At 40.9% G+C, this 72,089-nt stretch overlaps 4 protein-coding genes across 5 annotated transcripts in view; 3 read left to right on the forward strand and 1 right to left on the reverse strand.

Annotated features, from left to right (window-relative positions):
* The first annotated feature begins 26,474 nt into the window (after positions 1-26,474).
* Positions 26,475-37,052, forward strand: lcorl (ligand dependent nuclear receptor corepressor like). Of its 2 annotated transcripts, none has more exons than XM_022758575.1 (7): positions 26,475-26,613; positions 27,596-27,661; positions 29,871-29,959; positions 30,134-30,260; positions 30,995-31,219; positions 31,373-31,454; positions 32,376-37,052. In XM_022758575.1, exons 1-7 carry the CDS (start codon positions 26,520-26,522, stop codon positions 33,442-33,444), a joined length of 1,752 nt encoding a protein of 583 aa, XP_022614296.1. In that variant the 5' UTR covers positions 26,475-26,519; the 3' UTR covers positions 33,445-37,052. The 2 variants fall into 2 exon arrangements, with proteins under 2 accessions (XP_022614296.1, XP_022614297.1); XM_022758576.1 differs by having other exon boundaries at positions 31,040-31,219.
* Positions 37,053-41,514: 4,462 nt separating this feature from the next.
* LOC111231469 (putative uncharacterized protein ENSP00000382790 homolog) lies at positions 41,515-43,369 on the forward strand. The gene is made up of 2 exons (XM_022758571.1): positions 41,515-43,044; positions 43,153-43,369. The coding sequence occupies exons 1-2, from the start codon at positions 41,805-41,807 to the stop codon at positions 43,158-43,160; spliced, it is 1,248 nt and encodes a 415-aa protein (XP_022614292.1). The 5' UTR covers positions 41,515-41,804; the 3' UTR covers positions 43,161-43,369.
* A 1,740-nt stretch (positions 43,370-45,109) lies between these two features.
* On the reverse strand, positions 45,110-57,729 carry ncapg (non-SMC condensin I complex subunit G). The gene is made up of 22 exons (XM_022758572.1): positions 57,676-57,729; positions 57,269-57,383; positions 56,396-56,632; positions 55,427-55,655; positions 55,063-55,208; positions 54,808-54,892; positions 54,160-54,352; positions 53,909-54,058; positions 52,011-52,151; positions 51,047-51,170; positions 50,589-50,678; positions 49,370-49,558; positions 49,104-49,214; positions 48,493-48,612; positions 47,784-48,023; positions 47,504-47,685; positions 47,160-47,325; positions 46,713-46,880; positions 46,280-46,403; positions 45,873-45,920; positions 45,668-45,737; positions 45,110-45,525 (listed from the first exon to the last, which is right to left on the reverse strand). The coding sequence occupies exons 2-22, from the start codon at positions 57,374-57,376 to the stop codon at positions 45,399-45,401; spliced, it is 3,048 nt and encodes a 1,015-aa protein (XP_022614293.1). The 5' UTR covers positions 57,377-57,383; positions 57,676-57,729; the 3' UTR covers positions 45,110-45,398.
* Positions 57,730-65,577: 7,848 nt separating this feature from the next.
* LOC111231486 (trichohyalin-like) overlaps positions 65,578-72,089 on the forward strand; it is a 21,042-nt gene continuing 14,530 nt past the window's right edge. The window contains 2 exon segments of the mRNA XM_022758593.1: positions 65,578-65,727; positions 70,647-70,835. Of these exon segments, the coding sequence (XP_022614314.1) occupies positions 65,578-65,727; positions 70,647-70,835 (339 nt within the window).

Below are 72,089 nucleotides of genomic sequence, written 5' to 3' on the forward strand. Positions count from 1 at the left end.
TTCCATTATCTCCACCTGTTGATCGTCACCCTTATTACACTATAACAACAAGAAATCCTCCCACTTATACTGGCCCCGCATACTGCTCACATGACTTCACATCTACCACACACACTGAACTGATCTTCCAGTGTGTGTGTATGTGTGTGTGTGTGTGTGTGTAACAGAGGGAGAGAAACAGAGTGGTGACTGAGGCATGTTCATGTTAGCTGTGGTATTGTTCTTGGAAGGTGCCATTCAAATATATGATAAACATAACTGCAGTGAGGGGATCCAAACCATACAGTATCTGTTATATATCTTCAGTGTGTGTGTGTGTACTGGATCTGCTGTCCAAAGCTGAGAAAGAGCTCTTGCTGATGAGGAGATGAGATTTTGAGATGGTTTTAAATTCCCAGTTTAAAATGACGTCTTATTTACGTCCACTTAACTAGGTTGACATGATTGGAATGTATTAGGGTGAATACGCATATGTGTGTGCGCGTGCATGCGCATGCATGCCCGTGCGTGTATCGTATCTGTGCGCACATGTGTGTGTATGTGTGGTTTGCCCTGATTGCTTTTGGTAGCATTATTAACCTTGCCGGTCAGGAGCAGTAAATGAAATGTCAGACATCATATCAGTTAGGGGGAAGATATTCTCTCTTACTGTCACACACAAACACACACAAACACACACTCAGTCTCCACTTGACAGCAGGAATTAACATTCTTCATGTAGAGGACATATAGCCACCAATACACTCACACGACACGTTGAATAGCGATGAAATGACAATTCCCACATAATCCCAGCCTCCAGCTCGGTAGATTGATATGTAAATGAAGGTAAATGAATCTCATCCCAGAAACCTGACCTCACCAGTCTGGTGCACGTCGGGCCGTCAATCAGCAGCCTCATCAGCAGCAGCACAAGAGCGATAGCAGCAAAGCATACCTTAATGGTTCTATCAATCCCATCATGCCCTGCATATGCATCCCTGTGGATTAGGCCTGAAACCTGCATCTATCATTATTGTGCTCTGATACTGCCATTAGAGTATCTTTTCCCCTCTGCGGCTTCCCCTTCTGTCCTCTCGCCCGAGGAAAGAATGTAAAATCACTTTCCACTCAGAAGAGAAAGGAAAACAGGATTTTTCTCACAGGGTGTGGAGCTGGAAGACAGTTCTTTCACTTACAGCGCCGAGTGCTGCGTTCTGACCACTGACATGACTATCACAAAAAGCAATCTGTGGCAAATCAGTGGAAAATTAGACTTTGTGTTGTCACCGATTTTTTTTTAGGAAATCTTTGATTAGGGATCTGACATATGATTGCTCTTATCATACTTGACAGAAGATCTATGAAAAATGTCTGGAAAAGTCTCAGTCTGCTATCAGCAGCGCTGCCAGGTAATCACAGTTGTAGGACGTGACTAAAGCCATGTTCAGACTGACATTAGCAATATGTCACAAAGGATCACAATGCAGAAGCCTCGAACAACACAATGCAGTGCTAAATATGAAGTTTAGAAGACTCCTCACTGTAATGACAAAGTTGTGAGTCTAAGTTAAAAAACTGTTTGTAATTTTCATATTTATAAATGTAAAATGTTGTGCTCATGAAGGATTTCAAATTCTAAGTAGCTCCAAAAATCCAAACAAGCTTAAACACTTAAGGTGTAGGCAGCACTCGAGTGGCAGACAAACTCCTGCAGCCTTTTCTCTCGTGTTTTTAGTAAATAGTCCATTTCCAGTCAGGATTACAGTTAATCACTGGTGTAGGACCAGACTAAGCCCACGCTCAGTGAGACATTAGAACTGTGTTAAAAACTTGGCTTCTCATTTACTTGGCACAGGGCTAATTCAGCAAAAATGTTAAAAAGTTGCTTAACTTTTGGCGCAATGCAATGCAACCTGCACAACCTTCCTTCCTTCATTCCTTCCTTAACCACTGTTCAGTGTTTTGGTCATCTAATAAGCCCCAGAACTTACTCTTAGGTCTTAAAGCTGCTAAGGTCTATGCATCATCATATTTTAGCACAAACACAATTTTCGACAAAACAAAACAAAAAGATTTTCACTCTTCTTTTAGGCAACAAAGTAGATGAAAGGACAAGAAGGAAATGAAAAGGACAAAAAAAAGACATACATATAAAACAAAGAAACAAAAACAAAGCAAAACTGGTGGACAAGACAAGAATGACTTCTATGAAGCAGCTCCAGACTCTTAGAAGCATGCACCTTGGTCTTTTGACCCACTAGCTGGCCCCTGCATCTATGATCCCTGAGATACTTTTGGTGAACCGGAGGCTTGGAATCAGGCCATGGAGAGCATGAAATAGGCTTTTATCATAATCACGGCCTCCGGTCTTTTGTGGTAGCCACTGCAGAAAATCCCCACCCAGCATCCTATGCGGTGCTGCCACTGGATCCTCCCCACAAGTTCTTTTGTAGTTCGGGTAACGGCACAGAAGAAGTGCGGCAATCATGAAACAATCATGTGGAACGATGAAGGCTCGTATTCATTTGCAGGATCACAACCGAGCTGCCAGGGCTCACATCAGCGCACTGCGGAGTCGAGTGTGGCCTCGCAGAGTTCACACTGAGATATGAAGCAGGCTGAAACATACTGTCAGAGCGACTGTAGGAACAGGTTCTGTTTCATCTGGATTCATCTCAGCTGGTAGATTACTGGCAGGTGTTTACACAAGGCTTCAACACAGGCACTCTACTACCTCCTCCTGGAGTGTATGTAGTGTGCGTGTGTGGCATGTGTGTGTGATCCTGTATTTTCTGAATGTGAAATCAGATTAAAGTCGGGGAGAGGGGCGGGGAGGTTGAGCTGCAAGTGCTCGGATACGCTCGCTTTACTCCGAGGTATGTGAGAGTGAATGTGTGTGTGTGTGTGTGTGTGAGAGGGAGAAAGAGAGTGCGTGTAAGAGGCATAGTGAATGTGTGTGTGTGTGTGTGTGTGTGTGTGTGTGTGTGTGTGTGTGTGTGTGTGTCTCTGTTGGGGGTGGGGTGGGGGCTGGAATTGCGGTACTTGGCTCTCAGGTATTTAACCTGAGGCCGTTTGTGCACAAGTTTCGGTACGTATGTGTGTATTTGCATGCACGTGCGGCGTGTGTGCTTCATAAAGTAAAAGCCCACCTGCTGATGGCCGTGATAAGAAGCCTTTGGGGCTCTGTCTCCTTTTACATCCATATCATCCACAGGTTGGACAGAGAATTACCAGAACATGACCACAACATGATCAGAACCCTGAACAACTGTAATTACATGTTCATATAAAGTTGTCGGGTAATTCATGTGCACAAATTCCTTCTTCTCTGAGGGACTCTGAGGGTTGTAGGAAAGGGCTAATAAGAAAATCATTTTATGAGAGTGAAGTGTCTGGGAAACATTTCTATGTTCCCATGTGGATTTAACAAAGTGAATACTGTCTTTGAGTACCAGTTTGAGATACAGCAGTAGTGACAGCAAAGATAACAATATCAAAGTAGGGAGTTTGGTCATTTGCCCAGTTCTCCACAGAGAGGATCAGCTCACCGGTCGTGAGGGCACTTTTTTAAAATGCATGGAAAAGTTGAGCAACAACTTGAAGCCCAATTAAATGTAAAAAAACCCCCCAAAAAAACTGATGTTTGCGTGACTTGTGGCCATTTTCACGCTTTTGATCAAGCATTGCAAAGTGGAAACATAAAACTGAAATGTAAACACAAATTAACTGGAGACAAAGACAAGAAAGGCAACGTAATACAGTCTGATGTCACATTATGACCTTTTATTGTACCCATTTTGAGAAGGGTGGTTGGGTGATTTTTAGGCAGACCACAAGCTAATGATTGTTAAAAGTTAAAAGTTTGAAGGGTCAGCTTACACAAATCAAAACATATTGTCTGGCCCCAAAGAGAGTCTCTGTTTTATTATTGGAGCTACAAGGTCCCATTAACAACCGAAAGTGAAGGAATCAGCTCTTCTGTAGCGTGCATACGTTTTTATGTTAACAGTGTTATTTACAGATTAGCAAAATCAAACTGATATAAGCGGGAAATCTCAGAAAGTGATAGACGACCTCTTAAAATATTGTATCACATCAACTGCAAACAGTGAAACTGACAACCTGTGATCAAAGTAGTTGTAGAAATCAAATCACAGATATCCTCAAATATTATTTACTCTTCTAAATTCAGTTTTTCTTACAGGGGGAAGCTCCATAACCTCTGCACTGACCTTTGTGTGTTGTGCCACCCAACTCCCCCCCCCCCCCAGGTGAATGTGTGTTAACTGGCTCTTTTGTCATAACTTTAACAGGATGTGTCAATCAATAGAGAGGAAATTACCACTTGAAGAATGAGAGGAATCTGTGCTCCCTTACAAAAAGTGAGAGACAGAGAGAGAGGGCGAGGCCGGCAGACAGACAGACAGAGACAAAGATAGACATGACCTCTCATTCATATTTTCAGCTCGGTCATTTTGATCAGTTGACATTTTTATTTTCAGACATTGAATCTGTCTCTGTAGAAAGCCCAAATTGTGACATTGTGAAAACATTTCCCAGACACCAAGTGTGTATTTCAGGATTATGTTACAGGAAATTTCCCCTCACACAAAAAGTGAGGTTATGACACACGAAAGATCAGTGCCAGCCCAGAACCGTAATTTGAAGACAACCCTTCTCTAGCCATGCACAAATAAAGCCTCAAAGATTTTTTTTCAATGACAACAATGAAAATGACAATTGAAATGTGTGATAAATTTAGTGGAAGTTGTGTTCATGTATTTTTTGGTTACTCTATGTTGAGGAAAAGAAACAGGAAAATAGATCATATACTGACAAAATGCATACAACTCCCCCCAAATGATAATGGTAATGATAGTCTTTTTTTTATGAATCTGATTTTATGTGTTCTGCAGAACTTAATATGAAAGTCAAAGTGTAGCTTCAGGCAGGAACATGAAGTTACTCAGCTAATATTATTGGAAATACAATTTTAAAACTTGAAGTTTGAAGAGAAATGTTCAAGTGTAAAGTTTAATCTCTAGAATTTTCCCACCATGCACAACCTTGTCTGCTAGAAATGATCTTTATACTCTACTAATTTGCAACAGAAAACAGCTTGATTATATCTCTTATTATGATGAATGTCGCAAAATGTTGACACTGTATCCTGAAGACACTGTGTACAATGTATTTTCATTTCTTTTCCCCACCAGATCCTCTTGTGCAATGCGGTATCTTCTCAGAGCAGCTAAAGCATGATTTATGTTTTTGTATGATTATGTTTTGGCACTTAGAGCACTTGGTTGAGGGTTAGGGAAAGATTGCGGTCTTGGTAAAAAGTTCGAGACAGGACATGTTTACTTAAAATTTAACCAAAATCCCCAACATGAGGAAAATGTCCAGGATCTACAAAAATATTGGAAAAGTAATGAGGTTTGAATAATGACGTTCTGTCTGAGTAGAATTCAGGTCACTAATGCTGAGCCTGAATGACTTGACATGCGAGTTGGTAAAACCTATTGTCAACATTTTATACATTTACCTCAAGGAATGTTCCCAAAAATGAAACACCAAACAAGTGCAGGGTAACACTGAAAATTATCTGTTATAACAAGAATCTCATACTTGAAACTGAGTATTAATGGGATACTCAAACCAGTTTTACCGTCAAGAATTGACAGCATCTCATGGTCTTCACCTGCAAATGGACTTGTGGTCCAGTGAGTATGGAACAGGTGGTTGTACATAGGGGGAGATGGCAGCTTGTGTCTCTGTCTTTGGATGTGAATTGCCAACTTGATCCTTCTTCGACCAGCCACTGACTTCTTATAAATGATTCGGACGCCCTTCCTAGTCAATGACTTCGACTGGTTTTGGTCTGGTGTTCACAGACAGCTGATGTTGTCTAGTGTCCCTCACAGCTGTTGCATGTGTTGTCATATATCATCCATCCATCCATCCATTATCTATACCGCCTATCCTTATAGGGTCACGTGGGGGCTGGAGCCAATCCCAGCTGACACTGGCCGAGGGGGCGGGGTACACCGTGGACAGGTCGCCAGTCTATCGCAGGGCTGACATATAGAGACAAACAAGCATTCACACTCTCATTCTCACCTATGGGCACTTTAGAGTTGCCAGTTAACCTGATGTGCATGTTTCTGGACTGTGGGAGGAAGCCGGAGAGAACACACGCAGGCACGGGGAGAACATGCAAACTCCACACAGGACCCAACAGGGGTTCGAACCCAGAACCTTCTTGCTGTGAGGCGACAGTGTTAACCACCGCAGCAGCGTGCCGCCTGTCATATATCAATTTTGCTAATTTCATCAGGCAGTCCTGTCTTTAAGATTGTTTTGTAAAAATACAATTTCTAAGGTCAAGATTAAACACCCAAGCTTATTTTTATCTGGTTTGTTATTATAGCATGGAGTAACAAAGACAGATTAGCCCACGCCGTGTGTGTGTGTGTGTGTGTGTGTGCTCTGTTGTTCCCTCCTCTTCCCGCTCTCAGGTCTTTGTGTGGTGAGAACTTCAGCCTGACTTGCGTGTCTGAGTTTTCAGCGCAGATTTCAGACAGATAATAAATGTGTCAGTAGTACGAGGTAGAAACATACTTAGCTTTCATTACGTCTGCAGTCACACACACACACACACACACACACACACACACTGTCACTCTCAAACACACACACACATAAAACAGAGCCAGTCCTATAAAACCTGGTGTCTGAGTCAGCTTGAGAGAAAGGAAGTTTATAACTAGTGTCTAGTCCACCCTCTCTCTATAGACACCATAAAGACAACTGCAACCAGAGCTGCTGAGTGTGAGAGTTCTATCTTTATGAGGACCAGTTTGAGTTTTAGACCTCGAGGCCGTGGTCATTTTTGAAAAAATGTGGACATTTTGTCAGATCTTCAAACGTCTGCTTGGTCTTTGCCTTAGTTTTGTATGGATGAATCAATAGGCTATTTCTATATTAACAATGGACGCAATGACTATGTGAAAGGTGGTGAATCTACTGAGCTCTACTGAGCATTTTAAATTCTCTCAGCTCATTGATCTGGACAGAAAACACACTCTACTAAACCCACTGTTGTCACGTTTGCTAGTAACAACACAGGCACAGGGAGAGAGGACCCATACTACACACATACGCATACCCACACACACGCACACACACACAGGTAGGTACTCAGGCAGGTGGACACGCAAACAGGTAGGTGGGTAGGTGTAGACAAAAGGTTACAAAAACACAGGTAGGAGGCGCATGGGATAACATAAAGGAACAAAAACAGACAAACCAACAAGAAGCTGGTGACAAAGGCAGGTTTACATACTGACTGGGGTGATGAGAATATTAGGAACAGGTGTGTGAGTGGGCAGGGAAACCTCAGGTGATTGCAGATAAGAAACAGGTGGGCAGGTTGGTAAGGGGACAGGAACAATGTCAGAGGACATCTAGAGGGCGGAAGGAAAAACATGGCCAGGGAGAAGTTAGCATATGATAACTGTGACAGCTATATTTCACCTGCCACAGCTCCAGCAGATACAGACAGTTAGCAGCTAGCTGGTGAACATAGGGGAGTATTTAGCAGCCAACGAGCCAGATAATTCCTGGAGAGTCGGTGGAGAAAGCAGAGCAAAAGAGGACATGCATTCATCAAGTGGACAGAAGCTCGACTCCAAATGAATGATAATGTTGCTCTGCGTCTGCTGGATGTGTGAACAGGCAACTTTGCACACATGTACACAACAACAACTTTTAAAAGGTGAGCGGCTGTGAACATTAGCCGCTTTTTATGTGAACGGCAATATGTGAATGGGTGTGTGTGTGTGTGTGTGTGTGTGTGTGTGTGTGTGTGTGTGTGTGTGTGTGTAAAAAGGGTCAGGAATTGTCCTCCCTTTGGGCTGATCTACCCACTTAGATCAAAGCGAACTTCCAGGACAAACTCTGGAGTGTCCACTGTTCCGGACGCCGCCTGGAAAATCCCACTCACTGGAACACAGTCACCATGGGAACCATCAGCCATTGTGTGTGTGTGTGTGTGTGAGAGAGAGACAGAGAGAGAGAGAGAGAGAGAGAGAGTGTGTATGTGGGTGTCCAAGTGCATGTAAGTCATGGGTGTCCTATGGCTCATTGAGACCTTTTACGTGGTTCACACTTAGAAAGCTCTTCTGTTAAACTGTTACACACTTTGAACAAGCACACACTCTCTCTCACACACACACAAACATCCTGCTTGTTGGGCAGTGGTTAACCAGGCAGGCCCTGCTGATGACAGGCCCGCTATGTTGCTGTGGTGACTCTTGAACCTGGCCGGAGGTCACCGTTCAAAAGGAGGTCAGCATTCAAAAGGTCACTTAGCACCGCTCAATGGGTGGTGACGCTACTGGTCCCTGAGCAAAGAGAGAGACAGAGAGAGAGAGAGAGAGAGAGAGAGAGAGAGAGAGAGAGAGAGAGCTTCAGAGGATGAATAAGCTGAAGCTCTCCTTCAACTCGCCCCATTTCGACCCGTTTAAAGACAGCGTTCACAGGACAGTGAGACTGAAGGAGAGCAAAAAACCTCCTTTCACACGTGAAATCTGTGATATTGCTGGGTTTGGTTACCTCAGCAAAGCAATGGTTTGGGGGGGGGGGGGGTTGTGTGACCTTACTCCTAAGCAGCACTGCTGGAGAACAGTTTTAAATTGTAACACACCACAAAAGAAAGACTGTCTACACAGATGAGTCAGTTGCAGTATGTGAACTTGTATGCCCCTGCATGGCTGAATGATAATTGAATACGTTCAGAAGAAAATACAATGACATATACTCACTGGCTGATTTTTCTTTTGTGAGACAGAAAGCTGACTGCACACTCAAAAACCGAAGAGAAGTACATTTTTTGACTGAAAAGCAAGATCTTCACAGATCCACCATAACAGACATGATGGGCTTTGGCGAGAGCACATTCATACATTTTGATTCACCTTAAACTTTTCTAAGTGTTTAATATACAAGGTTTTACCATTTCAGCACTTAATTGCACTGAAAGAAACTATAGCACACAGACTGAAGCATCAGGATTGCGCAGAAAGTGTGCTGGTTCCTGCTTGTGGGAAACTACTGAGGGATCACCTGGTGGAGCGCGTACCATTTATGCTTAGTCCTTACCGCAGCGGCCAGGGTTCGAATCCGACCTGTGACTAATCCGCATGTCAGCCCCCACCCCACCCACATCTCTCTCTTTCTCACTGCGGCAAGAATAAAGGCAAAAATGCCAGAAAATAAATAATAATGATAAATTTAAAAAACTCTTGGTGGTTGTTCTGTCTGCATCGTCTGCTTCTGCCTAAACCAGGCAACGAGACAAGGACAGCAGAGTCGGTCGGGCTGCCTATTCTAAAAAAGTGGAAGAAAAAAGTTGTAATGTAGGACAGTGAATTTTTCAAAAGTGTTTCATTTGACAAGTTTTGTAGAGATGCATTTTGATTTCTTAGGCTACATTATTAGAAGAAGAAAAAAGTGTTTTTACGAATACAAAAATGGACTTGCAAGTAATCTGATGTAATTTATTAGATGGTGATGCCCTGCCGACAAGCTTTTTCTCTGGCTCCAGCGTATCTCCAGTGTAATCCACGGGGTCAGGACACCTTGCTGGTAATGAAACACATAGGAAGGTTTTACTGTAACTTAATGGATTTTTTCACCCGGGGATTCTGCTGCTTTGGTTCATATTAGAGCCATGGATGAAGCTTTATATGAAGTTTACCAGATTTGAAATGTGTTATATGGACAATGACAGTTTGCACCAGATTTCCAGTGACACCAGTTAATTGTAGTTTGGGGAATGACGCTAATGAAACTGAGGGGTTTGTCTCATGACAATGTCTAGAGGTGTCCAGTGGCCAATACAGATTCATCTGGTTGTACAGGGCAGCACCTTGACATTCGTGCGCTGAAGTTGACTCACCCATCGAGCCAAAATTCGGTAACGGTAATACTTTTTTTGGATAGGTGCTACTGTCACATAATGAAGTAACACACATGGTATCAATTAGTACAAGCATCAAACTTTCCAAATAAGACATGATTAACATAAATGAAGTTGTAAAATACTCTCTATTACATGAACAGGAATGTTCCAGACATGTCCTTTCCGACACACTATTAGTGCAGCAGGAGTTTATGGTTCAACAGAGAAAAAAAAGTAAGAGCTCTACACTTTCTACATCTGTATGGCATTTAGTATGCTGCATTGTGCATTTCCTCCCCAAAGGTGAAATTGCAGACTTGCTTCAGCAGCTACTTCCATGCCAGATGATGGTGTTTGATAGTTGTGTGAGAGTGAAACTAATGAATTAGAGAACAGAGGGTATGTGGAGTGCATCCAGATCTACAGGGAGCTCTGTCAGCCAAGGGGAACGGACGAGACAGAAAGCCCACCTTGAATTTCAACAGACATTCACCCCTGCAAATCAATAACCCTCCTGCAGCATGCACTTAAATATGCAAAGGCATACATATATAGACACCCATGTAAGCGCACCTACACAGCAACATACACACATGAACAGTGGAAGTTTTCAACAGGGAATCTTCAATGTAAACACTTGAGGTTGCAGACGTTATTCTGAACCATTTATCAATGCAGAATTGCAGAATGTCAACACTCTGAAAAAGTTTGAATAGTTTTTTGGGGTTTTTTTTTACCTTCTACTTTTTCAGTCTCTGAATCTCTGCTCAACTCTATTTTAAGTCCAAAGTATGCAGATAATATTCAGATGAGTTCCAGACGGACATTAGTAGAACCAGGTGTTTGAATCAGCTCTCAAAGCTCTATCGATTCCACCATCAGAACATATTTAGGTTCGCCAGTTATCGCTTCCTCTTTAGGACAAAGAAGTCTGCCATCTCTGAGCCTCTGGAGGGCATTTGATCTGTGTTGTGAGGAAGAGAAGAGATGAAATGAAATGGGATGATGAGCTATGGAGAGCAATGGAAATAATGTTCTGGTGCCATGATAGCTTTATATCTTATTCTACTGCCTGTAATGCTTTTTGGCTCCTTCTACAGACAAAACTTGTGAGAATTGAAGGACAAAAGACACACACACACACACACACACTCACACACAAACTAAAATCAAACAAACAAAAAAGAAAGTCTGTTTTTCCGCTCTCTCTTTATCAGAAGCTGTCCAACAAAACAAGATGCCTAAAAAATTATCTTGATCTCTGAAAGAAATAATTTTTAAATATTTTTTTCTTTTCTTTTTTGCCACTGAGGGGCAGTGGAGACAAGCAATACACACAACAATGACATATCACTGCCTTTAAAGTTGATATGGTGAACTTGTAAGCACACAGTCGCCAATTTACACATCTGGGAGATTCGGAGCAAGATAAGCTTTCATTTGGAGTCATGCTTCTGTCCATGTAAGTAAATAGCCACACTTTATTTTGTTCTGTTTTAGGTCTCCACCAGCTCCTGAGGGAAATATCTGGCTCTTTAGCTGCTAAATGCTCCACTATGTCCACCAGCTTGTCACTAACTGTCTCTTTCTTCGGTGCTGATCCAAGTAGCGCCAAAGCTAGGAGCCAGGATACTGCTCCCAGCAGTACTCTGGCGAATATTTGTGTTTCTTCTTCTTTTCCAATAGTGCCAGTCTCGGGCTGAGGACCAAGGCTGACACTGGGCCAGAGGAAACACAAATATGTGGTATAGACTTGCTATATAGGTGGTGTATAGTAGGGTTTTTGAATGAAATAGCTGCCTGTTGCAGCACAAAGGTTGTTGACAGCTAAACAATGAGATGTTGGGGAAGATGTGGCTCAGGAGGTAGAGGGTCGGTGGTTCGATCCCCCACTCCTCAGGGCTGCATGTCATAGTGTCCTTGGGCAAGATGCTGAACCCCATCTTGCCCCTGATGGCTGTATGTGTGTGCGTATGGGTGTGATGTATGAATGTGTGAGTAAATGGGTGAATGGGGCAAGTATTGTGAAGCACTTCGAGTGGTCAGTAAGCGCTTTAAGTGCAAGTCCATTTACCAATGAGCTGAAATACACACTCTGCAGAGATGAGGGGAGGTGCAGCCAGGTGATCATTTTTGTCATTATGAGCAACAGTTACAGATAAGTAATCATGTTATTCATTATTGATATATAACTATTTATTACAGCTAGTTTAGGAAAGAGAGTGGAGGAAACTCAGCATAAAGTGATGAAGATGGAAACAATCAATGGCTAAAGTTCTGTCTTTGTGTAATGTATTCAGTAGGTGACATTCAGAGGATCAACTGCAGCTTAGGCCAAAATGACCACAGAATACCACATCACCTCCTTGGGGTGAATCAGCCAATAACAGCCCTCAGTGCCTCTGACGCACTGTCAGTCCGTCCATCAGTCCATCTGACTGACAGGCCCCAGACGCTCCTGTTCCGTCTCGCTCACTCACTCTGTCTCTCTCTCCATTGTCAGTCTGATGCCGTACTCACATCATGACTTCACGAACAGACAGAGAAGGGGATGGGAAAGTCACTGTGAGCAGTAAAGCCTTCATACACACAGATACAGGGGCATGCACATGGGCAAACACACTCTCACATACAAACACACACAGCCAAATCTCCCCTCCACTTTACATGACTGACATTTGTAGGTTACACTGGGGGCCGTAGTGTGAAGACAAGGCTTCCAGCAAGCCAAAGTCTTTGACCAACATACTGACATATATTCATACTGAATGTGTTCAACACTACTTTAATACTTTTATTGTCAGCATTCTGATGCATACATTCTCTCCCTCCCTCTCTATCACATCCATACACACATCCTGATCATCCTCATCCCTGTATGTTTATCTCTAGTAGGAGCAAAATCTCACCAAAGGTTTCTGGAAATTGATTCTTGTAATAAGAATCAATCACTTGTAACAGTTAAGGCTGAAATGAGAATTCATTATCTGCTGTCATTCTACATACTCATTCTGATGTCAGTGGAAACTCCTCACAGCTTCCTAATCTGCCCACATGAATGTTACATATTAAAATAACTGAGGCCAATTGGACTCAGTGCAATTGTTTGGCTTTGAGATATTACACTGCACAAGTTGCACAAGTAGAGAAAGTTAATGGTCATTTTATGCCTTTTTTGGTACTCTAAGCAACCAGAGCCGTGTACCTCAGATGTTTGGGAGAGGGAATGGGGCTCGTTGCATGTTCAGTCTGTTACACATTTCATGGAGCTTTGACTGGCGACAAGAACAGAGCTGAGATATTCCTTCAACCTTTAAACTTCTTAATTATAATTTGCCGTTTCCAAAGTCAAGAATGATGAATTACAGGAATACACAATAAGTCCTTAAATTGGTCAGAAAAAGGATAATTTGAACTTTAACAGCAATCCCATGACAACTGGGCAAAGTTTATCTGCTGAGAAAGACTGTGTGATAAAACTGAAAGCTCCAGAACAGCTACTAAAAAACCTTGTGGTGATCCTGCTTTCAAGTTCAAATTTCGTTCAGACCATAATTATGAGCATTCGAGTGGGAAAAATATTCACATCAGCCTCTGAATTGTTCCTATGGGGAATACCTGACAGCTGAACCAGATTCAAAGCCATATTCACTGGTAGCTACATCAAAATAACATCCAGTGTTCGCACTAATAAAATCAACGCAGCTAATTTAAAAGGGACTATAGATTGTTTGTTTGTATCTGGTTTCACTTGTTAACGAACTGCTACAAATACATAACACAATAAAAGTAGCTAATTTAGGAGTAGGGGTCACCATCCTGGAATAATTCATGAACACCAATTTGGAGTATGGGAAGTTTTCCTGTTCTTTCCATTCTGGCAACATTGTATAAATGCAGCAAGAAATTATTTTCTCAACTGCTGTTTCCAAGGTTAGAAGTTCACTGCAAATCTCAACTTTGCAATTATCCGTATCAACACACTAATAGATATTTCTAGTTTATGTCATTTGGTCAGGAGGATTATTTCCACCAGACAGGATGGATTTTGACGTCTCACCTTTATAGTACAAAGTAAATTTGTGACACCCTACAAGAACCAAGGACCAAACTTTTTGTTGGTTGTCTCTTCTCAGGATCCCAGCCGGTCCAGGAGTTACGAGGTGATGACACGGAGGACTGACGAGCAGTAAATCCTGTCAGCACACATATGTGCATGCACACACACATTTACAGATATATACTCACACATATGCAGCCGAGTCAAAAGGGTATGCTGCCTCCTACTGTGTTGCGAAGCCCTACAGGATGTCTCACCAACTGTGGTACGAACACGTGCAGCATCTGTCACACACACACACACACATACTGTACATACATACGTTCATGCAACACACACAGATATTCAACATACTTGGACCAAGTGCCAGAGTAATCTCCACAGAGATCCCCCTCCCCTTTTCCTCACTTCCTCCAGTCAAACTTATAAAAATTCTCTCTTAAACACACTTCTACACACCAACTTCTACACACACACTTCTACACACAGACATCCCATCCTAGTTTCCTGCAGTCTTTCCTGGATCTCATGGTGGTGAGCTGGGAACCGTCAATGTGTGAGATGACATGGCCAATATTAGTCACTCTCACACACACTCCATCATTCACCACATTCACTCACACACTCACCGAGAGACATTTCCAGCATTTATACCACGGCATGCGCTCTCCAGTGCATTGTGGGCATGCACACATTCACCGTCACATTTCCAGTATCATATGGCAGAATGTGTGCGCGCATACTCACACACACACACACACACAAAGAAAAGCCCGGCCTTATCTGAGTAACTTCAAATAGTTTTCCATATGACCATAAAAAGCAGTACACTACGGTTGCATTATATTCGATTCTTGATTAAATTATGTCTGTGTGGGTGGGGAAGGAGGGATGCACTGCTGTGTGGTCTATTAGTGTCAGCCAGAAACACACCACACACTTAGAGCCAATCACAAGCAATGAGTCTACGCACCACACACTCGCAATCAATTAGCTGAAACATCTGTGTGTGGATGAGCTTATGTTCGTGTGTCCACATGTGTATGTGTGTGTGTCTATGTGTGGGTCTGTGTAAATCATAACTGATTTAAAGTGAGAAACTCTACCTTCCCACTTTCCCTCCCTGCGGTGTTTCATTGTTGGCCCAGACTGAAGTGGAGTTTCTTTTGCCAGGTATGGCGTTCCCACATGCACACACACACACACACACACACACGCACACGCACACACACACACACATACATTAGAGTAGATTTCAGAGTCTGTGTTAGCTTCATTAGCGCAGCAGAGAGAATGGGCACAGCGCTATTGGCATGTGGGTTAGATTAGCCAGGCCTGCAGAGCCTTGTTCTATTACTGAGACAGAGGGTGGGGGAGGTGGGGGGGGATTGGGGTCCTCTTTAATATATTTAGCAGAAAGGAATATAATTGAGAGACAGGAGCATGGGAAAGTTTCCACCAAAGACACCAGAGACAGACAAGCATCAATGAAAGTGCAGCAAGGAGGCAAGTCAGAGAGCATTAACACACACACACTGTACTGACACACTTACACATGCATAATATAAGACAGAGTCAACTCACTCTGACGTGCTCATACATATATACACAAACACGCAAAGGCAGATATTACAGGTATCGAGCATGTAGTATATTTATTACTTGTCGCGTGTGTAGAGTGTAGAGGAGGTATCAAAAGGGTAGATGATGTGCGAAGACAGCTGTTAAACTGCCTTTTCCCTCCAACCCCCATCTTCTCTTTCTCTGTCTCAACCCGCCTCCCTTCTGCAGTCCAGCTGTATATCACGGGTGACGCCCATTCACGTGACATTAATACAGTGTGATTGACATTAATTTCAGCTAAAAAAAAAAAAGGTCTGTGACACTGTGTTTGTGTGTGTGTGTGTGTGTGTGTGTGTGTGTGTGTGTGTGTGTGAGGGGGGTGCTCTATTTTGTGAGAGGCAAGAGGGAGATCAAAATATATAAAAGAGTACTTGGTTGAAACAGACCATTAGCAAATCTCAGTATCAATTATAACATATTTTTTCTCTCTTCATTGGAAAAACTCTCTATTGAAATTGATTAAAATGCTTCAACCGCGACACCTGCAGGGCAGGCAAGAGTGGAAAGGGCGGTGGTGCTGATGGTGGGGGGTAGAGGAGGGCAGGATCTCTCATATCAATTGAATGTACTTCAGTTCACGCTAATCTCTTATTGACCAAAACCAAAAATGATGCTCCAGTAGAGGACACCCTCCCTCAACAATCAACAACCAAAATACAGTATTGACATTGCGTTGGTCCATTGATAATTTATTTTTCAATTCTCTACCATTGTATTATATGTCAGTGTAACATACAGGAAATAAAGTAATAGATAGAACGTACAGGGGGCTGCGTCACTCCTCGTTGGACTGACACGCTTCTATTGACACTTCATGCACACACAAGGTTCATTCCTTTCAAGAGCTGGCAGTGATTGTTTTCAAGAAATCTTGAAGACTGTTTTACTGCTTAATTTTTCATTGAACATAAGAAAGTAGAGATAATTAGCCAAGTGCTATGAAACAACATGTCGCCGTGGCTTGGTTTTTCCTCCTGTCCTGCCCAATTTCTTGAGTCACCTTTTGTGTGTATTTGTATGAGGTCAGGGGTGAGCACTGCTTCAGTGCACAAGGTGGCTTAGCATTGCATTGTGGGGATCTTGACAGCACCATCTGGCTCTGTGGTGACAGTGGAGGTAAGACACTCACTCACCTTGCTGAAACACAAAAAAACACAACAGCCACCCACATGGTAGGTGTTGCTCTGCTACTGAAAGTTGGTATAAGTTTTAACTTTTTTTTGTTTGTTTTTGTTTTTTCTTGTTTTTATCAGTTTAATACTCATCAAACTAACCATTATGGTAGCTGTTCGAAGCTAATGTGAAGTTAATATAACATTCTGAGTAGTTGTAATTTACTGTTTACTGGCCAACATGTTTTAGAGAGCTGAAGCCGCTAGCTTGGGTAACGTTGTAACTCTTTAACTATAAAATTCTTTCATCTGTGTCTGAAAAAGTGTGCTACTGGGGTTTATGTTTACTGTCCATAAGACAGATTGGCATCCACTACAGTAGTTGCCATAAGAAACTGAAACCTTTTTGATTTAACAAAGTTAAGTTAATTTTTTTTTAGCACACGAAAAACTACTGCCCCCATGAAAGAAAACTACAAGCAGTGTGACCAGTCAGTTTTTTCAGCTTTCTAGTTGTGATCTATGCAATGTTCAGTTCTGTCTGTCCAGCAAGACATGCCCCTGAATGTCTAAGGCTTATGGGAAATGGTGTTTGTTAAAAGTCCCTAGAAAACATACCAATCAAAAAAGCAACCATATTAGACAAAAACTACTGTCCTTATCTAGACGTATGAAGTAAGCCACAGAGAGAGAGAAAGGCTTTGTTCCAAGGCTGGATTTTTAGTTAGTCGAAACAAATGTAAATGGGATTTTGAATTAGGCTTTCTTACTTCTAAAACCCAGAAGTTCCAGCTTCACTTTAGCTTTCAATGGACCTTTATGTCAATTGTAGAAGATGTTGAACTTCCTGTGGGGACTGTGGTTGATCTATTACTGGTGATACTTGTTACTTTTTAGTGTTTTTTCCTGATATGAGGGACAATGTTTATAATTTGATAGATAGTCTAGATTCATCAAATTTTCTTGTTACTGTGCCTTGTGGTTTAGTTTTAGTCCACAACCATGATTGAATGGATTGTCATACAGATATCATTGTGCACTGGATGAATCCAAGCAACTTAAACAACTCACACTGACTGTCCCTGCTGTATCACCAGCAAGTCAGATTTTTCACGAATCCTGTTAAATATCTCAGCGTCTACTTTGCAGAAAATTTTAAACAGACACTCAACACTTGGCCCTCGATGACCTAATATAAATAATAAGTGACATAATGACTTTGATGATTCCCTGACTTCTCCTCCAGCACCACCACAAGTCTGGTATTAGTGGTTAAACTGTCTCAGGTGATTTATCTCGACAACTATTCAAATTTGAAACAGGCATTCTTGTCCACCTCAGGATAAACTATGATAACTTTGCTGATCTGAACTTTTATATAGCAACGTCATCAGATTAACTTTTTTATTTGTCCAATCTTTGGTTTATAACCAAATACCTGCAAAACTAATGGCATTATCAGCCCTGTATTTGTGTTTACTACTTGGTGAACATGGTAAACATTAAACCCTCTAAACATTAGCTTGTCAGCATTGTCAATGTGAACATGTTGACATGTCAGTGTTAGCATTTAGCTCAAACCACTGCTGTGCCTACAAGTACAGCCTCACAGAGCCGTTGGCATGGCTGTAGACCCTTAATCTTATTATAATACCTTTTGATTCAACTTTTGTTTATGCTATCTCACCTTTTTAATCACTATTATTGAATCACCTAATCTTAAACTTTTATTGTGTGTGTTGAGCTTTCTTCATAATTATGCAGCTAATGAGGGTATAAATACACAGTTTTTCACAAAAGGAGTTGGTTGAAAGTTCATTTATTCTCACTTTTAATGATAAAATCTATAATAAGGGTGATGATTTGTGTTAATAAGCTCCCAGCTTTTCTTATCTCTGGCTCTCTGGTTTTTGCTTCTTACAAGCAAGTAGCAGCTTTTATCAGAAACATGAGTTGCACAAAAGATTCATAACTGCATTACGTAGCTACAACAGACACACACACACACACACTCTCTCTCTCTCTCTCTTTCTCTCTTTCACTCACACACACACACACACACACACACACCCACACACACACACACACAGGAAAGACAGCTATCTGGATTTATGAGCAGTCTGTGAGCACTGACAGCTTCAAATATCAAACTACTATTTCATTTCACTATCAATAGATAAATATCACATTGGAAATATAAGAAAGGTGGTGTTTTTGTCTTTCTGTTATTATCCACATTGAAACATGGTATTGCAGTTATTCCCAGAAATAAACACGAGGCCCTCTCAGACTTCTCAGATGAAGTCTCTTTGATTTTGCCATTGGCAGAGGAGAATTTGGTATCTGGCCTCGGCCACAGTGTTTTTATAGCCTGGTTGTAAATAACACCACCAGCTGATGCTTTCTGAAAACACATCAGAGAATATCTAAGTCAGACACACACAGGGAGGAAGAATCTACATTATATTTGCTTCATGCCCTGTTTGTGCTCTCACAGTACAACTAAAAATATTTGAGTTTTTCTTGTCTAGTTTTTGAAGATCAGGGTGGGAGTGTTTATGTATGTGCCTTTGTACACAAAAATAAAGTAGGGAGGCTCTCACACATTTTGCCTCATTAGAAAGTAAAATGTATTTATATAGCACCTGTATAAAAGTGCAATGCGACATAAAACATAACCTACATAACAACAAGCACAATATAAGACATTAGAATTTAAACAAAGGCTGAACAGATGGACTTCAGCTGCTTCTTAAAGGTGCTCAATGTTCCACCATTTTGGATTAGAAGGAGCATAGTTATGCACATCACATCATGTACAAACAGTGACATTGGAAATTAGGACTGATGAAAAAAGTAACACCTGCATTCTTGACTGATATTTATTTAAACAGACAATGTTACAATCCCAGTCCGATCTTTGTCAGGTCAAAATTATATGTCATGTCATTTTGGTTTGAAATCAAGTGTGAAGGTGTGACTCTTTTAATCTTGCATCATTTTGAAGCCATGATATTCAAAGTACAATCCTCCTTAGTTTTAAACCTGGATATAAGTTACCTACTAGACTGTGTGGGGCTGTATAAATCACTAGTATAGATGGTGCCTGACCATACAGAGCTCTGGAACTGAGCAGAAGGATTGTAAATTGGATTTTGAATTTGTGTGTGTAAAAAAATGTGGTTGAAGAGCCCATTTATAGGACCTTTGAAAAGCTTTAGATGTCTTGCTAAGGCAGTTGAAAAGAGAGGTACAGTGATCCAAGTGGGACAAAATCAATGATGGATAATATTGGTTTGAGAAACAATGGGCCTGCGTTTGGTAATGTTCCTCTGATGGAAAAAAAGGAGCAAATCAAACACATGCTGATCTTAAGTCAACTATTTGTCAGTAGGGATACATTACATTTCTAAAGTCCAAAAACTGGGGGGCGTTCGCATTCTGTAATGTCTCAGAATTCTCAATTTTTAATAATTAATGTACATGGTTGAACACAGGGAGCTACACACATTCTGCCCTTACCTTATAACAAAGGCACAATCCTTTCCTTCACCTTTGGGTCAAAACTGGCCACAAAATTCGTGTTGTACAAGAGAAAACAGATAGATTTCTTGGTAGAAAAATAAATGTTAAACCATATATACAATTTATGTGTTAAACAGTAGCTTTTGCATTATGAGGATTAAACAAAGCACATTACTGGGTATGATCCATTTTGCAGCGGTGTGATATATGGGCAGACAGATGGATAGACAGACCAAATAATACATAAAAGATAACCGAAGAAGCAGAGACCAAAAAATCTACACTGATATGTCTCCTAGTAACATGGGTCTTTCTTGGATTTTTCCTTCATTATATGCTAGATGAAGGAGTACACTTGACCTTGCATGTGTTTTTAGTTTGGCTATTTCCTCTCGTCCCTCCCTCCCTCCATCATCCCTGGGGCAAGGTCTGGCCCCGTGCACCTCCACTTAAAAATGACCCTCCACCTTCCAGCCCCCTCCACAGTGCACCTTCACCCTCCTCAAATAGTGTGTGTGTGCGTGTGCGTGTGCGTGTGTGTGTGTGTGTGTGTGTGTGTGTGTGTGTGTGCGCACGCATGAGCATTTGTCTTCAAAGTCAAGTGCATTATTGTGTGCAGAATTAATGATAATCCTCCGTAGTGCTCCTGTGCTGCATAAGCCCCTCGAGCCCCTTTTTACCTTTTACCTCCAGAACAACACACGTCTCACTGAGCCCCGTCTTACCTAAAGACCTGCCCAGATGCACAAAAGACGGACAGCTCAGACAGAGAGGGAGAGTGAATGGGGGCAGTTGGAACCAGCTGGACAGAGCAGAAGTTATGAAAGACTTCTTCAAATCAGCAGTGGCTTGGTGTCTCCCTGCACAGCGGTGCAGCTCTCATGCATGTCCACACACACCCCTGCTCTGATTAAACCTCTCCTTTTCTCACTTTACTGCCCTTCCTTCCTCCTTCCTAATTACCTTCCTCACCTATTCCTACAGTTTTGCTCCTTATCACTCTAATCCAAAACACAGCTTAAACTATAGGATATATCTGTCAGGCGAGCCAGAACGCATCGGCAGATCTTTATAAATGAACACAGAGAAAGGATCTATGACAAATAAACATTACCATTTCGTACAACTACTGCCATCTCTCATTTAAAGCCAGGAATTCTAAACAGATGTCTTTATGCATTCGCTTGCACAACAGCGAGTGTAACTGTGTGTTTGGACATGGGAAGCTGAAGTGAGGGTTCACACTCGATTCTGTGGGGATGAGAATACTGCACCTCTGTAGTAATCGTAATGGCCATGCTCCAACCACAATACTGATCCCCAGGTCTCTACATCACACACACATGCATACTGTATATTCCTGTACATACACAGACACTCAGGCACACACGCTCAAAAAACACTCAGGTAATCATTTCCATATTTACTTTCTTTGCATTCATATTCCTCTCCGCTCTCTATGTTTTCATAAAAACAATGTCAAGGCTCTCAAAGAGGGTTAAATAAGTGATTTTTGGAAATCCCATTTGGAGGGCCCTGCACAAAGTGTGGTGGGCGTCTGTACCATGTCACAGATTATACGGGAGGTTGCTGCCAAAAACACAATGAGACCCTGGACTCTACCAATCTGCAGTCACTGTGGTTTCACCTCAGTAAAAGGCTCATTTTGATTCATTCGATGTCCAAATAATTAAACATATTGGATCCAAGTATTAGCACAAATAGCATACTCAATCCATCAACTGTCACAAATCACCACCTTAAAAGCAGCCAGGCCCTGGCTATGAGCCCGAGCTTTTAGACATAAAGCCTTTTTGGAGTATTTTTCTAATTTATCTACCCCTATCTAATTAAACATGAGCCCCTCTGGTTTGTGCACACCACAGGGCAGTTAAATAAAAAGTATCTGAACCTTTTTATGGAGGGGGGGGGGGGGATTCAATGCCACATGCATAAGTGTGCACAAGACTGAGGTTTCTACCCCTTCACTTAAAATGTAGTAAACTCAGCGAGATGCCTTGAATTTAAGATGAGATGAAACAACGAGAAACATGCGTCACAGTCAGTTCTAGGGCACACAGGGCTAGTACAGAGAGTGAGTACATACTGAGCCAGCACACTGAGCCACTTTAATTGTTAGTGTGAACAATAAAACCCCACTAATACCAGCTAAATCCTGTTTATATTAAATGTGTGAGGTGTTTCTTTTATGGCATATGGAGAACTGGTTCTAATCATCTTAAAAAAAAATCTATGGGCTCATGGAATGCACCTGTAAATTTAATTGACTTGAAAACCCCTTAACAAGCATCATCCACACTGCCCTCTTCAGGGAACAGAGATGAAAAGTGATGGAGTAGATGTGAAAAAAAGTGGAAAGGAGGAATTGGTTAGATTAAATAAGATAGATGATTTGGTCCTCATTTTACCTTGGTTATTTTGAGGACATACTTTATTCTTGGGTGTAATGAGTTCTCTTGATTTTCTTCGTCCTGTGGCTATATTTAATACCTGGTGGTTTGTCAATGCAGTCTATTTCTGGCTGTTGTGTTTGGACTTGTTGAGGCAGTGAAACTGAGGGAAATTAAAACATGTAGCTACTGTGCCCCTCTTCTGAACTACATAACAAGTTCCAGGTGTGCTCTTATGCAGTAAGGATCACACACATGCACGCTCTGAGACACTCACACACAGACGCCCACACCTCTGAGTGGACCTAGCTGCAGTTAGGACTGTGTGGTGTTGCAGTAATGAGATATGCTGGTGACTGAGGTGTTAAAAGTTCCTTTGGGCTGGTGCACAGGCAGCAGAGGGACCACCACCTCGGTGCTAAGCTGCCGCTCATTTCCTGATCACTCAATACATATGCCATCACACTGAAGGTAGACTCATGTGCCCAAACTGAGACTCATGTGCACGTAAACACTCAGCATTGTGGTGACCCTGCACGTAATCATCTCTGTCCCCAGGGCACACTAGGCTGTATGCTGTTGGTCACGCTCCGGCCCCGAAATGCCATTCACAAGACTGCCATCTTTCATCACCATCTCCACGGCAACCACGCTCTAAGTCACCGTGACAACGAATTCCACCTGGGCCTGTGACACTTGCTGCTTCCTCCGAGCTCAACATTCAATCACATCTCCCTATCTGCTCTACAACCCTCCATAGCACTTTATAACTCTATTTCATATGTTCCCTAATCGGCCTCCCTGCCTCTGTCCCCCACTCAATCACTGACGCGCTCTCCATGAACCCTTCTCTGTGGGTTATTCTCATACCTTTCTGATGTTCTGCATTACTTGACGCATAGCCTGATTAACCTGCCAGGGGGGGCCTGCGCCAAAAATCAGCTGGGGCCCCTGTTAAAAATCCATTTTAACAGGGGCCCATTCTGCCCATGCAAGTGCTCATTGAGTGCAGTGCACACAAAGGAGTACATATGGCATCCTAATTACATTTTGCCTAGAGCCCCAGGAACGAACCAGTTTTCCTGTGGTGGATTACATAGCCTCAGGTATGCTGTGTCACAATTTGTGTAATTTAACTAACTCTCCATCTTTGTACTATTCAAACACACTGATTACAGAATGAGTCTTTGACAAAAAAGTACAAAAAGCTTCAAATGAGATTTTAACAAAGCTATATTTGGCCCCATTCCAAGAAAGGGGCCCAGATAATGTGACATACCTTGGAGTCCATTATTTAACTGTATAATGTGCTCTGGTGGTGCATAACCCCATCAAGTTTGTGATTAATTATACATTTTACAGACAAATGGATGCACAATAAAACTATATGATATTTGGGAGACCAGAGGATCTGGTGCTGGCTTCCTTGTTGACAGACCAGCCTTGAGTAAACTAAAAAAACTATGATCCTAAGGTATTGGAATTTAGGAGGAATGATACTGAAGACTGTCTCATCAGTTAAATTCACATACCCTGAGTGCATTTCAACATCTTGATGCACACAGGACCTAACTGATGTACTGATAACTCTAAAGTGCTCTGCTGCCCCCATGTGGTCGCACTGAGGAGGGGCTGGCACATTCAGACACTCAGGATCTGCTGAAAAGTTGAAGGAAAACCTTTATTCTGAGAAGCCCAGGGACATATGTGGTCTGGTACACTTGATGCTTTATTTCTAGTCAGATTTGTTCTGTAACATTTAACATACACATGGAGCCCAACCCATTAAAAAAAACAAAACACTGTATCATACAGTACAAATGCATTGCTTTCTTGAGTATGCACTAAACAAGGTATAGACCAAGCTGCTTTATTTTAAAGCACCAAGATTTGGGGTTTTGGTTTGGGTTTCTTTAAGGACTGCACCCAAACAGAACAGACAAGTTGAGGTATTTCAGTTATCATGATTCTTTCCATCTGTTTAGGCTTAAGGTTAATTACATTCAATTACATCTAAAACCATGCAGGTGATAATTACCTAAAAACAAAATATTGTTCCATCCTGTTGTAAAACAAAGTGAAAACTTCACTGTAATTAGTGTGTTGAGAAAAGAGGCCTGAAATATGATGGTATTTCAGACTGTACAGACTTTATCAAATGTTTTATAAAGACTTCATGGCTGATTACCTTAATAACAGCAGATGCTGGTGTGTTCTTGTTGATCCAGTTATTCGTAGGCATTCAACAACTGCAACTCACACAAGTGGGCTATTTGACAGAAGCGGGTCATAAAAATTATCATTATAAGCTCAGCTTTGTACAGCTCTTCTATGGTCTCCATCTATTTATAGTTTACATCTAACCAAAATAACATTTGTAGGCTTTTAAGAGAACAGCAGGGAAAGCAGTGGTGGAATGTAACTAAGTAAATACATTTTTGTAGTACTTGTACTTTACTTGAGTATTGCTATTTTATGACACTTTATACTCCATTTCAGTTGAAAATATTGTAGGCCTACTTTTTACTGCACTACATTCATCTGTGCACAAACATATTGAGTGTACATAAGATTAAAAAATAGATCTTTCAGGACCTTGGATGCTCCACGATGTAACACTTAAAGATGGCATTATGCAGTAGGAATACTTTTACTTGTGATGCTTTAAGTATACTTTGTTGCTTGTACTTCTGTAAATCTGTTTACACAAGTAGAATTTGGAATGCAGGACTTGTAACATTGTTTTAACATGTGGTATCGTTTATTTGTAAAAGTAAAGGATCTGAGTACATCTTCAGTCATTACTGACGCCCACTACATTCACAAAAGACAAAAATGGAGATGTTTCCTCATAAATACGAGAAAACATCTTGTCACTTCCAAATCCAGATCTCGTGATTACTACTGTATCACAAGTTAAAAAAAAAAAGCTCAATAACAATATCCTGATCTCGTAATAATAACAAACCTATCTCATAATTATGAGACTAATGGGACAGGACAGGAATTGGAACGCTTTAGAACACAGCAAAAGGGAACTGCTAAAAGCTAATTTGACGTACTTCTATTTCCAAAATGTAAAACAAATATAGGCTGAGCTTAAATCACTTAATCCAGGGCAACGCTGTATCAAACCAATGAGAAAATAAAAGAGGTAACGCCACAATGCAATAAACGGTAGTGAGTCATAATTATGAAAAACAGGTCTCCGAAATGTTTTTCTTTTGTGAATGCAACGCGCTCCCGTACACGGCTGACAGACAGCGGAGTCATGCTGTGTTCACGACGCCGGTAAACTCGGGAACTTCTGAGTGGGAATTATCCGAGGTCCGAAAAACGTGCGTTCACACGATAAACGCGGAAAACAATATGGATGCGAGTAATAACATCATCAGGTCAAAAGCCAGTTATGTTAATGTAAATGAGGCTCGAGTAGGATAGTGGGCTATTATTACAAACATCTTTGCAAAAATTTCATTAATATACTAATTTAAATATATCACATATAAGAGTAAATTACATGTGAGCATCATCGTTTGCATTACTGTCCCTACCAGGACGCCATGATTGTGGTTGTTATGACATCAAATTGGGTAAATTGGGGGCCTGGTGTATTCAAGCAAAAATCTGACCTTTTCATGCGTTCAAATATTTTTTCCGAGTCGGAGCTGTAATTTCCGACTTTCCGATGTGTCATGAGTGCAGCATCAGTCTGATCTGTTCTATGGAGCCTGCTATACCCCTAGCGGCTGAAGGTGCGACTGCTGGGCTGCCGCGGTAAACCGTCCAAGCCGCTTCCTGTCGTGTTCAGACAGAGGGAGAGAGAGGGGGAAGGACGGAGAATGGCGACTGTGCAGTGCCCTAGGTGCATGGTAGAAAGGAAAGGTTTTCGGCGGGAACTCGATTCTTGGCGACACAAACTGATACACTGCGTTGGTATGATCCATGTGCAGTTTCATATTTTGTAAAAAATCAAAGGGGTTCTAAGTGATTTCTCCCGGTAGCGGAGGGATCGCTACCACGAGCTATGTTGGATTGCTAGCTAATGCTAGCTAACTGATAGCTAGCTAATAGCCTGGCACCGTAGGTGGCCAGCTTCAACGGTTTAAGTTAAGCTGGCAGGCTAATATTTACCAGCTGGCTAGCTGTTCGAGTTGGCTCCTTTTCTTTGTCCCCTTGAGCTAGCTAGCTACTCACCGGTCCTACCTCTGTCTGATCCTGTTATATGATTGAGAGGTTACATGCAGTATTAAGGCGTATCGTATAATTTGTAGCTAACTGATGGTTAACGTCGTTAGCTAGATTTGTTTGTTGACATATATGGTGGCTATGCTAATGCCGTGCTAAATTACTATGCTAACGTTATAGCTGTTTGTTACTTGGGGGAGGGGATTGGGACCGTTGCTACGTTAGGGAAGCTAATGTCAGTGCAATATGAGAAAAGCATACATCTCAGCGGTCTCGGGTAACGGTTTTCTACGTATCGTTTGCTATTTTGAACACAGTGTTTTACGCTTCAGAAGCCGGTTACGTGAGGCTAGCTCACCCGAAGTCAGCGGATATCTTTCTTGTTTATAACGTTAAGTCACAGTGACATCCAACTCAGAATATACGCAAACAAAAAGCATTGATATTAACTGATTACTATTTACGAACGATATTTATTGTTTGTTGTTCATTCAGTGACTATAAGTACTTGGTATTTAGCATTGCAGGTGTTTAGTGTCCACCTGAAGTTGATAACTCGATGTAGCTATGCACTTGTCTGTCAAAATATGTGTTGTTGCTTTCGAACTGGTCGAGTTTTTTTCGAATATAAAATGGATAGAATATACTGTACCCAGATATGAAGCACTTAAAGCATGCATATCTTGCTCATATCATTAAAGAAGGATTGTCTCTTTATTTTGTCTTGCAGGGTTTGAAAGCATCCTGGAGGGAATCTATGGCCCGATGCTGATGAGAGACCTCAATGTATTTGATGGTGGGTTTTTGTGTGTGTACATTAAAAAAAAGTTCCAAATGTATTGTGTAATTATAGACCTAATGTTTATTTATTTATTTATTTATTACAAAAAAAAAAAACATTAAACGAACAAAATCTACCATGCGTTAGTCTGCCCCTCAAAACGTTCTGATATATCCAGCCCGTCTGTAGCACACGGGCCAGAGCACATTTGTTGTTATGGTGTGACTCTTAAAAAAAAATGTGTCATAAACTCATTTATGATATGACATTTTCAACAGGGCACTGAAGTGCCACCGGTGCTTAATAATCTTATGAAATGTATGGAAGTCGCACGTAAAAAACATTCAGTTGCAGCTACTCACCTTAGCTGATACAGAGCGTCGCTTCTGGCAGTTGAAAGTATAATCGTCGCCAGAGGTAAGTCATATCAGCTGTCACTAATTAATGTTAATTGTGTCACCACCTTAACGACCGCCTTAATTAAACTTGTCGGTTTGTTTGCTCTCTACACGCTGCTGTTAGCACTGTCAAAGAAAGTTTGTGAGGGAAGAAGCCCCACTCTTAACACCACTGCACAACTGAATTGAGTGTTTCTTTAGTTCATAGAGAGCTTTCTTCCATATCATATTAGTAATTGAACGTTATAGACTATATTTTTGAACCATGACCTTGAGTAATTGTTCAACATTGTGATTACTTTTTGTATTCAAATAAATTAAATAATTTGGCTTCTTAATGCCAGCTCGTATCCCGTTATATACGAATAACACCTTGTTTGAAAAAATTTCATTGTGTCCCTAAAGTTCTTTATGCACGCCCAAATTTTTTGTAAACTTTCTTTAACTTAGGAGCACAATGGGGGGTAGTATTTATGTCCTGAATACATAATACATAAGTATTCGTGCATTTATGTTTTCGTATGAAGTTTCCTGTTTGACAGGGATGTAATGATACCCATGTTAAGTTTTGAAGTTGGACTCACAATTAGAAAATGTTAAGATATTAATATATACAGCTACTCATTTTAAAAGTCATTTGTTTAATCTTTTAATACTTTTCTTTACAATTCTAGGTAGATAATAAAAAAAATCTCTTTCCTGGAGTGAAAATAACGCAGCTCATACTGTTAGATAATATGATAGATAAATGATCCTAAGGCAGTAACACAGACACAAGGGTTAAAAAGATTATCTGGCATGCAACTACAAATCTACTTTAGATTTGAAGACACGCGTCACCACAAAACAAGTCTCCTGTCCCTCTACTATGTGCCTTGTATTTTTGTCTCTGTGACCCATTCCTGTCCTGCTAAGTCCTACAATCACATAACATCTTCATGCCACCCACTTCCTGAAAAAAGCCCCCCTTGGTAATGAAACTCACTCTTCTCTGTACAGTGTGCTTGTAGCCACCCTGATGTCCCAAGTTTAGAAATACTTCAGAATCAGAAGAACATTCACAACAAAGGAAATCTTTAAAAAACATCCGCATTATATAAAAATGCAGCTATATATTAAAATATATCAGCACACCATCAATCTTGCAATCATTTAAGATGGCAGCCTAATGTAAACTTGAAAGAACAGCCATTCAAAAGCAAGTAGAAACAGTACTAGTGTAAGGAAATGTGTCCATGGCACATGGTTCCCCTAACTGCTCCTGGTTAAAGACAATGCATTAAACAAAAGTAGTTTATTTGGAGATGCATGTGCTTATAAGGCAATGAACACAACTGACCCAAGAACCAAAGCACACAACACCCAGTCAGTTTTCTGTGAAAAATGCATCCGCTTGGACAGTCCAAAATGTTGTCATTTGTTTCTCAGTACAGATTCTACCTGTTCACTTGTTTTTTAGGCACTCAGTCAGAAAGGTTAGGGTTATGCTTAATTCAGGTACATAACAAATCGTTAAAAAAAAGAATAAATCCTTGATATTATCTCTTTGCAGCACAACTGTGGTTCCCTCACAGTGAGATTTTATAATCCAACACACCTGTCTATAAAACTTTCCAGTGTGCTTTGTATTACGTGTTGACCGCTGTAAATTGTATGGCAAAATCTTGAAACTATTCTATAGTCTTTTGTCAGTATTTGTTGTCATATCAGCATTGGACAATATGACAAAATAGATTGTAAATTGTGTGTCGTGATGACAGAGGGAGGCTACTTGATCTTTGATGTACCTTAATTTATTAATGCCTGGTTATGTGTTGTTCTTTTAGACTGTGAACCCGAAGAGATCGATGACTGGTCTCCAGAAGCAAGCTGCTCGCAGTGTTCATTCTGCAACCTTTCCCTCGACAAACTCAGTGTAAGAATGGTCAAAATAATTCAGTAATAAAGGTTAAAGTTGTCCTTTTATTTTTTGACAGGTGTAATAATTGTATTGTTTGATAGAAAGAAGATATAGAATATTACAGAATATATACTATAATCATAATAGTATAAAAAGGGAAGTAACTTTTCTTGTTTTTTTTCCTTGTAGGATCAAGTACCTGCAGCCACGTCGCCCCTCTCCTCCCCCTCTGATTACTCTCCCTGTCAGGCTCCTAGCATCTCTGAGAGCAGCCAATCAGCTCACAGGTTTCTCCAAGCTGTTTTTCATAAGAAAGGTGAGTCAGGTTTCTTTCCGCTTTGTGGAGCATGGCACAAACATGTCATCTTATGACACACAAAAACTCTCTAGTGGTTGCAGAACTGTCAGCTCTCTCCTTGTGGGCAAACAAGAATTAGCAGTAACAATAATAATCTGAATCAGTGTGTTTGAAAAACAGGACAGGTCTGCTTTGATTTGTCTGTCTTGAAGCAGTTTATCAAAGGACAATTTCTTCCAAGTTACTGATTGAAAGATTTCCTAAAGTGTAGTTGATGCAGACGTTGATGCAGACGAAAAATGATATGGTTTATTCCCATCAGTCAGTTACATAATTGTCCACAGTGATCTAATACAAAGTGTGGTTACCATTACATAAACAGTATTCTTTTGTCTACTCATTTGTCATTTGTCAGAATGTGATGGTAGAAATTGTCAAATTGCCCACTCTTATGTGGAATTACAAAAATAAGGTTTTAAAGTTAGAAAGAGGGATGTTTCCCAAGTAGACATGTTTTTACTTCCTAATGTGCTCCTGATAAGAGTTTCCTGTAATGAGGACATTTTGGAGACACGTGTTGCTTTTGCTGCCAATGTGTTTGGACAATGGATTTATTGCAAGACATCACAAATCCTTTCTGTGATGACTCAGAATTTCTTGTTGTTGAAAGAATTGCAGAAATCGTGCTTGTTATGTTGCAAGTCAAATCCTCTTATTTTAGCTTCTGTCTGTATCTGTGCCTTCTTTGTTAGATGTGCCCCTGGACTGTGATTCTAACATCCCTCTGGTTGCCCAAGAGCTGATGAAGAAAATGATACACCAGTTTGCCATGGATTATGCGTCTAAGTGTCAACTCCACACCAGTACAAATGGTGTTACAACAAGGACCTCATCACCTTTGTCAGAAACATCAGACATACCTCTGGACCTCACAGTGAGCAGAACCCAGGAGGAGAAAGAGCATGAACCTGAACCAGGTAGGGAAAGCATTAAACTCATTGTGAATTCAAAGCTAATAAATGTTTCCAGCCTCTAAAGTTTTAGGATTATAACACTGACTCGCCCTGAAGGCACCACAGCGATCTGATTCAACTCCTTAACAAAGTTAAAATAAATTTTTCCTGTGACAGATGGTGTGCTCGACCTCTCCAACAGGAACTCTGCCTGCTCAGCAACTTCATCATCATCATCAACTAATCACAAAGCCTCCGGGTAAGAGTTTTGTTATTCTTGAAGTGCCCTGTTGATAACATTCAATGGTATTTGGTCTTGTGGCATAATGCACAAGGAAGCCCTAGCATTACTATTAGTTAAAACTTCTTAATAAATACAGTTATGAATTTAGATAATCTAGGCATTTCTGTTCAAATCCACCATGACTAAAATGTTAGGTAGCATGTTAGGAAATCCCCAATAGGTATATAACATTGCCAAGGTTTGATGGTAAGCATCAATATTATGCAGTGTTATTGTCATTTTTACCAGTGCTGCTTGATTTAAGTCAACTAATTAACACCTCTGGCCTGAATGATATTCATACTCCTTTGTTTGACAGTGCTTTGGGTCAGTTCATTGTTAGTCATTATGAAGAGTTAGCTTGTGTTTGGTGTTTTGGTTCTATGGGGTTGACTCTTTTATCTCTTGAGCGGTAACGTCACAGCAATGGCACCGTATTATAACATTTGCCAACAGCTCAGGATTGTACAATGAGGAGAACATTGCAGTACCTCACAACGATTTTACCTCCTTTTTTTACTGATCCAGTTATGAGTTTGATTATTCAACCTTCAAGCATGTAGGATTCTCACTGAAGGATATCACAAAACTACAGGGGTTGTATGTGAGCGCCAAAGTAACCCCAGCCATTCACAGACTGTCCCACCTGGACGTGAAGAGGCTTTGCCACGCACAAAGAATGTGTGTGCGTGAGAGACACACAGCAGCAGTGTGTGTGAGGGCCCAGAAACAGACTGAAAACAGACAGACATGAAACATAAGAGTCGCAGTGATGTTACCAACACAAGGCATAAAGGAGTGGACCCCTCGCTCTGCACCCCCCTGTCCCCTATGCCAAAATCAAACCCCCTCCATCACCTCCATCCTGACCCTGCTGTTTGGTCCTCCCATCCCTAGGAGGCAGCGCAGGCAGAAGGAGGAGTACATTGAAAGGAGCTGGGAGCTGTCTGAGGGGTTGCTGTCCAAGGCCTTGAAGGATATACGTTCAGGAAGGTTGCAGGAACAGCGGGCTGCATTGCTTTATGGAATACCTGTTCACACCCTGAGGCAAGGCCTGGAAGGCTGGGCCGAGGGAAGGCATGGGATGCCGCCCCAGCTTGCACCAGGGAGCAGAGATTTCAGGGATGAAGTGACATCTTACAATGTGATGTCATCAATGCTGGGTGGTGAAGCCCGTCTTGTTCTGCAGAAAGTGGCAGCGTGGGCGGAGCGGGCAGAAATCGGAGGGGCTGCAGAGGAGAATGGAGACTTCAGTTTCCCTTCATCCTCTCTTACTTTTTATCAGCCACGTAGTCTACAGAAATCGCTCCCCCATGCATTTCCACAACTCAGGGATGCTCTCCAGCCACCATCAAGCCCCACTCCAAGTCTGGAGCCTCCCACGCCCCTGCGTATTCCTCAGGTCCGTTCCGTGTCTGATCATAACAGGTCGATCCCAGCTGAGAATTGCAGTGTGGCTGAAAACCTACACCAACGTACCTCATCAACAGAGGGTACTGCCAGTTCATCGACAGCTGCTGCCAGACCTTCATCTCTCTTCAAACTCAGACCTCCTTTCTTAGCTCACGGCTGTCCAGGCAGTGCCAACCAGTCACCTCATCGCCTGGGACCACGCGGGTCCTCGCTGGATGATTCAGAGGAGGGGGCAGGTAGCCGGGATAAAGACAAACAACCGAGGAAGAAACGTGGGCGATACCGCCAGTATGACCATGAACTGTTGGAGGAAGCCATCACTATGGTGATGGCAGGTCGCATGAGCGTTTCTAAGGCCCAGGGGGTTTATGGGGTGCCCCATAGCACACTGGAATATAAAGTCAAGGAGCGTACTGGAACACTGAAGAACCCACCCAAGAAGAAATCTGCCAACCTTTGTTCATCCAATTCCAACTCGTCTGGTTCTGGTGCCATGACCGGTTCAACAAACTCAGGGAATCTTGCCTCAGCTGCTGACACAAAGAGGTTCTAGACCACAAAACGCCTCCAGAACTCCTCAACACTTGAACTCATCACCTCTTACAAGACACACGTTTTCTGAAGATACTTGTTAAAACACAACACATGCCTTTACAAAATATATGGATATTAATATTCAGGTCTTTTGACAATGTGTCTGTAATGTGATAGTCATACTTTTAGCTGTATTTCTCCAGCTTAGTCCTGGGCTTTCATTAAAGCAGCTATGAGGTGAGGCATTTTTCAAGAGGCAGTGGTGCTCATTGCAGCTTTTGTTCACAGGAGCTGCTAAACTCAACAAACTCCTCGTAGCTTCAGTATTTTCACAATAGCTAAAAGATCTTACAGGAAATAGCTTGGATTATATAATCTGTTTACTGTTATTAACTAATGCCATGAAAAGACCAAAACTAAAAATGAAGTTTATCCTATTAGCAGGTATTGTCTGTGGGTATATTGAAATTCTCAACAGCAAAATTTTTTTTGTTAAAGAAGCATAACTTTGACTTTCATCAGGCATGACTGAAACTTTACTAGATTTTGTTTGTAGGAGTTCACTACTTTTTCAATTGATCTCATTCTTTAATCTAATGCAAATCTTACAGGTGTGTAATAGATCATTTTTATATATTACAGTTTTTGGATGACAGTGGACTTGTATGGGATGGAGGTATGAACTAAATCAGTGTGGCTAAAAAGACCATACTTGTAAATAGAGCTGAAACAATAATTCAACTGAAAAAAATAATAATCACAATTAATCATTCATGTCATTTTCAAGCAAAAATGCAAAATGTACTTTCACCTATGTGATGCTGAACTCAGTATCTTTAGATTTTGTTCTGTCATTCAGATAACACTAGCGCTTTGAAGCCATAACTTTTCATCTCCAGGATATTACACTATGCATTTTTCACCATGTTCAGACGTTTTATAGACCAAATGATTCGGTTAATCCAGAGAGTACCTGATTATGAAAATAATAGTTGCAGACCTACAAGTAAGGATAAACCAGTTGTTGGTTTTGGTCTCATCAGGGGATTTGTTGATAATAACAGGATAAAATGACACCGGCATTATCCTTAAGATCTCCAGGAAGTTCTTTACTTTGTTTCCATGTTCATATGATTTGGTTTTTCTTCAAGGAGAAAAACTGATGTTGATTGTTGTACACCAGATTGCCCAGGACCAAGTATGAGAAATACAGGTGTGGCCCTCTTAAAGCTAAGAAATAAAGTGTGACTCTCATATTTGCTAGCTGTTAGGTTATTAGGTTATTCAGGTTTGATTCAATTCTTAAAGCTCCTTGTTAATGGAGCGATGATGATTGTCATTTGCAGCTTTCTATCTCTCCCTGGGTATCTTACCTGGGCTACGGAAGTGACTTAGAGCCATTGTAACAGATTAAAAACTCATTACTATTGTTAGAGACCTTTACAAACAGGGAGATTGTACAGTATAAACTGCTGTGGTGGCTACATCTTCATTATGAGTTTCTGTTGAAGAGATTAGCTTGTGAAAGCCATTTTCTTGTCCACACAGTTGTCTGCTCTATTTGTGCAAGCTAGTCTGAACATTGTATCGAGTGTAGTTGGAATGCAAATGTGCAGCATGTTTTTAAATTTGCACTGATAAGCTTGGGAAATGTATGTTATTGTGTATGTGTACTGTTTGTGAAATATGTTGTTTTATTATCACAGATATTTACTAATTCTGCTACTGTAGCTGTATTACTGTAAACCTCATACATGACTGCTGCTTGAAACTTAACTTTATGGGACCGTTTCCCAGGCACAAAGAAGCGTAGCTACAACAAAAGCCCTAATTTCAACAAATGCGATTCCAAGGTGACATGCATTGTAATAGTGAATCGATAGGGTTAAATGTTATTGATGGTTGATTTTGTAGACTACTGGAGGTTGGTGAAAAGCTGGCAGTGTGTCAATGACTTGATTCAGAGCAAGGCTCACAAGCTTCTTTGTCTTTGTTTGAGGATATGCTAAATGTTGCTCCTACACTCATGTCTGCCTCTGAGATGGTCCATTAACAGTGCTACTACCAAAGCAGCAGTTCAGGGTTACCCACACAAAGCTGCTTCAGTTTGTTTTGTTGTGATGTCAGCCTGCCTCTGTCTGTCTGTCTGTCTCCCTCCCTCTCTCCCTCTCTTTCTCTTTTTCTAACCTCGTTGCCACATATACCTCTGAACTTTATCTGCCTATAGCCCAGTGTCAGGTTTCACATCAAAGCCTCTGTGTTATGATACTGAATATGCTGGGGTATGAGCTCTTATTAGCTTAGGGACGCTTATGAGCTCTTTGTCTCTCAAGGAAAAACACCCAAGTGTAAATGTATTGCCATCAACAACACTTAAACTTCAAGAAAATTATTATATAGTGAGTCAGCCATTTGGTGGTGTATGAAATAATTTAAAAAAAAAATGTTTTAAAATGGTTTAAATTCTGCCCTGTGGCATTTACAGGAGATCTGCCATGTTCTTAGCTAAGTATTTATCCTGTTGTTTTCTATGTGTTATTTGTAATATTAAAGCTAATTGTAATGCAGTTTTATTTTTTAAAGCTTTTTTTGTCAGATTGCTTGGCATTTCAACCTTTCTAACTCTGGCAATTATACAAATACTGATGTCTACGCTACTGAATGTCTCTGCTTGTAAAAGTACACAGTGCCTGTGTCTGGGGCACCAGCATAGCAGCATGATGTCTTTACTCTGGGAATTATCTGCTATTTATGTCCAAGGGCCAGTTTAAAAACAAGCTTAAACACCTCTTGAGAAATAGAAAACATAATTATTTCATTGCGTAAGTTAAATTGTTGTATATTCTGGGAACACACCTGGGCTTGTTTTCAAATTGAGCTTGGGGCATTTTTTTTTTCTCTCAGACTGAGCTGCTGGCAAATCTTTCAAACAACTTAACATAAATCTGCTATTTATGCATCAATCAATTATTGCACTATGATTTATAAGAAGCATTTTTATTGTAGAAACCTGTTTTGTGTTGTTGCTACATACTTATTTATTGATTGTGCTTCAGAACTGTGATTTTACTAGTTTGATTGTTGTAGTTCTTGATTTGTAATGCGGCACTTTGATGCAATGTGAAATGTGTATTGCTACAACTGCATGAACGCTTTTAAATGTTAGCTGATATAATTTATTTTGTCCTGAAATGACACCCCTGCATATTGTGGTTGTTTGGTGCTTATGTTAAGAATTATTTAAGTGATTTTAAAAAAAAAAAAAAAAAAAAAAAAATGATGTGGTCATCATAACAAATTCAACAGTAACACTACAAAATGTAACTCTTTTACTGGACACATACGGTACTTAAATAGCTGGAAACACTATCCAATATGAATTACTTCCAAAAATTTTAATGTTATTAAAATCATTGACTTTTACAGTGAAATGTATAACTTACAAGACCTGATATAACTGTTAGTTGATTTGAACATTAGAGGGTTTTTTGAGCTGTCAATTTGTTGGTGAAAGTGCTGTTGAAAAGAACATTTTGGTTTGAGCGTTTCTACAATCATTCCTTCTGCTTTTAGCAGAATGTTATCATTTGCCTTCAGCAACTCATCAATAAAACAGTTCTCCAATCAGTTACATGTCATCATTTTACTAATGTAATGATTTATTTCAGGGTCTTGCAGCTTATTAATAGTTTGCTAGGACATTTGATCTTCCATGCTGATTTGACACAACCTAACAATGACAATCCTGGAAAATGGTTCTATTTCAGAGCACAGTTGTTTATCACTAGAATGGTTTGCTTTAACAGTTGGTGTCATTTCTTCAGCAGACAGTAGCTGTCATGTCTGAATATTCTCATGTGGTTAGTTTTTATCTTAGTACACAGTAATGATATTCTGATGATGCTAGTAAATGCAAACAAAGTGAGCTGCAGTTGGCATATGCTGCAGGCTACAAACAACTTTTCAGAAATAGCAATAAAAAATGTAAAAATCTGGGATGAGGCAGGATTGTTATGTTTGCCGCATTAAGCAGACCCCATTATTACAGAATATTCACACATTGATGAAGTGGAAATCAAACACCAGTATGAAGGAATTAACACAATCTAAAGTGTATTGTAGTTTTCTTTAAAACATGCTCAGATTTGGTTGTTACTGTGTCAGTACTTATTTGTTTCTCATTTGACAATGGCTCATCTATGAATAAAACCTCCTAACTCTAATCTTTGCATTTTTGCCTCTAGCTCCCTACTGCCACCATTTACAGAAGAACTGGGAGACCAGGGACAGCGGGGAAATAAGTGTCGTCAGAGCTCTGTGTTGGATGCTATTCTCAGCTCACTCTGCCCAGCACACCGTTCCTTACTCTACCAGATCCTGAAGCTGGCACACCAAGAAAAATTGCTGTGTTTGCTTAATCACAAACCTGCAGGTCAAACTGAATCTTACTGCTGTCCCTGTGGTGTAAACCCACAGGATAATGCTACCCCTCATGCAGTTACACTTAGTGAATGTAAAGCCCATAACAGCAGCTCATACCACCATTTAATGGATTGTGATCATCAAGGTCATGGCAGCAAAATGTTCCATCCAGGAGACTCCAAGTTGAACTGTAGCACCCATCTCTGCCCTTTAAAAGACTGTAAAAGTGAAGATTCTCGGGGTTCAAGCTACTGCTGTCTGCAGAGGTGCAGGATGGAAACCTACACTGTTCTGTGCCCCAAGAGGCTGCACTGTGCTTCCTGCCAAAGCCTGGCTTTAGGTCGTATCAACAACATGGTGTGTTCATTTGCATCCTCTCCTTCATTATCCAAATCCCCGTCACTGTGCACTCCCCCCTCTAGTTTATGCCCGTCGTCATCGATCTGCTGTAACCAACATACCCCCCACTCTTGTCCCTGTTACTCAAACCATACCTGTCTGATTCAGGTCAGGAACAAAATAAAAAGAGGGGTTGAAGAAGGAGATCCTCCTTGTCCTGTCCTGAAGAGAGAGCAGAGCCCCTCTCCTCCCCCTCTTTCCCCTATCCCCTCAGACATTAGTAAGAAAACTGATGAAAAGCCACCCTCTCTCCTTCACCATAGACAAGAGGAGGAAACTGACCTAATTGTAAAAAATGGTCTTTTGGATGCAAGCCACTATGACACAGACATGGAAACAGCAACAGAAGAGGAGCTACAGTGTAGGAACCCAAGAAGTAGTCAGGCTGAGCAGAACCCAAGTGGGACTTTGCTGCAGGACGTTGTGAATCGCTTCAGTGAGAAACTGGAGACAATCAAACCTTTAGAGAAGGATCCACCTCCGGTTTCCATGGCCATGAATGTTTCTGAAAAGGAGCAGCTGCAGTCTCCCTCAACCAGTCAGAACCCGCAGTTTCATGCCGATGCCCATCTGACTGAAATCATCACCAAAGTGCTTCACAAAGGCAATGGTAGTGACTACAATCTGAGTGAGCTGTTCAATCGCCATGATAGCAAAGAGCCCAAGTCACCTAATACCCGCGCTCGACGGCGCCAGGAAGTCCTTGCTGCTATAGCAACACCTGCTGATGACTCCTCAACCAGAAGGCATACGTTACAAATAAAACGGGAGTTTGCCATGCTTGACCAGTCCTGCAGTAGGAGAAAGGTGTCACCAGCAAAAAGGGCAAGATTGATAGATGGAAATGTTACTGTAACTACATCATGTACTTCATCAGATTCAATCCTAGTTAAAGGGGAGTCTAAAAGAGAAATGGAAGAAGGTATAAAACCTGTAGAGAATCATAAAGTTGGGCAGGGACCCCTGAACATGCTCTCTGCAGAAAGGGACAGAGATGAAGTAAAAGATGAGATACAAACAGTTATAGTAACAGAAGATGTTCAGATCCTTAAAACAGAGGAGAAAGAGAGGGAAATATCCCATGAAGAAAAAGATCTTTCTCTCTCAAGCACTGAAATACCCACCCCTGAGCTGCAGAGCAGGTATGGCAGACACAGCTCAAAAGGTCATAGTTCACAAACGCAGGTAATGACTGCAACCTCTGCAAAAAAGCGTGGCAGGCCCTGTAAAGAAGATAATGTAAGCAGTGGAAGTGATAAGAACTATGAAGAAGCCCAATCTGGTCAAAGCTCTGACAGTGACAATAGACCAGGTAAAGGGAAAGGTTGTCATAGACCCAATAGAGAGAAGCAGAAATATCTATCAAACCACTCCAAGGACACAAGGAGATCCAGGAGAAGCATAGTCCCTCCACAGCGGTTCTCCTCCTATGTCACAGAGCCCAGGAAGATGTTCTTTGTTGCATGTTTCTCTGATAGCATCTTTAATCAGAGAGCACAAAAGGACAAGGATTTGACATCTAGCACCTTGGATGCCTTATCCAAAGATCCAGATGCTAAGGACATCCAGCTTGAATCAAGAAATGAATCCCCTCTGTCCTCACCTGAGTTCACAGGGAAGCTTGCCTTTGAACATTCACAGAGAGAACAATGTGGACCATCTTACACAGAGTCAAAAACTGTGGCTGCCAAAGAGAAGATTCCTGCAAAACACAGCTCAGACATTAGGACAGATGACAGTGACTGTGCGGCCAAGTTTTTTGGAAGGCTACGACCATCTCCAAAAAGACTTCAGGTCTCAAACGCAGCTTCAAGAATGCCCAAAAACTCATCAAATAGGAATGTCACCAATAAGTCTGCTGTCCATGTTGAGAAGCCTCCCAATTCAGAAGTCCAGTACACTAGTCCAATTAAGCTAATGTTTGTATCACCAGTAATGGATAAGGAAGGAGTTAGATACAGCCTCAAATCAGCAGGCTCTGGTTCTAGCACACAGGCAGAAGAACCGTTTGACCCATGTGAAGTGTCTTCATGGTCAGGGACACCTGAGAAACATAAAAGCCAGAGCATTCAGTCTACTACTTCAAAAGTAAAGTCTATTTCTTCACTGAAGTCTGCTACCTCACCTGCAAGATCTGCTTGTTCACCAACAAAGTCAGCTTCTTCACCAGCCAAGTCTGCATCCTCAACACCCAAGTCAGCTTATTCACCAGGCAAGTCCACTTCTTCACCAGGCAAGTCAGCTTCTTCACCAGGCAAGTCAGCTTCTTCACCAGGCAAGTCAGCTTCTTTGCCAAGCAAGTCTGCCTCCTCCACACCCAGGTCAGCTTCTTCGCCAGGCAAGTCTGCATCTCCATTATCCAAGTGTGCCTCTTCACCCAAGTCAGCTTCGTCATCACCTAAAATAGGTTCCAGAAGATCAGGCGAAGGTACTCCAACTAAGCGTGGCACTGGAACTGAGAGCCAGAGGTCACCATGTGACTTATCTTTTCATGAATCCACTCCTCCAAAAAGGCGTCCAGGCCGCCCAAAGAAGATGGGACCACAGCAGGAGCAAAAAGTTAAGAGGCCAATTGGTCGACCACGCAAGCAGAAGGTTGTGGATTCAGAAGTTGGGGTAAAAACAGTAAGTGGAAAAGCTGTTTTACCATCTGACACTGAAAAGAATGTAAACAAGAACCTCAAAATAACAGTCATGTATGGCCGTTCGAGGAGAAACAAACGAATGGTGTCTGAGGGCTTTGACCAGCTACAAACAGAATTACAGGATGCTTGGCAAGCAGTGGGCCTTAAAAGCGACTTGGGCATTTTAATGCACAACTCTAAGACCAGCTCAGGTAGTATCGAAACTACCTCAACAGAATTGTCAGAGGAGTTCAGTTTTGTCAGCCCTGTGAAAGAGTCTGCCCCTCAATCTAGCAGTAACATCAAATGTCAAAAGCGGGATGATTCTGCACCGTCAAGGAAACCAGGTAGACCTGCAAAAGTTAAAATCTCTGGAATCTCAGTCACAGTAACCACAGTGTCTCCTCGTCAACGCAAAATTCAGATTAACAAGGATACTCTGCAGTCACCAGAAACACTAATTCATAAGCAAGTACATCTGCCAGAATTCAAATCTGCCAAAGAACCCTGGACAATCAGTCATCAGTCAACAAAGAAAAGCAGTCAAACTGAGAAAGGAATAGAAACCAAGAATGAAGTTAAAGACAAACTCACAAGTCAGGCTGTAGCAGTGCGTCACTCAATGAGAGTGAGAAAGCCCTCAATCCACTTTCTGCACGCTGTTGCCACCTCCACCTCTAGGTCATACAGCCACAGTAACGCTCTGCTACGGCGCTCTAAGCAACTTCTGCTGAACAAGGCCAACAATGAAAGGAGAAAGGAGGAGCAACAGAGTAGTGTAGAAACTTCTGGGGAAAAAAGACAGGTCTTTGGACAAGACAAGAGAAAGAACATCTCTCATGACCTGAGCAAAGTGGCAGGAGTATCTGTAGACTCCATATTTACCCAAAAAGAGACACTAAGATGGTGGGCAGCATCTGCTGAGGAAAAGACAATGAACCAGGAGCTTGCCAGGCGAATTCGACTCATCTCCGACACCTGGGTCTCTGACACTGTGGAGAACCAAGAAAAAGAAATTGCCTTTAATTCTAGATTAAGCACTAAAGGAAACTATTCATTTACCAGGAAATCAAAACATTCCTCAGTGGTTCGAACACTGTTTGATTGCCCCCCTAACAAACCAAGGTCTTGTAGCATGCAGCAGCTCTGCTCCTGGTTTATGCAGACCACGGAGACACAGTCTCTGGCTATTGTCAAGAAGGCAAGTTCCCGTAATCCTTACGAACTTAGGCACTTCCCTCGTTCTGCCAATAAAAAAAGTGTTTGCCACAGTCCTCAGGCAGAGCGACTCCGCAAACATATCAAGAAGTTTGCCAAAACTGTGCCAAAAAGTCCTTTGCAACATCAACAGGCTCAAAGAAGATTGAAGAGGAAGAATAAGGCACCTCTACCAACACATAATATTAGGCGACAACTTTTCACCCCCAGGTTTGCAACAGGCCAGCTGAATCAAGGAGTCCAATGGCGGCGAAGCAGAGCATTTAGAAGATACCAGGCCACTCTATTTAGAGCAAGGACAAGGTTCTTAACCCGGAAAGAAAGGGAGAGGTGGCAACAGAGACAGAGGAATAAGAAAAACATAAAAGTAACTACAAGTTCTTCAAATGGACATGCAACTGGACTACAACCAAAACGAAAAGCATTACTTAGATCAGCAAAAGATCAGTTATCTGACTGTTTGGAGAACAGTTCTGCCACCAGTTCTGTTGACCAAACTCAGGAGCCTGTGGATGTACCCAAAGAGCAGAACCTCTGCTCGAAAGCCTGGAGTCCTGAGACACTGAAGGAATGCCGGGTGTTTCTGAGGAAGATCAACTCTCCAGACAATGAATCGACTGAGGAAGAGTGGGACTCCTGTACTGTGACACTGGATGATGGGTCACCCTCTGCATACCTATATGCAGGAAGGGAGAGAGAACTGGTAGGAGTTGTTAAAGCTGTGAAAACTGAAAGAAAAAGGAGCATGAATAGGAGGTCTACCTCCAGAGAGCTGGCAGGTTCTGCACCTAAATCAGTCCAGGAGCAGGATGAGATGCCAGTGGGGAGGCAGAAAGGCAAATACAAAAGTCCTGGGGTTGTGTCTACTGAACCACCACAACCACCACCAGCGAAAATGTTGAGACAATCGCGAATGAGGGGCCTGACCGGGCCGAGATGGTGTGACTTTGTGTTTGGTAACTATCTTGCTTCTTTATTGAATATCACTAAAGACATAGACGTTTATTAAGCTTCAGTTTAAAATCACGACAAAGTCAACTTTTACTCTCTTTCTTTTCTGACAGAGAACTAAATGAAGCATGAAGCCTCCTCCTTCCTGGGAAAGGGACTGTGGTTTAACGTGGTGCCTTTGGACATTGAGCTGACCACGTGGACTGACCATCCCACTATGGTTCAGTCTTACACTCAGCAATTATGTAGCAGTCTAACTTAACAAAAGCTTGATGTTGCACTATTTTTATCCATGGATATGTATGTACAGAATGTTTGATTTTTTTTTTTTTTTTTGTCAACTTGCCTTTGTCTTTCTGAACGTGTTTAGTACATCAATCATTACAGAGTTTTTATGGGATAAGTGCTTATACAGTGAGCCCTGTCAGAGTGGCTGTATTGGAAGGAAAGACTTGACTGCATAAAGACAGTGCTGCCACCCCCCTAATTTAATGATTTGTTTTGTATTCAAGGTTTAAAAAAACTTGTATTGAAATTTAATGACATTCACTAGAGCTGAGCATTGTTTGCTATAGTCACTGTTGTTGTATTGCAAGCCAGTAGCCAAAAAAATGCTTTGAATGAAGGAATCTTTTTTTTTTTTTTTACCCTTTCCAAAATATGTGTAAGGGTCCTCTAAAATTCCGTACTTAACTAATTGGCCATCAATCTGTACTAAAACCAAATATTTTATGCATTATTTCTTTTAAAATGTTTGCAATTCTCAGCACCAAACCACAATTACCACAATCGTAAGTGTTCTAAATGACTACATATCCAGCCCCAACAAGCCACAAAACCCAGTGGTATATGTGAAGTGATGAAGAAAGTGGCATTATGCAGTTGTAGAAAGTATATTCTGATTCATTTTTTGGTTTGTGGGATCTGACTTGTTTTAACTCATCTATCGTTATGTTATTGTCTTGTTTTCACCCAAAGCATATACTGTATGTCGTCAGTGTCAGATCTACTTCTTGCACTATTCCATCTGAGATTATTAATCCCACTACAGATTCCTCCCCCATATTTTGCACATCCCATGTCCCACTACCATCCCCTACTGTAAAACTAGAGAATCTATTTGGTGCAATACAAACCCAGATGATTTATCAGTATGTAGTAATTATTTTATTGCTGACAGACGAATGGATGTACACAAGTACCAATGGCCTGGGATGTTACTTCAGTTGTTTCCATAGCCATGTAATGTGAGCTTAAAGGATATTGCTATACAAACTTTTTTTTCCCACCTGCTTTGTGCTCAATTAAGCAGAAAAATAACAGATTTTTACATGTTATAATAGCATTAAATTGTTTTTATCATAAACATACTAGCATTATTTACTGTTTAAATGCAGGTGGGAGATGTGTTGCTGTTAAGGTTTCCCTAGAGTTCCTGTTGTGTTTCTCAAGTTGCAGCAAGAGACGCCTACCTCCACTGGGGCTCAGCTAGGCCTACTGCTCTTTTGCTTATCAACCGTGTGATAGACAAGGCCAGAGTTGATTGGTAAACACTAATCTTGGATCAGTATCATGTTAGATCCAAGATGTCTGGCTGTAGGTCAAAACTTAAACCTGTAGTGTGTATTGTGTGCCTGACTACCCTTGTATGTATGTCACTATGGTTGCCATTTCAACAGGAGGGAAATGGAGTGGCCCAGTATTGTGATAAATAACTCTCAGCCCTCTGTTGAAGAACCTGGTGCTAAACATCTGTTGTATATTTTCTTTATTATGTGTTTTTATACTGTCCATTACAGATGCAACCAACAGGTTTCTGTAATTGGAACAATAAAGAGTCTTTTGAAATAACTACTGAGCAATATGATTTATAGTAGACTGAAACGAAAAAAAACACAACCCATAGTCTCCACTGTTGCACCTTCAGCAGTGTAGAGCGTATTCCCCCCTCCCCTCCCCTCCCTAATGTACTGTTGGGGGTCATATTGATCACCCCCAACCTATCAATTTTACATTGGCAAATGAGTAGGTTCCATACTGAACCAAAAAGATTGGGGGCTGCCACTGATCTGGTTTTGTGATAATGAAGAGGGCAAGCTTTATTGACATACATCTTACTTTAATGATTAAAATAACAACGTAAGAGGAAATACGACTACATATGAAGGGGTGACCCCATTATGAGGGATCTAAATTAGATGTGTGAGCACCAGTTACATTTATTGACATCAGTTTTACTAGATGTTGACAAAAGAAAAGTATTTATGAATAATGTTAAACTGGAGTAATTGAATCCTGGTTAGTTAAAAGTAACTAATTTCAATTTTCATTTTTGCATTGATTGTTCATAACCTGACTTCTATGACAGATTTGCCTCCTGGTTGATGAGGGTGTTGAGATCCAGCTTTGTTTTCTCGAGAGCTGTCGTTTTGGCTCTCCGTGATGGACGCACCACAGGAACTGACTCAGGAACATTTTCTCCATCACTAGCCAAAACAAAAATTGAACACAACAAGCTAAATGTGAGAAATGAGAATGTGAAAATGAAGTAGTGGTATCAAATCATGCAGGATGGCTTCAGCCACCACGTTTCCCTACACATTGACGGGAATAACGGAAAAGACTCACCTCTCCTCTGATGACTCTGCCCTCCTGCTTGGCTTTCTGCCTCCTTTAGCTGTGCAGACTTTCCTCTGACCTGTGCACACAAACACTCAGGTTACCTCACAGCGCTGAGTCAAGTCCTCCTCTCAGGTAGACAAGAAGAGCTCTAAAAATACACAGGCACTAACAACAACTGCAGATTTAGATGAGTATACAGAACCTGCATTACCTCTTTTAGCTCTCTTGGCAGATTTAGATGGATCTTCTGTTGCAGCCTCTGTGGAAACAGCAGACAGAAAATTCTTATTTTTGCCATTCCTCTCTGCCTTTTGTATTCATACAAATGAAATAATGTGTCTTGTTAATGTCTCCTCATATCCCTTCATTAAGGAAAATTATTATTTTGTGCTCCTAAATTTTTCAACTTAGCAGCACAAGTGGGTGGAGGGGGGGTCGTAATCCTAGAGGAAATACTGTGCTAATAAAACATAATCCTTTTACAGGAGGAGTTGTCGCAAACATATGTAGTGTAAATCTACTTAGACACAGGCACCGAGAAGGTAACATTTGTTACGGATGCTCAGCGGGATGTGAGGGGGTCTTTTATACAGATTGTCACTATGTTTGCTTATGTACCATCTGCATTGACATCCAGTGGTTGTAGTGCGCTGGCACTAAGGAGCTCAGCTTGTTCTTTTGAGTCCACCAGCTGATTAACCATCTTCTCCAGAGCACGGAGACAGACACGATCCCTCACCACCTGGAGAAAAGGACAACAGAAAATGGAGAAATTAAACATTTCACAGGACAGATATAAATGTTTGTAAAGGTGCAACAATTAGTCAATTAATCTAGTATTCTATTGACACAAAATGTTGATATTATAACAATTGAGTAATATTCTCTGGTTCCAACTTCTCGATTGTGAAAATTTAGACCTTTTCTGTTTTATATGATAGTAAACAGTATTTTTGGCTTTTAGACTGTTGGTCTAAAAGCTGCAGCCCTCGGTATATAGGTATACGTAACCGTAGGAATGGCTTGTTTTTAACTGTATGTCTGTGTATACCTGTACAAGCTGTTGCAGCAGTGTCTGCAGGTCTTTTCTCACAGTCTCGTCTCTGCTGAGCTCCAGGTTGCTTAGAGTCTTGGCATAGAGACGAACCTCAGGGACTGTAGGGTCCTTCAGCATCTCCCCACACATACGAACCGCCAAATAGTCATGGACACACACCTCCTAAAGACATGCATCCAATACATTCCATTAGTTTTTGCCTTGTTGAGCTGTTATCTAAATTGTAAACAGCTTACTCAAACAATTGTGAATTAAAGCTCTGCATGCTTTAAACTGAACTGAAGCATTCAAGAGAACAATTTGAAGACTTCATCTGTGTTGAAGAAATTAATATGTATTTGTGGGAATAAGGCAATATGATCAGAAGTTTCAGTGAGCCAATAAAAACATGACTACTAATAAACAATAAACAACACATTAGTCTCAGTGGATGTTTCTTACCTCTGTGTTAGCTGAGGGTTTAATAAGTGCACTGGGGCGGGTCAGCTCCACGAGCAGCTCGACTACATTGTTAATATCCACCTCAGCTAGAGGAGAGGTGGCTGGGGCATTAATCAGAGTCCGTACAGTCAGAAGGAAACTCTCCTCCACAATCTCCTGGTGGGCCCTAATACACCACAAGACCAACTCCATATTAGTTTGTATTGCATAACTAATCACTTCAGCTAGGCAAGTCATGATACTAATAACAGGAGGATGGGTAATACTGTACACATGATACATGATGCACAATAAATTAACCACATAGCTCATTGCATTGTTTTGTGCATGAGAACACGTGAGACCTGCTCTCGCGGGCGTAGAGTTGGAAGAAGACGCCGAGGCAGTGTCGTAGGCGGGTGTCGTCCTCAGTGACAGGGTTGTACCACAGCAACACCAGACGAGACAACATCTTGGCACTGGAGATGCGGCCGGTGTACATAAGTTTGGCCAGGCCCTCCGCTGTTTCTGTACGCAGGTCAGACACCTGAAAATTTTGAACACACAAATACCTTGATAAAACTTCTTCACCTATTTTACTCCCAGAAAAACTAAACGCATACCTCAGTTCATGAAATAGCTCACCTCGCTGTCCAGGAACTCTGAAAGCATCACAAGGATACTCTGCGCTGTGTCCTCCGATACCTCTCCCTTCTCCTCGGCCACTGGTGGTGCTTCCTCTTCTTGTCTGTCTGGTGACTGGGAGGGCGGGGCTGTCTGAGTGGCAGCTGTTTCAGAGAGCAGCTGGAAGCCAAACAGCAGCAGCAGGTCAATGATGGCCCGCAGAGCACTGATTCGGATCTTTACCTCATCCAGCTGGGCAATCTGAAAACAAACACAAACACAATTTTAGTACTGGCGTAGAAAATATATGTTTGAGTTTTAGGGCCAGCGAAACCAAAATCGCAAAAACATATTTTTCCACTTAGCCCTTGTAGTACTTACTTATGCAGGTTTGTTTTTTATTAGCTACAGTTGCACAGAGTAATTAAAAAGACCTCAGCCCTGTGGATCACTGGATTAGCTCGAGGGTGCTGTTTCTAGACAGACATGTTGCTGTTGAGTTTATTAAATGCAAGTTTCAAATGTTTATTAAGTATGACAAGTTTAAGTCCATTCTCTAATGCGCTGGTGCAGCTGAAGTCTCTAAACTAAACCAAAATACACAGGAGGATACAACATCTGGTTTCAATATGAAACTTTGGGTTAACTGACTGTCTAACATGTTGCCTGTTTATATAAGTATAAGTATGCAAATGAATTTTAGGAAGATGAGACATTTATAAAGTATTACTTGTAGCAGCAGGACCATGTGGGTTTTGGCCAGCTCCTTGCTGTGCAGAGTGCATGTTCCCAGACACACCACAGCCATGTTGCGGACCGCAGGGTGAGCATTTGCAATACTCGGCAGGACCTGACAGAGAGAGAAATACTGACTTCAACCAACTTCTGACTGATTTGATTTCACCAGCTTGACATGACAAACAGGCAATAAGCAAATCATCATAGATGATTCAAAGGTTTCATTTGGTTAGCATCCCTAAAAGCAAGTAGAAAATTAGAAATACAGGTGAAACAACATTGTAAAAGTGGACCATTTTATACAAGCACTTAGTGGAGAAAAAGTATATCATTAAAGTTTTCATGTTAAGTGACAGTGAAGTGGTGCCCTGCCCAGTCGGTAGAGGGAATGCAGACATATAAATAAATTTGAAAGAGATGTGCAACAGACACTGCGTTCACTGGCACCAAAGGAGCTGAGATAAGTCTTTGGTAGACAATACAGTATATGCTAACCAAAACTATGGGTAGCATTGCAGATCCAGTTGGAGCTTGTGATCTATACGTCTATGGTAACATTCAGTAAGTGGAAGAAATGATGAGGTGCGGTGTGTGGATATTTACCAGTGAGGACATTAGGGCACTTATGGTTGGACCAATTCGAGTCTTGATGTTCATCTGCTTCAGCAGTTCAGCACACATTGTTAAACACCTCAGAAGAGTCTCTGGGTCATTCTGAAACACAGAAAACAAAAACACACAATTAAGGCCTTTCCTGGGTTTTTTTTTTTTTTTTTTTTTTTTTTTAATTCCAGAAGGAAAATTGCTCACTATTGAGGTTTAAAGACATGGAAAGACACAGGGGCAGAGCTTCCCATTTGGCCATGTACCTTCTCAGTGCGGCTCTCCTTGTCTGTCAGCTGGCTGCTCTGTGCAATTTCCTGGACGATCTGGTTCCTGTGGTTCTCAAACTCTGTGATGGAGTCCTTTAGCTCTGCTGCACGGCTGAACTCCTGGGCAGCGATACAGTCCTCCAGGGTTTGTTTAGCCTCCAAGATACGGACCTTCACCTCTGCTAGCTGGATGGGAGGAGGGGGAGAAAAGAGTGGTGGAGATATAAACAGAAAAGGTGAGAGTCATTCCTTAGCTGAAATGCACTCCAGAGGGTTCTTGACTGTTGAGACAGGCGACTGCATCTCCTCTAACAGGAAAAACAACAACAGCTGAGGCTCTGGGCCAGGTTACAACCCCCAAGAGGGTTCTTTGCTCTTATTCACTGAAAAAAGGAGAGAGGGAGAAAGAGAGCAGGTGCACTGACAGAATGGAAGCTAAACACCTGGGCTACGATTCACCTCATCTGCAGCAGTTTGGCCTCAAAGACATTATATTTTCAAGGCTAGCTGGAGAGTAGATGGACTGACAGTCATGACTGAAGCTCAAGACTCTGAGACAATCCCTCAGTGCTTTTTTTTCCTTGGTAAGAAACAAAAATAGGCTGGTAAGGAACTGGCTCTCTCTCTCTCTCAAGTAAGGAAAAATGTGGTGAGGAAAACTGATAAAGAAAGGGAAAACTAATGAACCTGGATACACCAGGCAAAGCCCGGACTGGCGTAAATGATGTGCACCTTCCACCCCACTTGTTAACACATGCTATGCCTCCAAATACAAGCCAGATGGAGGTTGACAGGTTGAACAAATACAAACAGACAAAGAAGGAATATAAATAGAGCACATAATGTAGATCAACACAGATCAGAGGAGAGTTAGAACTCAACAAAAATTATGAGTTAGAAATCTTAATTTAGGGTATCTGAATGTCAGTATTTAAATACACTGTATTCATATACTGTATGTATACAAATATAGTTATGTTAGTTAGTGAGGAACAAAACTTTGTAAGATTTAATTATCAGTAAACATGTTCTTGGTATAAGAAACCTGAATATTCTTCTGTAACAATCAATCTTTGTCACTTAATAATTCAAACTTTTCTACTAAATGAAACTAGTGCGGTGCCAATAAGTGATGTTTTCATCAATACAAAAAACAGTGAGGTATTACAAAATCTAATTGCCTCTGGGTGCTTTCAGTTGGCAGAGTGTTGCCCACCTGGATCTGCTGCTGGCGGCTCTTGTTCTCATCCACTGGCTGACTGGCCTCCATGATGGGCTCCCTCACATCTGAGATGATTTCTGCCACCTGCGCAACAGAGTCTGCTCATTTAGACATCTTTCTCTGTGGTAATGGTACCACCACTGAATGGAAAATCTGTTTAATTTTGTGACATTTCAAACAAAGGACATTTAGTAGCAAAGGACGGTTTTAATACATGCTTCCATGAAAAGAATCAAACACCACCACCACCCCCCAACCCAATCTGGAAACATTGATAAATAATTTCAGCTTCATATTTTAAGTTCTCTCTAATTGGTCTGTCAAGTAAATTCATGAAGATCATCAATATATGCATTTCCCTTTGTGTGTGGAAAAGATGTTCAGTCTGGATTAAATGAGCACAGGTTTTACAGCATTGAAAAATTCAGATTTAAGTGTAAACTATAACTTACAGTCTGAATGCATCTTTGGTCATCAGGGATGAGGGCGAGGAGTTTCTCAGTGAGCAGGGAGACCAGGGAGGAGGGGGTCTGTGGAAGAGCCAACATCTCCTGCAGAACAGCCAACACACGCTTCCTACAAAGACAAACAAAATAATGATGAAGAACACCATAACAAACTGATGATAATAATAATAATAATAATGATGATTATGATAATAATAATAATAATAATAATAATAATAATAATAATAATAGGAAACTGGAAAAAACCTTTGCCCTGAAAGATAATCAGAGCAAAATAAAATAGAGCTGGACAATAAATTGAATTTATAAAATAACTGACACTATGAATCTCTTACCAAGCTAGATTAACTCATATATGAAATTACATTAAATTGAAGGAATCTCACATATTCAAACTAAGACAAAGACATATTCAAAATGGTGTTCAGACAAAGGATAGGCTCACAATTCACCGTCCACATTTTGTGCAAAATGACAGTCCAAAGTTTATCTGAATTTAATAAGAGGCTAAACAAATTAGACAAACTAAATGGACAGCTTCAAAAGTTACAGCCTTATTAGTACAAATTTCCCTGTTTTGGTAACTCACCTTTCACTGCAGCTCAGCAGAGAAACAGCATTAGACAAGCAGAAGATGCCCATTTGATCTGATTAACTCAGAGTACTGAAGCCTCATATTAGGTAGGTTCAGATAAACCTTTGATGCATAAAAACGAGGACTGTGCATTCAGAAGAACCTGACATACACGCTTACTTCACAATGTGTTTGGCCAGTGTGCAGTGGTGCGAGGCACACTATAAATTTCTTCCTAAAAAGACTATCTGTGCCACTATCCCCATATTTAAATGATATCACATCCCTCTCCTCTGTGACAGCTGGCTTTTCCCTCCCAATTTTTTCAACCATCTGTTATTCATTTTACCAACATAACCCTGACCCTCATCTTACCTGCCGCCCTCCTCATTTGTGTCCAAACATCCGATGAGATAGATGAGCTGTTGAGAGATGAACTCTTTGGTCATGACCAGCTCCAGCTGGTTGAAGTCAGCCCTCTGCTCCTCTGACAGCACAGGCACTGCCCTCAGATATCTACAACAGTCAGAGTCAAGAGTCAAACATCTGAGAGGTAACAACAGCTGTCAGAGCACAGTCAGATTAGATATTATTCTGCTATACATTCAGTGACAGCAAAAAGAAAAAGAAAAAATTTAGACTGCTCTCAGTTGCCCAAGTCACAGTGGTACAAAACAGAATATCACAACCATATAAAATGCAATACTGTAGCTGAACACTGCACCCGCACTACTAAAAAGCAATCACTACACGCAGCTGTATCAGCAATCAGCCAGACACTGAATGATTCATACAAACCTTTTTAAAAGAAAAAAATAAATGTATTTAATGAGCAGATAAATGTTAAGCATGCCACATAAATACAGCTACTTTATTCACATGACAGCATCACACACATTAGGCAGGTGATAAAACAGCAGATTACTCCAACAGCAATGCACATGAAGAACGACAAATGAGTCCTGGGATTTAAAAATATGTGTGGAAGGCACTCTGTGATTCATGCTGTAAGTAACATTTTGAAGTCAATATAAGATTATATCCAGTATGTAGTGCGTTGAAGATCAAAGACAGCATTGTTAAAATGAAATTCTTTTTTTAATCTCAATCACAATGACCAGTCTTCCAGATAAATACTCTGCTTTTCACATCAAAGGCAAAACTAGATCTATAAGAATAAAACATTACAACAAATTCAAAAGGTGTGTCTGTGTAATAAGAGCAATCTAACATTGAGTGTGAGGGTGTTGAGCTAAATTATAAAGTAGTTATAGTTCAGTCTGTTGGGACTCTGAGGCACTGTTCACTTGATCACAGCTGTTTTTGAAGTAGCTAGCTTTGATGTTGTAAATAAAAACGCTCTGACTTACAAGAGCACTGAGCATCAAAATAAGTTGTTCTAGGAATGAGGTCCTTTTATATATATATATATTATATCAATATATATAATATATATATATATATATATATATATATATATATATACATACATACACACACATATATAAAAAATGTCACACTGGTCACATTTACAAAGGGCATTACTTCATAATTAGGTTAAAATTTTAGCCATTAGTCAGCCACACCTTCAAAACAGTTATATTAGACTTGAGTTAGCCACACAGTTACATACAGAAGGTGCTCCTCTGAGAACACGGGGCATGCCTTCAGATACCTGGAGTTACAACATGGTTATGGCAAGTGAGTTAGCTCCTCTGAGCATCACAAAATGATTTAAACTATATTTAAACCTGCAATAACTGATTCTGTGGGCAGAAGAAACAAGTTGGGAACATAACATCATCACCATTTAAGTTAATGGGGCAAACCTGTAAGCAAACAATTGCTTATTTGCACATATGGACACCTGGCAAATGCAAGACAAATATTCACTGTTTTAGCTCTAAAAGAGGGATCTATGTGGATCATTAGCTGCTAAATGCTCTGCACAGCTAAACAACGAGCTGAAACTCACCCCATAAAAAGCTCCATAAAGCAGAGGGGCGCTTAACATTCAGGTGATAATTCTCTGTAGGTTTCACATTATCAAATTGTTTTTTGAGTTAAATTATCATTATTATTACTATAAAATATCAATTATAGCTGCTTTAGATGGTTAGTACTATGTTGACTACAAGAATATATCATTCTATATAGCCTATTGTTACTGATCAATTTACTGCTTTGCAATTTACTCTGCAGTAGGGAGAAAACACACAACTGACAGCAAGAAAACTATGAATATAATCCAGTGAATCTGTTTCTTCTCTCACCCATAGAGGTAGTCAGCGTAAGTGGCAGCGTCTGGCAACACTTGCTCCAGCATTTCATCACCTTCATCGCCTTTAGCCTTGATAAACTCACACAGAGCTCTCCAGTAAAGCACATTCTCACAGGTCAGAGAGTCGACTGGGACCAGCTTCCTATTAAAAAACACACATAATAAATCTCTAGCCTCATACATTTTATCAGCTATGTCACATTAGAGAGCCAGAGAGGCAGAATTTGAAGTATGTGAGTGTACCTGTTGTCGAGCTGTACTCTGTCCTGCAGCAGTTCCTCAGTAGGTTTGTTTTTCAAGATGGCTTTCAGTGTGTCTAGAGCTGTTTGGGCACAGTTCTCTACATCCAGCCTGTGGAGCAACTCTATGACATTACCATCCAGCCGAAACAGCCAGGCCGGCAGTAGGCGACAGCAAACCACCTCCCTCACTGCTTCTGCAATGCAGACATCCAATCAGAAGAAGAACAGAACTCAGAGCTGATCAGCAGATGAATTGGCAACTGTTTTTATAATTGACAAATATCTTTTGGTCATTTTTCAAGCAAAACAGAAAAAAATCAAACAATGGTTCCAGCTTCTCCAATGTGAGAATTTTCTGCCTTTTCTTGTTTTGTATTTTTGTGAAAATTATATCTTTGGGTTTTAACTTCATGTTAGACAAAGAAAAGATATTTTAATGACCTCTGCCTATATTTTGATTTTTTTTCCCTCATTTTATGACACTTTATAGACTAAATGATTAATCAAGAAATAATTGGCAGATTAATTGATAATTACTACAATCATTAGTTGGAGCTTTATTTGAAGTTTTAACTTACTGCAAGTGCCTGAAAATTTTATCCGTGTAAAAGTAACATATTAAACACAGAGGCACAGAAGCCGCTATTACCTGAGGTTTCATGGAGACCCTGCTGCAGTAGACTTACTCTCTGTGCAATGGTTAAAGCTTTAATGTGAACTTTGTCAGCCAGAACCTTGAAACAGAGAACAAAGATAGAAATGTTACAGCAAACCTCAATTCACAACATTTAACAAGAATGAGTATTCAGTCAAATCAAAACAACTTAATCATGTTGTCTGTTGATATACTTCGCATGTGTCTGCATATATTTGTACCGAATAATTTGACAGCATGTGTGGGTACCTGGTAGGCTAGCTTGCGGACATTCTCTTTGATGTCCCGGGTACGTTTCAGTACTTTGGGGAGGGTCCGAGGGGACATTGCAATGCAGGAGAGAACGGCACGTCGCACCTCAGCATTACCATCATTGTCCAGAATCAACATATACGCTGAAAAGAAGAAAGGACAGAGCTTGTTTATAGTTTGTTTATATAGAGAACATAGGTCATGAGGTGAGCAGGAACACTATGCCTAGTCAAAAAGTCCCACTTCAGTATTTCTGCAGATGGTGGATATTTGGGCTCAAACACACAATTTTAAACAATGATTGATTGCTTTACTGTGTTTTTGTAAATCAAAAAGAAAAGTAGGAAGGGCAAAAACAAACCATTGATGGTGGGACAGTCAGGATCTTTTGGCTGCTGTAGACGGGTCATGGCCAAAGCAGCCTGAATCCTCACATTCGGGAACTTGTCAGTGACACGGACCAGCATGGCTTGGTGGATGCGATCAAAGAGGTCATCGTCAATTTGGGCATTCTCTGCCATACTGCCCAGCAACTTGTTGATCAGCTGGCACACACGGAAACGCACCGCATGGCTACTGGCTTTATGAGACTGAAAAGACAGGAAAGTAGAAAATGCAAGGGTCCAAACAGTTTGGGAGAAGAAGTGGAAAAAGAAGAGGAAAGATTGGGGAGACAGAGGCAGACAATACAGACAGTACACACGAGCAGACATGGAATCGAAGGAAAGAGGACGAGCATAAGGGGTTGAATATCACAGGAAAGTGTAGGAGATGGAGTTCAACAGGAGGAGACAGGAGACAGATGGGACAGAGCAAAATCCGATTAGGAAGCAGCAGAGACATCAATCACATCAGGGCTTCTGTGTACACTTAAAGGATCTATTGGCAGAAATTGAATAAAACATTAATAAGCATGTTTTCATTAGAGTATAATCAACTAAAACTAAGAATCGTTGTGTTTTCGTTAGCTTAGAATGAGCCCTATTGCCCAGAACAGACAAACCAAACACCGGCTCTAGAGAGGGCCTTTTGCATTTTTACATTACCCGAAGGCAATCGTAGGTTATCCTGCATGCTTGGAAAGGGACAGGGATTCAGGTTTGGTTGCAATCTGCAACGTCAATGCTAGATGCATCGAAATCGTACTCACTGGTCTTACAAAGCTTACAAAAACATCAGGGAGGTTGTTGTTATCAATGTAGGAAAATTACAGGCACAAAAACATTTGTCACACAAAGTTGACCTCTCGTAATTATTTAGAACACATACAACGAAAAGTGCTTTAAGAATGTATCTTTGCATACACACACTTGTGTAAAAATGTTTATACCTCCAATAAGAAGTTGAAGATGAAACTTAGAAAGGGATGATCATCCTCAGCGTCTTCCTCTTCCTCCTCATCCTCGCCCTGCTCCTCCTCCTCTGTTTTAGATGAAGATTGGAAACTTGTGGCGAACCTCGCAACAAACTCGATGACATTTTCAACTGTAGGTTCACGCTTGTAGACAATCATGGCGTACTTCAAGTAGTGGACAAACTCCTCATGGAACAGTGTCTTATCCTCAAACTGAAGTAGGAGATGGAGGTTGTCATTAATTACAAACAGGGTTAAAAAAAAAATGCACAGAGAAGCAGTGCTTATTTTCTACGTCTTCAAATGTCATTTTATTTGCCCAAGCAGCAAAGTGAAACCAAAAAATATTCAGTTTGCTGTGATGTATGACAAAGAAAACAAGCAAATCCTCAGATGTGAGAGGCTGCAATCATATACTTTTGGCATTTTTGCATAAAAATGACCAAATAGTTGAAATAAATTTTCTGTCAATGGACTAATCATCTGTCAATAAACTGTTGCAGCTCCATAACAGATAATGAATGACAATATTGTAAAACACAGTTGTGAATAATATTAAATTTGTCTTCATAAGAGAAGTTGTATTTGTTAAGAATACTATACATTAATAAACACTTGTCCTTGCTGTCTGCCTACAACTATACTACAGTGTGTTATGACGAACTTATTAAATGCTTACTGCTAATAAATGCTAAATAGGGCGACTTAAGGGGACTTTTGTTTAAACAAATCACATTATAGAAACGGATTTATACTGTGAGTGAACAAGTGTGGTAATGTGTCTGATGGCAATGAATAAATAAAGCTGAGAGCACATAACAGCTACACATATTAACACACAGGACCCACCTTGTTGTAGCGGCTCTTCAGGCTAGCCACCAGCTTTGCCTTGTTGTTGTGACCCTTCTGAGCGCGCTGAAACGCCTCTTTAATGTCTATTTCATTGTCTGCAGTCATCTTTCCTCTGCAGAAAACAAAACCAAAACACAGAGTAACTCGAACAGCCGCAGAAGTTCTTTAACAACTAAAACAACACTAACGGCAACTTGTTTGTCTCTATCGCCTCATTAACGAAAACCAAAGCCCCACCTCGATACAGCTCCCACCGAGAAAGCAACAGGAAAACAATGTAACCAAGCTATAGCGTATGTAATTAAGTTCCCTAAAGACACTTTACATCATCCTTTACCAGAATGTTAGAACAGACATCGTATTACAGAGAAGAATGAAACTTTATGTGCGTTTTTAAAATATACCTTTTCTTCCGTTTTCTTCTCCTACACAAAGCTGCCGCTCGTTTTCAAATTTAACTGTCCTGTGTCCTCGCGATAACTGAGACGCATAATCTACGTGAGTACGTCACAAGTTTCTGTGCCCTAGGTTTAGTCTGGCAGGCGGCTAAACAATACAAGCAGTTGCTCAAAGTATATATTAGTTTATCAATTGAAATCAATCGACAACTGTTTATTCGACGACCAACTAATAATCTTCTCTATGTTCTGACATTTTACAGATCAAATATTTATTTCTTTGATTGCGATAATACAGATTAATCATAGTGAAACTGATTCAAATAGATTATTTTTCAGCTTTTTAACTCTAGTTTTCATAAATAGCACCAAATTATCATGATGATGATGATGATGATGATGATTATTATTATTATTATTATTATTATTATTATCATTATTATCATCATAATAAAATAATAGTTTGCCTGCTTGTGTACAGCTGAGATGTAAGCTTCCTTGTAAGGCAAAGTTTAGGGAAAAATCCTTAAATATACTTCAATATACAATATAACAGTGATTATAAGAGACCACCTGCACATGTTTAGTTTACATTACATATACTGGGTTTGATTGGTTTTCGGACTTTTATGATTTACCACTGAAAAACATTATCAACATAATCAAGAAAATCAAGAAATCAAGTATCCTATCAATAACCTACTAATATTTCATATCCCATATGAACCATTTTATACCAGTGTGCAGCCCCTCTGTTGGTGTTATGGTCTTGCATTGTGATGTCCAAGGCAGCTGAGGAGGGATCACAGCAGAAAGCTCACCCTTGGGAGGGACAGGAATATGGGTCTCCACAGTCAGACAGGGCTCCTGGTTGTATGGCAACAACTACAGCCATCTCTGGAAATCAATTTAATATAGTGTGTACTCTGTCAGGCTGTTTGCTTTCGACCTGCGTGCATGTGGGTGAGGGATTATCTGAGAGGTGTATTATCATATCAAATATTCATTGCTGGTAGATGTAGGGGGGCTAAAAGTCTCTCCATTAGTCCATACACCTACTATTTCATAAGCCAAAAAGATGTGAATAAAACGGCCTCTAGCACTCCTGTACATCAATGTGAAGTGTGTGTGAAGGCATCCAAATGTTTTCTGGGAGAAATAAACTGCTTACACTTTCCATGTCATAGACATCATCAAACTATCATTTCTCATTAACTTGCACTTGCACTGCATGTTGTAATATAATGCATGGTCAAATATTTATACACCCAAATTAAACAGCTAAAGTTATTGTTTTTTACTTTTTGTAATTTGAACAGTAAAAGAGATGTTTAATGGCCAAACCTAGCAGCTAATGTTACTATCACTTTTTTTCCCTTTTCCCTGACATTAGATTGTTATTGGGCAGACTCAGCAGCTAACATACTGAAAAGGTTTCATTTTAGTACGAAATTTGTTTAATGGCCAAAATTAGCAGCTAAAGTAATTGAATAGTTTTATTTTTAATTAGACATTTATGTTCAATGACCAATCTCGGCGGCTAATGTAACATGGAGTTTTTAATTTTATCTTTTAATTCCTTGGTGATAAGGCTTCTTGCTTTCCATTTTAGAAATAGAACCATGATGAACCACAACCCCATGATTTTGACTGTGAGCTAGACATCCATCCACTTAACATTTTCTCAACTGCTTCCCAACCCAGACTTTTGACTCCTAGATATTTTTCTGCTGATTTAACCATTATTTTTGATCTTTTCTGTCTTCCTGTCTGTTTGTGCAGAACAGTTAATAACATCAACCATGAACAGTACAAACTCATTTTTCCCCACAACCAGTGTGTCTTCTTTTACTTTGCTACCTCCCTCACACGGTCTCAATTTGTTGCTCTCTGCACTAATTAGCTCAGTGTTAGATTTGCCTGGCTTCACAAACACTTTCTTAGCTGCTTTGGCGTATGTAATCCCTTGGGAAACTTTGTCGTTGCACTGTTGTCACTCTCCTACAGACCTCACACCCCTGGTAAGCCAAGCTATGTTTCCCTGGAGAACGTTCACACTTCCATATTCATGTTCAAGGCACATCTTTCACACCTTTGTTTGACTGTGCACACTGTCATGTGCCCATATTTTTGGCATTTAAAGCACCCAATAAATACTTTGGACGAAAGTCTTTCATCCTCAAATTTCAACATTACATTACTGCTGTCACATTTCTCACCATTAAAAGTGGTTTTAGGCATTTTCATCTCAATCTCCTATATATTTTTGCTCATTATTTCAGCCAACAGCAAGCATGCTAATGCTAACTGACTTGTGGCTCTGGTATGGTAGCACAATGTGAACTGCCTGATCACTGATCTGTGATCATCTGTTTTGAAACTAAAGCAACCTGCAAGGTGATGCTGTGCTGGAATGAAACTTAGTCCCTCTTTATTCTGCTTCAATTTTACTTGTAATTTTTTTTTTTTAAACAATGTCTTTATTGAATTTTCATTTTATTTTACAGCCATTAGCATTATTATGCAACACATTACACAATATGCAATCCACCACCCCACCACCCAAAAAAAACAAAAAACTTACTCCATTCTCTCTCTCTCTTGTGTTTAAAACCAAAATCAACATAAAGCATGAGAAAAAGTCATATTATTCGATGGAATGTATTGTCCATAGTCTCATGATGTGGGACAGTAAAATGTTCAAGCATAAAAAGTCCTAATAGCCAGTGAATGTAAATGCTAAAACTGTAATGATTTATTTTTGACAACTGATGTAAATATATAATTATCTATTTACACTAAAGGTGACAGAAAATGACAAACACATGGCTAGAGAGAAAGGCGAAAAGAGAAACAAAAAAAATATGAAAGAAAGCAGAGGAAAGACAAAAGGGAAAAAAATGATAAATTCATTAATGAAAGACAAGACACTGTTGAACTCCTTGAATGTCCTTAAGTGACCCAGCTGTAACCCTGACTTCAACCCAATCGAACATCTCTGGAGAGACCTAAAAATGGCAATCCACCGACAGTCCCCATCCAACCTGACAGAGCTTGAGAGGATCTGCAGAGAAGAGTGGCAGAAAATCCCCAAATCCCGGTGTGCAAAGCTTGTCGCATCATGCACAAGAAGACTTGAGGCTGTAATTCCTGTCAAAGGTGCTTCAACTAAGTACAGAGTAAAGGGTCTGAATACTTGTCAATGTCAATGTGATATTTCAGTTTTACCTTTTCAATAAATTTGCTAATAATTGTTTTGGTTTTGAGTAGATTAAGTGTAGATTGATGAGGGGAAAACGAAGTTAAACTATTTTTGCATGAGGCTGCAAGATAAAAAAATTTGAAAAAATTGAATACTGTCTGAATGCATTATACTGATCCGTCAAACAGACATCTCTTCATATTCTTTCCTAATAGGTGCTTCCTGCAAGCCCATATCATTTCTTCAAACACTGTTATCCTAGTTATATTTGTTTTCCATGTTATCCAAATTCATCAGATATCACATGACATCCTGCAACTTCATCCCAAGGCAGTGGGAAGACGTTTTGAAAGCTGGGCTGCCATCAGTGACAGAATCCTTGTGTATTCCCAGCAAAAGGGAAACTGCACTTAGTGCTGGATGACATGACACCAGGTAAGCTATTTCTCATCTCAAATTGTATCAGTTGAGAATATAACTTTGTCTTTTGTCTTTTATTATTATTATTTGTTGCAGTTGTAGTTATTATTATTAGATATAAAAGTATCCTATCATTGAAAGGCAACAAAGCAGGAAATAACCCAGTGTATGGGTAATATGTTAGAAATAATTAATTTCACGCACTAGGTTGGGTCAAATTCTGGGTTAAATGGTAAAAGTGTTCTGGCCCATAGTTACCAAAAGGTGGGGTTAACCCAGCAGTGTGTACTTTCATCCCTTTAATAAAATAAATAAATGACTCAGGGGCGGATCCGTCAGGGTGGCATAGGGTGGTAGCTGCCACCCCTAAAAAAATACCTTGCCACCCCAGCTACCACCCCAGTTTTGGACAGTCTAAATCAAAAGTCTATAGCTAAAAAGTTGTTACAAGAGTGAAGCTCCGATGTCCGAGTGCAAGTGAATGCAGCATGAGATGAACGCTCCCCATAGATCCCCAGGTGCTACGGGTTGTATATAAAAAGGTCGTACCCATATTTTTCTGAAGGAAAAGAACAACGTCATTACGTTTACGCTGGGTTATGCTGGCTGTCTTCCCCCGACCCCATTGGAGTGAAATATGATGATCTTTACATGGAGGCCTCCATTTTGTAGCCAGAAAGCTAACAAACAATAGCAGACCCGCTAACACAGAGCTTTCGACTTTTCAGGACAATATTTATAACCTGGGATACTTTTATGAAGACACCCTTTTGATTTTTGTGATCTGTGGACCCTTACGGACTAAAGGAATATAAATAATGAAGGAATGCAGAAGAGTTCTACACATCTAAATGGTAGGCAGTCACCAGGCTTCCTGGCACACAGTAGATATTGATAAATGTACTCGTTAGCTCTAACCGAGCTAACGAGAGGCAGTCTGTCTATATTGGCAAATGTCTTGTCTATACAGATAAATATCTAAGCATTTTAAGCGTTTACTCTTCAGAACCTGCTGAAGGGCCCTGGATGGGCCGGCGGGCCATGTGACATTAATAAATTAGGAAAAGTACTAGTGCAAGGCCAGCAGTCCATATACAGTGTTTGCTAGCTAGCAAATGTGGCTGAATGTTTGATAGTATTGATAAAAAGTTTGTATACATGCTCAAATATGTTCACTTCGGGTAGGCAAGCTAATTAACATAGTCTATGTAGCTATGTGAGAGGTTGTGAGGACAGGAGGGAGATGTGGGATAGTCAGATAGTCAAAAACAAATTTTATCCCCATAAAATACGAAAGAGACACACAGCCATGGGATTTTTACTTAAGTATTTGTATTTGATAGCTTACTTATAGTATACAGCATAAATGAGTACACCCTCTCTCATATCTAACAAATTCAGTGCTTTCTCTTTACAAATAAGACATATTTGGGGTTACTATATGATGTAATCATCCGGGAACTCTCCCACATCAGTTACCAATGATGTCAATGCTAAACAGGAAGATATAATTTTTGTTGTCAAAATAGTAAAATGTCATGTTGCAAAAATGAGTACACCCTCCTGAAAGTTACAAAATAAAACTTAATAGGATGTTTTTGGTGCTCGTTAAGGGCACCTGACTCACCAGGTGAGTCTGTTGAACCATCCCACTCAAACAGGTGCAACTGGTTGACGGTTTAAGTGGTACCTAACCCACTGAATTGCTTTCAGACTTAATGCTGACAACAATGGCACAACATAGGATTGGAATTTTCTGGAGATTTGAGAAGCAGAATTATTTCATTGCACAGAAAAGGGCAAGAGTACAAGAGGATTAGCAAATCATTGTTAGTAAGTCAGGACACAGTAGCAAAAGTGATACAGAAATTCAAAAAGGATGGAAACGTCCTGGTCATCGTCATAAGGTTTCACCTCAGGATGAGCAAGTTTTGTTGAAAAAAGTGCAAGAGAATTGGCAAGCAATGCCTCAGACCTGGCAAAAGCTATGGAAAGCCAAACTGGAGTGACTTTTTCATCTCACACAGTAAGACACACCCTACACATAAGTGGGATAAATGGCTGTCGTGCACACAGAAAGCCACTGCTGAAGCCAAAGCACAAGAAAGCCCGTTTAGCCTTTGCCAAGGCCCATATTGACAAAGGTGGAGACTTTTGGGAATCTATACTCTGGTTTGATGAGACCAAAGTTTTTTGGATCTGATGGCATCCGAAATGGCATCGCAAGGGGGAGGAGTATGGTGAGAAGTACATGGTTCCAACAGTGAAGTATGACAGTGGTAAAAGTCTTATATAGGGATGTATCAGTGCTGAAGGTGTTAGGGAGTTGTAGTATATTGATGGGATCATGAATTCACAGATGTACTGCAAAAATCCTGAAAGAGAAGATGCTACCCTCTCTCCACACTCTGGGTCGACGGCCACTTTTTCAACATGACAATGACCCTAAACATTCTTCCAAGGCCACTGCTGCTTTCTTAAGGAAGAACAAGGTGAAAGTGCTGCAGTGGCCAAGTATGTCGCCAGACCTCAACACTATTGAGCATCTGTGTGGAATTTTGAAGAGACAAGGGGAGCAGCACTCCGCCTCAAACATCGAGACTCTCAAGGAGATCATCCTCCAGGAGTGGAAGAGGACAGACAGGATAATCTGTTGTGAACTTGTACACTCAATGCCAAGAAGAGTCAGTGCAGTTCTTAAAAGTAAGGGAGGACATACTAAGCACTAAAATAATACAAGGGTGTACTCATCTTTGCAACCCTAGATTTAAGCAAAGCTGCCTAATTTACTTATTTCTTAGATATTGATGACATATCTTTTGTGTTGTTAATATATATATGTTTAATACATTTCTTTTTTGTCACCTTCATGACTTAGAATGTTGATCATTTAGGAAAAAAATGGTTTATGTTCAGAGGGGTTGTACTCATTTATGCTGAGTACTGTACTAATGTATGACTTTTACCTTGCTACATCTAAAAGACAAATATTATACTTTTGACTCCACTACAATTCTATGACGTATTCTTACTTTGATGCAGGGCTTTTAGTCAGAGGAATGAATTTTATTTTATTTTGAAAATGTGACAGATCATACAGTGTTCATCACAGGAGAAAAAACAATCACAGCCAAGTCCTCCACTGTCAGTCATGTTTGAACCTAAGGATGGCTAGGGTAGATAAAGATGAGGCAGAAGATTCTTCATCAGAGCACATTTTGCTGTGTTAAGCAATTAGCATGACCACACTTCATCATGTGATTATTGCACTCAAGTTGGGCTTACAATTGAGAGCTGAATGGAAATAACATTAATAATAATTGCATGACAATTCAAACGAGACTTGCTTGTTGTTTAGCATAATTATTGCACCAAACTGCATAGATTTTGGCCCCTACTGGTCTAATGGAGCAAAGTACAGTATTTTGTGGTATTGCAAGTCAGCTTTTTTGTCTGTTCATTGTTTTTCTCGTGCCACAAAATTATTTTTGCGGTAAAAATCTTAATATATCTTCATTTGAGGGCTTTTCCAAACAAATACCGATATTTGATTATTTATGAATAAATCAGCATACATACTTCTGCCACCTTTTAAAGTCTCCATGCCACCCTCTTGCTACCCCATGGATTTTTCTGTAGATCCGCCCCTGAAATTACTTTTTGTCTATAGCACCCACAGTTACTGAAATTGCTCTCTGTATATTGTGTTTACGGTATCTGACTGATGGAGTAAAATCACACGACTAGACCCCAGAGACCCCCTCCTCCCCTCCACATAGTGATCGGCATTGATACAGCAGCGCCGGTAGGGGCGGGGCAGCACTGCAGCAGTGCGCTTCTCGAGCTGTCTCCGGTAATGTTCCATAGGATACACACGCCCCTCTCCGCCCCTGCCGCGAGACAGGTGGTTGGACTGTATGCCTTCATCCTCGAGCGCTCCCCCTTAGAATAAGAAAAAAATATCCGTTGGCAGCGGGGAAGGGTCGGTTGGCGCGAGCGCGTCCCCGATGGACTTCCAGTGTGTGACCTCCGCGATCACCGGGCGGACAGTGGGAGAGGGGGGCAGCAACCGGAACGCACGAGGAGAGCCCCGCCGATCTACTACCAAATGTTTTCCAGCGAATTGCTCGAGCTGCTGTTCACGGGAGCGGGTCTACCGACAGAGGAATGAGATGCACGAGTAAAAAGTTGACACGATTTTGGTGGGAATTTTCATCCGAGAGGCGGCGGGATCATTTCTGACTATCCTCCGGTCTTGGAAGTTCCCCTGGGGGGGAGGTTTCATTATGGCTTCAGGCGCCGGTAAGGCTGCACAGCCCCCCGGGCCGGGCTCCACCGTTAACGGGACTGCGGCAGAGTTCCCGAACATCGAGCAGGAGCTGTACGACTACCAGATGCACAGCAAGATGTGCAAGAAGATCGCTCAGCTTACCAAGGTAAGACCTGCCGGTGACACCGAGAGGCGCGCCGCCGGACGCGCTGTCACTGAATCAGTCAGGCTGATTGGACGATCTGATGGCTGCCTCACTATCTGCCATATCGCACTGTAACATAATTACACACTGAAAAAGGCGACCTGTAATTATCCTGTGATGACTGTATTTTACAGGTAGTACACCAACAGATGTCACAGCAAGAATGTTAATGCTTATAGAAACAGGCTATAAAATGGATCTATAGCAGATAAAGAAGAAATAACCTAAGAGAAGTATAGAGTAGGAATACGATATAGACAGCCCATACGGGCTTTAACAACATTAGAGATGGGCAGTATGTTACAAATCATCATTATCTCTTGGGATAAGGATTGGAAAACTTGGAGCTGGGTTTATTCACCTTCGTGACTGACAGTAATCAGACATCAGACATCAGCTATCACTACAAGCTTTAGGTGTAGGCTGCAGATATTCAGCAAATTGACAGCCAAACCTATTGGGGATGCAATTAACAATGATGTAATAATCAGTTGATTTGTGCATTATCTTCGCCATGCATCAATCACAGTCAAAAATGAAAAGAATTGCACATTTCATAGCAGAGATTGCACAAATGCCAAAGCCTCAAATTCTTATTCTTTGTTTGACCAACAGACAAAAAAAATTCATCCAAAGGTATCAATTAACAGTGATATGACAAAGATTAAAGCAGCAAAATCCCACAATGAAGAAGCTGCATCCAGCAAATGGTTGAATAGTTATTTGTAATTATAATGAATGCATTAATTGAGTAATCAATGACTTTGATCATGATTATAATTATATCTTTATTAGTTCCAACATATCCTGCTGTGTGTCTTCGTCCATGTGCATGCACACTTACCAGTGTGCAGGCAGGGATGCTCGGCAGCTGCAGCAGCAGTAGCTGTATCTGCTCTGCTTTTACATACTGTAAGAATTGCTATATGGGGACTCTCCCTCTCTGTGCCTCACAATAATGCTTACAGAGGCAGGGCATGACCCGTCGCTTGTTGAGCTATGACAATTACTGATGACTGTGCACGTTCCTTCTTCCCTTATGACTTCACCTCTGTGTAGCGCAGATGTGTGTGTGTGTGTGTGTGTGTGTGTGTGTGTGTGTGTGTGTGTGTGTGTGTGTGTGTGTGTGTGTGTGTGTGTGTGTGTGCGTGCGTGCGTGCGTGCGTGTGCGCGCGTGTGTGTGTGTGTGTGTGTGTGTGTGTGTGTGTGTCCAGGAACACGTGTGCAATGCAATACATGGTGCAGTATTATTTGTGTGTCTTGTTCAAACGGCTTCCTCTCATACATAGACACACAGGCACAGACAAACAAAGATGACACAGATGAGGGGTCAGCACTTGTGTCTGTGTTTGTTAGGGAAATTTGCCAGCCTAGTCCCTCTACCTCTCATGCCCCTTCGGCTCCCTCTATCCTAATATTCCTCCAAAGCCTGGACTTGTTTCTCTCTCTTGAAACTTTATGCAAGCCCTGCCAACCCGCTTTAGCTCTTCTAAGACCACAGTAAATAAACCCGAAACCCGTAGCTCTGGTGAAGTATGAGAATCATCAAATCCGATAGGTGGTGTAAGCGTTATTGCTGGGCTTTGGGATGCTGGGCATGTGACACATGGTTTATTTGAGTGTTTTGGGACGGGGTGTGGAGTGGAGAGGAAGCGAGAAATGGGTCAGCTGTAGTAACCTTATATATTTAATAACCCCTACCAACTCTCATGTGTGCATGGAGGCTGACACACACGCACGCACTCTCTCACACACACACACACACACACACACACACACACACACACACACACACACACAGTATTGCACTTGTACTTAACACACATCCTCACGTCTGTCTGTCCTGCACTCTTCCACTCCCCCATCCATACTTATGCTTGACTTACACAGCTCCCTTCCCCCTTCCTCTTCACCCCCCCACCCCCCGCTACCAGTGAGATTGGTCTGCTCTGGTTGAATGGGTGCTGCTAAAGATAAACCAGTAGCACATCGGAGTGTGTTTACATGGCGGAACAAGCCAATGGGAAGAAAGCGAGAGCTGACCATGTCAGGCCAGCTGTTGTGAATGTTCACATAAGCTTGTGCGCGAACAGACACAAACACCCCCACATGAATACAGAAGAGCAGTCTTTTTTGAATGACTCACAGAGATCAACAGCAGCATGTTAAAGTGTGTGTTTGTGTGTGTTGTATATACACCCATTCTTTTGATTGGCAGCTCTAATTCTGTCTATGTGATTTCCTGTACTTATCTAGCTTACACTGTCACAATGTTCCCTGCTTTGTAATCCACCACACCCGGTACCCTCTTTGATATATGTGGAGGTGTATGTGTGTGTGTGTGTGTGTGTGTGTGGGAGGGAAGGAGGGAGGGAGGGAGGGAGGGCTGGTGTAAGAGAAAGTGTGTGTGCATGCTTGCTTGTCTCTTTGCCTAACCTCTCCTCTGTGCACCAACCATTCAGTGTACATCTTACTCCTGTTTCAACAGCGTTGTCTCAGCTCTCCTTTACACTGTAGACAGAATATTAATTTCATGCTTTGCTGACTATGAAGTTATTGTCAATAAGCACGGGCACTGGCTTGTGAGGATACATGAATAACATTATCGACTGCTCGGATCAATATGAGGATCTTGAGGCAGGATTTACAGTAGCAAGAAGCTCTCGCCACTCTCTGACCAAGCTGCCATGCCAAGAGTCTTAAGAATTTACACCCAAAAAGCTGAATCAAAGTGAGGCACTACATTTAATCCTAACCTTATCACACTGAAATCTGGAATTTCACTAAAGTTTCATGAATCTCAACATGGATTTTAGGCTGTAGGCTGTTTAATGTCTTACATTTTTTCTTTCTTTCTTACTTTGTGGCAACAGCCTTGGGAAGGACCTTTCATCTTTCAAAATGTTCCAATGCAGAAAACCAGGTCCATTAAGAAAGGGATTTCAACCCCATCTATCAACTTTGGGACGAATTGGAACATGAACGAAACCAGGCCTTACATCAGACCTAACATCAGTGCCTTACGTCGCTAATGCTCTGAATGAAAAGTGTCCCAGAGGAGTGGAAGTGTTATAGCAGCAATATTAATGCCCATGGTTTTGGAATAAGATGTTACAGCAATCATATATGCATGTAATGTTTAGGTATGCATACAATTTTAACCATGTAGTGTATCTTGTGAGCCCTCAGGGGGTCTCTGCCTCCAGGTTTGAGGACTATGGGTGTAGATCTAAACAAGTTTTCCTGCTATATTTCCCTTCTTTTCTCCTTGTTCTCACTTTCAAACTGGCCAAAGAGGACAGCCAAGTACAGAACAGCGCGCACTCACACACGCACACAAACACACACACACAGAGGCTGCCCTCGATTCAGAGTCACCTTCATTCCTCTGAGTCATGAGTCATAGTTTGGGAGCCAAAGTTCATGCACTATGACGTGATTGAATAGTCAGCGTGACATACAGTACAAGTGTTTGACTGACAGGAAAGAGAGAGGTGGGTTTGTTACCAGGATTCGGGAAGATGTCACATCCATCATCGATATTAGGTGTTGGATTATAGGAAATACATCGTAGATTGATGGTGACTGATAATATTGAGGCCATTCAAGTGTGTGTGTGTGTGTGTGAGAGAGGTTATGACATATAAACACACACTCACACAGACACACACTCTCTCTGAGGGAATGTCCGGCAGTGCAGTGCCAGCTGTGTGCTGCAGACAGAGAGGCGTCTGGGTAAAATATGAGCCCATGTGTCCCCTGCTTACACCCATGCTCGTGCACACACAAACACACACACCTCTGCCAGTGGGTAAGTGAGACGTCAGGGTCAGTAGGAGTGGATGATGACACTGTAGACATGGCGTAGAGGGTAAAGTGAATAGTGGGGTGAAACAGACCATATTTCACGTTAGTCACAGTCTAAATGGGGAAGAGGGACAGAGACTCCACACATGTTGGCAGGCAGGAGAAACACAGCATAAAGCCGCACTATATACTGGCTCTGATGCACTAGATACACACACTTTGACAGTGTTGTTGTTTAACATTTGTAGCTGTGTTTGGAGATGATTGTGTTTCCACGTCAGTCAGTTTCAGTTCAACATTTGTTTCATAAAGCTGCCAGCTCAAAATATTGGCTCCACAATGTCTGTGTTTGTGGACTAGTATTGGTGTCAGTTTTCCTTCTGTTTGTGATATATCTCAGATGCATCAGTGAATCATCTGAATCCAAGAGGTTGTTAACTGTAACCAGGTCAGCTTTTTTTTCTTAAGAAGGACCTGAAGATAAGCTATTACCATACAATATCATACTGATTTTAATCCTGTCAGTCACATAAAAGGATAAGAAAAGTTAAACAGTGAATAAAATACAAATAGAGTCCATGAGAAAGAACTGTTTTATACTGAATATGTGCTTACAAATCAAATGAGGAGGTTTACATTATAGGCCAATTGTAATCTTTTCTTATCAAAGGGCGAACAATCTGTCAGTCTATTAGTCCGCTTAAACTCAAGAAAAATCAGCTGTTTTGGCTTTAATTTATTACTTTACAGACAGAAAAAAATAGCAAAGACACAGATTGGCTTTATAAAAAAACGCATCAGTTATGCCCAGCTAAGGCACAGCAGGCTGAACCAAGAACACAACACTTAATGATGAACAAGAGTAATTAATGAACATCAGAACACCATGATCCTCAGTTTCTGGGGCACATAGACTCCAGGAAGTACATCATTATGAGATACTGCCTTAATTCAGTGTCAGTCAAGGGCAGTGGTGGTGATCAGTGAGATGCCAAACACATTTTTACAAAATTCACATCTTTAGGGCATGAATGTGAACAATTGTCCTGCTGTCTGTTGTTGACGCTCTCTAGGTGATTTACTCTCTGAACATGAAGAATGAGGAGCAGGAGGCGGCTCTGCAGGCCTTGAGCCAAGCCCATCACGAGGAGCTGCACCGCATCTTGATGGATACGTGTCATGAAGGGGAGGGGTCGGTGCTGAGGACACGCCTCCTTGAACTGCAGGAGTCTCTGGATGAGCAGCAGAGAGTTGGAGCCCAGGTGAGTGCATGTGTGTGTGTGTGTGTGTGTGTGGAGGGGGGGGTGTGCATTCTTACCCTCCTGATCATGAGATGAGCTGACCTCATTCAAGGGCATGTTGTATTGCTGTAATTTAATGTGTAAACTCCCAGCGGGAGCAGCAAATCAAACCCGGCCCTAATGTGACCTACAACAGTCAACCTAGTTTAGACTTTATCCAGTCCTCATGTACTTCATGCCTTATTTACATGCTGTGCACCACAATAAAACATCAACATGAATCATAAATACCCACATGACTTTCTTATGAACTCTTTGGGAAAAAAGATGCATCTTAACAACTAAAGAGATAAAAAATGTACACAGACCTTAAACTTTTATTTTGAAATGTTTGGCCTTGCTCATCTGTCTGCCATGTTTGTCATCAGAGAAATGTTTTCCTCTTTGGGTTGTCATTTTTTTGCTGCAGATTCAGAGCAGGTAGATAAATGTGCATTGAGTTCATTATAAAAAAACCACTGTAAACACCTACTAACAAATACATGAGTAGCCCTTTAACAACTGAAGTCTTTGGGCTCTGTTTTGTGCAGACAAGTATGGCCAAATTGCTTTTGTATTTTTGGTGAGCAAACACAGTGGAAAATGGGCTAGACAAGATGAATACATTAAGAGTAGAAGGAATACATTAGAGTTAGAGTGGACTATTGTCACTGATGCAGTTCCAGTCAACATATAAGCACAATGACACCCTCAGAGGTGTCCAGATATCCAAAGTAACAGACTTGTTAAATGTCGGAGGTTGTGACTTATGAATTATTTTCTAATAATTTTCAAGAAATTTCCTGTTAAGAACTTTATTGTAATTTGATACTGATTATAGGGAGACAGTGTTTAATTAATTAATTACAGTTCATTGCTAATTAAATTTTGGTCAGTGGTCAGTGTTGAGCAGGTCAGAAGCAAAAATGTGAACTTTGTCAGCAAGTATACAATTCAACATACATGGAGAATGAAGCTCACAACTATGACTGAGTAATGAATAAATACCTGATTGGGTTTAAATTGACCTTAGCTTTCATATTTTCCGTATAATAACCCAAAAACATAGTTATTTCAAGGAAACTCCATAGGAAGAGGTTATAGACCGGCAAAATAAAATGTTACAAAAATATCATATTTCCAGGACACCTCACTTAATATTTAAATTTACTCATGAATCTTGTTAATTTAGTGATAAGCTGAATAAAGGTTTAGCATCTTTACAGATGAATTTTT

Source organism: Seriola dumerili, unplaced genomic scaffold (genome assembly GCF_002260705.1).
Source record: "Seriola dumerili isolate Sdu_G_001 unplaced genomic scaffold, Sdu_1.0 BDQW01000301.1, whole genome shotgun sequence".
Lineage (NCBI taxonomy): Eukaryota > Metazoa > Chordata > Actinopteri > Carangiformes > Carangidae > Seriola > Seriola dumerili.

Coding starts and splice junctions, on each gene's coding strand:
- LOC111231469 (XM_022758571.1), top strand. CDS start 41,805: ATGAACCAGGAGCTTGCCAGGCGAATTCGACTCATCTCCGACACCTGG.
- ncapg (XM_022758572.1), bottom strand. CDS start 57,376: ATGACTGCAGACAATGAAATAGACATTAAAGAGGCGTTTCAGCGCGCT. Junction 55,656..56,395: donor TCTTCAACTTCTTATTGGAG/GTATAAACATTT, acceptor CTGTCTTTTCAG/TCTCATAAAGCCAGTAGCCA. Junction 47,686..47,783: donor CAGAGTTCCTGGACAGCGAG/GTGAGCTATTTC, acceptor CAAAATTTTCAG/GTGTCTGACCTGCGTACAGA.
- lcorl (XM_022758575.1), top strand. CDS start 26,520: ATGGCGACTGTGCAGTGCCCTAGGTGCATGGTAGAAAGGAAAGGTTTT. Junction 29,960..30,133: donor TTTCCCTCGACAAACTCAGT/GTAAGAATGGTC, acceptor TTTTCCTTGTAG/GATCAAGTACCTGCAGCCAC. Junction 30,261..30,994: donor AGCTGTTTTTCATAAGAAAG/GTGAGTCAGGTT, acceptor CTTCTTTGTTAG/ATGTGCCCCTGGACTGTGAT.